The sequence below is a fragment of the Oncorhynchus nerka genome, linkage group LG21, assembly GCF_034236695.1.
Source record: "Oncorhynchus nerka isolate Pitt River linkage group LG21, Oner_Uvic_2.0, whole genome shotgun sequence".
Taxonomy (NCBI): domain Eukaryota; kingdom Metazoa; phylum Chordata; class Actinopteri; order Salmoniformes; family Salmonidae; genus Oncorhynchus; species Oncorhynchus nerka.
The window spans coordinates 14,765,810-14,837,898 of record NC_088416.1 but is presented as its reverse complement, the minus strand read 5'-3'; the positions used below and the strand labels follow the sequence as shown (position 1 = coordinate 14,837,898).

At 42.1% G+C, this 72,089-nt stretch overlaps 2 protein-coding genes and 2 long non-coding RNA genes across 5 annotated transcripts; all 4 read right to left on the bottom strand.

Moving 5' to 3' along the window:
- Positions 1-3,617: 3,617 nt before the first annotated feature.
- LOC135563553 (zinc finger protein 345-like) lies at positions 3,618-14,557 on the bottom strand. Its single transcript, XM_065006344.1, has 2 exons — positions 14,005-14,557; positions 3,618-5,718 (listed from the first exon to the last, which is right to left on the bottom strand). Exons 1-2 carry the CDS (start codon positions 14,279-14,281, stop codon positions 4,253-4,255), a joined length of 1,743 nt encoding a protein of 580 aa, XP_064862416.1. The 5' UTR covers positions 14,282-14,557; the 3' UTR covers positions 3,618-4,252.
- Positions 14,558-36,291: 21,734 nt separating this feature from the next.
- Positions 36,292-41,718, bottom strand: LOC135563564 (zinc finger protein 436-like). The gene is made up of 2 exons (XM_065006366.1): positions 41,126-41,718; positions 36,292-38,277 (listed from the first exon to the last, which is right to left on the bottom strand). The coding sequence occupies exons 1-2, from the start codon at positions 41,487-41,489 to the stop codon at positions 37,802-37,804; spliced, it is 840 nt and encodes a 279-aa protein (XP_064862438.1). The 5' UTR covers positions 41,490-41,718; the 3' UTR covers positions 36,292-37,801.
- A 1,020-nt stretch (positions 41,719-42,738) lies between these two features.
- On the bottom strand, positions 42,739-45,620 carry LOC135563567 (uncharacterized). 2 transcript variants are annotated; one of them, XR_010460378.1, is made up of 7 exons: positions 45,406-45,617; positions 45,277-45,318; positions 45,035-45,208; positions 44,920-44,955; positions 44,269-44,822; positions 43,877-43,988; positions 42,740-43,782 (listed from the first exon to the last, which is right to left on the bottom strand). It is a non-coding gene; the product is annotated as an uncharacterized LOC135563567 (long non-coding RNA). The 2 variants fall into 2 exon arrangements; XR_010460377.1 differs by having other exon boundaries at positions 42,739-43,782; positions 44,269-44,955; positions 45,406-45,620.
- Positions 45,621-45,721: 101 nt separating this feature from the next.
- Positions 45,722-52,615, bottom strand: LOC135563568 (uncharacterized). The gene is made up of 3 exons (XR_010460379.1): positions 52,048-52,615; positions 45,980-48,539; positions 45,722-45,892 (listed from the first exon to the last, which is right to left on the bottom strand). It is a non-coding gene; the product is annotated as an uncharacterized LOC135563568 (long non-coding RNA).
- Positions 52,616-72,089: the final 19,474 nt, after the last annotated feature.

Below are 72,089 nucleotides of genomic sequence, written 5' to 3'. Positions count from 1 at the left end.
TAAGGGGATAGATTAGGGAAGGGGAGATAGGGAAAGGGTTAGGTATTGGTTAGGTATGACGGGGAGGGACGATGCTCCCCTGAGGTTTGTTTTTGTTTGATGTTTTTGTAAATAGAATTAATTAAGAATGAATGAGAATTATGATTTTGTAATAGTATGAATGGTATTGATTGTAATAAATTATTTTAACCACCTTTTTGGTGTACTTCCTGTCTTTAAGTTTGTTGTGGGTTTTTCTTTTGTTTTCCGCCTCTTGGGCAGATTTAGTGGGTCTCATGGTGGGTGTCTTTTAGGCAGTGGCGTGCAGTGGGTGGGCCTGGGGCTTCAGTGAGGTCCTACACAGTCCCACCTGAATTATTCCACCTCTTATTACCATCATTATGATGCCATGGCTCTAGACACTATACATTTAGACAGAAACGCAGTATAAAACCAGGCGTTAAGTCACCTTGAAATTGACATTTTTATTCATAGAATTGCAGGGGAAGAGTACAATACCTTTTTCATTGTGCAGCTCCCGTTGCCCTGTGCGCTTGTTCGTTGAGCTGTAGATCCACTCGGGTGTCCCCAAAAGTTTTCAAAAGCACCATTGCTTGTAAGTGCCCAGCCGTGTCTCATTGCTGCCTTGGTTAGACAACTTAAGCTTGCAAAGCCAGTGTGGCTCCAAACACCAAATCTATCACTTGCAAATAATAGGCATTCCCAGCAGTACAGTTTGCAGTGCTTCTCGGAGCCTGCGAGCCATTGTTGTACAGTCTATCTGTGCGTTTTAGTTCCACCAATAAGTCATTTTCTATCGACATGGAGGCTAATGCTGAAAGCCGAGTCTGTTCAGTAGCATTTATGGAATACGTTTTGATTCGCTTTAAGGCGGAGAATGACCGCTCGACAGAAGCCGTGGACACAGGGATAGTCATTGTCACACATGCCAATGTGTAAATTTGCCCCATGTCCCCATTCAGATTTTTCTGCTTAAGGAAATCAAGGAGATCAGAGGGACTTTTCCCTTCAAAATCAGTCATAGCATACATTACAGTCAGTTCTGTTTTTAGCTTGGATAGGTCGAACAGTGTTCCGTGACTCTCTGTTAAACTGGAGAAGGCTGTTTGCGGGATTTTTTTCCGGTAGGTCTGAAAGTGCTGGGGGTCCAGGAGGGAGAGAAACATACGACACAGGTTTCAAGACCACGAAAAATGTATCTGGCAAAGAATGTTGTCCAGAATATTGCTGTGGAGTTGTTGGTAGTATGTGTGAGTGTCTCCTTGTGCTGGGCCTCTGCGTGCGCTGGGTGAACTTGAGATGCGAGCTATGTCATCGTAGATTTGACTGAACCTGCGCCTCTCTCGCTCAATTGTAATAATAGGCATTCCCAGCAGTACAGTTTGCAGTGCTTCTCGGAGCCATTGATAGTGCTCGTAGGTGGAACTTTGAAAGTGGCGAACGAACCCCTTTCCCGCCTGTGACAGGCTTTGTAGCGTCGGCGTCGGGCGACCTCTCCTGACAATGTCTAACTTTTCTTGAAAAGTTTGTCTTGAGAATGGCGTAATAATTATATCCTCGACCAAATCGATATCTTCTCCTCCTTCCGCCATTGTGGGTTAAAAAAAACGCTTAGTAGTACGCAAATTATTAGTTTATCAAATTCAGTTTCCTAGTTCTGAGGTTTGCATAGACCTGCCCATATAGGACCTGCCTCTCGATATTGGTAACCAATCAAAAGACGTGCACGCACTACGCCTGCTAGCTGGCTCCTGTGTAACACTGGAGCCAGCCAGCAGGCGTACAATAGCCAACTCTAAAGCTGATTGGTTGACACTAAATTTTCATTTCCATTCACTTTAAGCTACAAGCGCCCGCACTGTTGATTCTGAAGGCCTGAGGGCAGATTTTAGACCCCTGGCAACACATGATGGCTGAATATGATTGGATAAAAGATCTAACATAAAGACCAGCCCTCCAAATCTCAACCTGGGGCTGGAAGCAGTGCAACCAAGAGGAAAGCTTTGAAATGAAGACTATAACTCTTACTCTGGGGAATAATTTAATACATATTTGTGGGAAAATACATTTAAATTTCAAAAAAATATTCTGATGATGTTTAGGCCAGCAGAGAAGGCCTTGCTGGCCCTGACGGCCCACCACTGCTTTTAGGTCCCAGTTGTTGTTACTAGTCAACTTTCAGTGGACACTGTGAGAGCAAAATTGCAAGATTATGTTATTATACTTTTATTGTATCAAATGGTTGTTTTATGCAACAGAATAGAGGGTTATTATAAATATTGTGTCTGTGTTCTACTGAGGATGGGCTTCTTCGAGAAAACACTGACAGGAGATTTACATTGTCTTTTTGGTGATAAAACCTAAAGAGACCACATTCCAGAGCATGAGTTAATGTTTCTGTTCTGTATGTTACCAGGGAGAGATGACCTCAGGTCCAGAACCTGGTCTCTACACAAAGAGTACTGTTTTTAAAGCAGATACTTATAATTCTCAGCAGACAGTATATTTCATACAAATCTGAACCTTGTGACCCATTCTATACATCTATTGTTGATCATGTAGGTTGAAAGGAGTGTATCTTGGCTGTAAAAGACCTTTGTACTTTTGTATCGTGGCTCTCATCTGGGGATGATTCGCCGACCAGCCATCATTATCGTAGAGACTCAATTGATTAACTTTATGTGTGTGTGTTGTATTGACCTGCTCCCTTATAGGTGAATAAAGATTTAGTTGAATAATAAATCTGACTTGTGTGATAAGTTTGTTTCCTCATTTGATATTAAAGAAATGAACCACATTTGGCGATGGGGATATTAATCTTCACTTGGTGACCGCTCCTGACGACCCAGGTAAATCATGCACGAGGGATCCCTCAAACATGGGATCTCAGGGAGACCACACTTTGGGAACGGAGCAGATGGTCCCACCTTTGATCTGAGAGGCAGTGAGCCGAGTGGATACCACATATCGAACGTAGTTTTTAAAAAAGAAAGAGGTGAGTGAAACACGTAAAGTGGAGTTTTTAGAAAAACCTTGTAGGCTCTGAGTGTGTATTGCTGTGTGGAAGTGTAAACAGGACCCAGTCAGCTATCTGTGTGAACTGGATGAAAACTAGAATCTGTGTTTACTAGTTAAGACCATTTATGATATAGTAGAAGATAGTAAGGTGCACCTGTAATTGTTTTAAACCTGCACCCCATTTTAGAAGTATTGAAAGATGTGAATGTATGAGTTACATTATCCTAGGAACTAACCATGACATAAATGTGAAAATATTCCTGCAGATTAAAATATTGTTGAAAAACAACTCATTGACTAGGTATGTTTGGAAATAGCATTGTGTGACTGTGATATGAGAGTTGTGTGAATGTGGAAAGGAGTCTTAATCTGACTTTTGGATAGTAACATTTAGAAATATGCTCAATCAGATGATTGAAATTCGGATGATAATAAGCGGGATGATATTTTAGAAAGCAGCGGAAGATCTATAGTTACTGGGAGGCTCCTGGGAAACCATTAATGGTTCCTCAAATAACCTTTTGGGGTAAAAAATGTTAAACTCCCTGTCCACCCTCCCTCCATTATAACAATATTGACTTAAATAATAGTTTATTTAGTGGCACAACAAATGTGAATTGATATTTACAAAACATGACAAAAATGCAACTTTTCTGCAGACATGTCAGACCATAATACATTTACTTTGTATATGCTTTTAATGACATTTAAACATTTTAGAAATAATGATGTACAATACAAACAAATTAAAAGAATCATAGGTAAACTAACAATATTGTAGACTTGATGCTAAATGCAGATTTTTCAGCTTGTGTGTATATCATATCCACTTAGTTATGTTAGGAAGTTTGCCATCTTTATGACCGGCCCTGGTAACTTCACCCCAAAACACAGTAACTTAGGAACATAAGTGTTTTTCTAACATTTTTGAGGAATTTAAGGGAAAATGCAGAGCCCCAAGTCCATGTGGATGTTCTCTCCATCAAAGGCCAGCAGGATTTCACTCTCCTGGTGAAATGGCGTTTTGGGTTCTACATTGTGACATTAAAATACTCCTACTGCAATGTCAATACATTCTACATTGTGACATTAATTCATTGATATCATGAAACAACTCCATGTATGTATTTTCTGAGATTTTTTATCAGATTATCTCTGGTTACAGCTAAGAGGTTTCTCTACTGTATGTGTTCTCTTGTGTACTGCCAGATTGATCACAGCTATAATATTTCTCTCATGTGTGTGTTCTCTGGTGTTGAGTCAGCTTGCTAGATGAAACAAAACTCTTCCCACATTGACCACAGCTATAAGGTTTCTCTCCTGTGTGTGTTCTCTTGTGTAGAGTCAGAGTGCCAGATTGTCCAAAACTCTTCCCACATTGTTCACAGCTATAAGGTTTCTCTCCTGTGTGTGTTCTCTGGTGTTGAGTCAGCTTGCTAGATGAAACAAAACTCTTCCCACATTGACCACAGCTATAAGGTTTCTCTCCTGTGTGTATTCTCTGGTGCACTGTCAGATCACCAGAATTACTACAACTTTTCCCACATTGACCACAGCTATAAGGTTTCTCTCCTGTGTGTGTTCTCTGGTGCACTGTCAGATCACCAGAATTACTAAAACTCTTCCCACATTGACCACAACTATAAGGTTTCTCTCCTGTGTGTGTTCTCTGGTGTAATGTCAGACAGCTAGATGTAACAAAACTCTTCCCACATTGATCACAGATATAGGGTTTCTCTCCTGTGTGTATTCTCTGATGTAGAGTCAGATAGCCAGATGTGGTAAAACTCTTCCCACATTGATCACAGCTATAATATTTCTCTCCTGTGTGTGTTCTCTGGTGTAATGTCAGAGAGCTAGATGTAACAAAACTCTTCCCACATTGATCACAGCTATAAGATTTCTCTCCTGTGTGTGTTCTCTGGTGTAATGTCAGAGAGCTAGATGTAACAAAACTCTTCCCACATTGACCACAACTATAAGGTTTCTCTCCTGTGTGTGTTCTCTGGTGTAATGTCAGCTGGTCAGATCGAACAAAACTCTTCCCACATTGATCACATATATACGGTTTCTCTCCTGTGTGTATTCTCTGATGTAGAGTCAGATAGCCAGATGTAGTAAAACTCTTCTCACATTGATCACAGCTATAAGGTTTCTCTCCTGTGTGTGTTCTCTGGTGTTGAGTCAGCTTGCTAGATTTAACAAAACTCTTCCCACATTGACCACAGCTATAAGGTTTCTCTCCTGTGTGTGTTCTCTGATGGAGAGTCAGAGAGCCAGATGTCGTAAAACTCTTCCCACATTGAACACAACTATAAGGTTTCTCTCCTGTGTGTATTCTCTGGTGCACTGTCAGACTTCCAGATTGTCTAAAACTCTTCCCACATTGACCACAGCTATAAGATTTCTCTCCTGTGTGTGTTCTCTGGTGCACTGTCAGACTTCCAGATTGTCTAAAACTCTTCCCACATTGACCACAGCTATAAGATTTCTCTCCTGTGTGTGTTCTCTGATGAATTTTAATGCCTGATGGGGAGGTGAATCTCTTCCCACAGTCAGAGCAGCAGTGAATTCTCCTCCCTGTGGGTCTCTGCTGGTGTTTCTTGAGGTGTTCTGATCTGGAGAGACTCTTCTCTACCTTGTCAGCATCATGAGGTTGTTGAGGCTCCCCAGAGGATCCACGATAGTCCTGTCTCTCTCCTGTGTGAACAACAATGTCAGACAGATGGTTAAAGGCCCACAAACAGCGGTAATCCATGGTAAAAGGTGATACCAACAGCGTAGTCATGATGTTGTACAACAATTGACGTCTGTAATGAATGTTAAAATTATTTGACAAGAGGGCGATGAGCACACAAGTTGATTGCAGAAACACCTCCCTGCTAATGAGGAAACCGATAGTTATGGATGTAGTAAAGCTGCCAGGAGCAAAAATGATAGTTTTTCACAATGTATTCTGAATGTGAATGGGGGAAAATGCAGGGGAATAACCTCCATTTCCAGGTTGCTTAGGAGTACATTTCACACTACTTAGGATTATAATTGTGAGGCTCGTTTGAATGTCCTGCTTAATATGTTTGCTACAGTATTAAGAATTATGTGTAATTATTGAAGAACCGCATTAATGACAGTATACATTTGGATGTTGCTAATAAAGTTAAGATTTATTTGTATTTAACCAGGTAGGCCAGTCGAGAACAAGTTCTCATTTACAACTGCGACCTGGCCAAGAAAAAGCAAAGCAGTGCGACAAAAAAACAACAGAGTTACACTTGGGACAAACAAACGTACAGCCAATAACACAATAGAAAGGCTATATACAGTGTGTGCAAATGGAGTAAGAAGGTAAGGCAATAAATAGGCCATAGTAGTGAAGTAATTACAAATTAACACTGGAGTGATGGATGTACAGAAGATGATGTGCAAGTAGAAATACTGGTATGCAAAAGAGTAAAAAAAAAAGTCAAAAACGTGGATGAGGTAGGCAGTTGGATGGGCTATTTACAGATGGGCTGTGCACAGCTGTATTGATCGGTAAGCTGCTCAGATAGCTGATGCTTAAAGTTAGTGAGGGAGAGTCTCCAGATTCAGTGATTTTTGCAATTCGTTCCGGTCATTGGCAGCAGAAAACTGTAAGGAAAGGCGGCCGAAGTAGGTGTTGGCTTTGGGGATGACCAGTGAGAGATACTTCCTGGAGCACGTACTATGGGTGGGTGTTGCTATGGTGACCAGTGAGCTGAGTTAAGGTGGCCTAGCAAAGACTTATAGATGACCTGGAGCCAGTGGGTTTGGAGACTAATATGTAGCGAGGGCCAGCCGATAAGAGAAGTGGTACATGAAGCTTTGGTGACAAAACGGATGGCACTGTGATAGACTGCATCCAGTTTGCTGTGTATAGTGTTGGAGGCTATTTTGAAAATGACATCACTGAAGTCAAGGATCGGTAGGATAGTCAGTTTTGCGAGGGTATGTTCGGCAGCGTGAGTGAAGGAGGCTTTGTTGCAAATTAGGAAGCCAATTCTAGATTTAATTTTGGAATGGAAATGCCTAGTATTAGTCTGGAAGGAGAGTTTACAGTCTAGCAAGACACCTAGGTATTTATAGTTGTCCACATATTCTAAGTCAGAACCGTCCAGAGTAGTGATGCTGTACGGGCAAAGATCGGTTGAAAAGGATACATTTCGTTTTACTAGCATTTAAGAGCAGTTGGAGGCCACGGAAGGAGTGTTGTAATGGCATTGAAGCTCGTTTGGAGGTTTGTTAACCTTTTTGGGATAGGGGGCAGCATTTTCACTTTTGGATGAATAGCGTGCTCAGAGTAAACTGCCTCCTACTCTGTCCCAGATGCTAATATATGCATATTACTATTAGTATTGGATAGAAAAAAACATTGACGTTTCTAAAACTGTTTGAATGATGTCTGTGAGTATAGCAAAAACCTGAGAAAAACCCAACCAGGAAGTGGGACATCCAAGGTTTGTAGTTTTACAAACCTCAATACACATTGAGATATGGATAAAGTTGCACTTCCTACGGCTTCCACTAGATGTCAACCATCTTTAGAAACTTGAATGAGGCTTCAACATGCAGGCAGTTTACTCTGGGCACCTTATTCATCCAAGCTACTCAATGCTGCCCCCCTGTCACCAAGAAGTTAAGTGTCCAAAGAAGGGCCAGATGTATACAGAATGGTGTTGTCTGCGTAAAGGTGGATCAAGGAATCACCCACAGCAACATTGTTGGTATATACAGAGAAAAGAGTCGGCCTGAGAATTGAACCCTGTGGTACCCCCATAGCGACTGCCAGACAAGACCTCCGATTTGACACACTCTTTCTGAGAAGTAGTTGATGAACCAGACGAGTCAGTCATTTGAGAAACCAAGGCTGTTGAGTCTGCCAACAAGAATACGGTGATTGACAGAGTCGAAGGCCTTGGCCAGGTCGATGAAGACAGCGACACAGTATTGTCTCTGATCGATGGTGGTTATGATATCGTTTAGGACCTTGAGCGTGGCTGAGGTGCACCCGTGACCAGCTCGGAAACAGGATTGCACAGCGGAGAAGGTACGGTGGGATTCAAAATGGTCAGTGATCTGTTTGTTAACTTGGCTTTTGAAGGCTTTAGAAAGGCAGGGCAGGATGGATATAGGTCTGTAACAGTTTGGGTCTAGAGTGTCACCCCCTTTGAAGAGGATGGCCGCAGAAGTGTTCCAATCTTTAGGAATCTCGGACGATAAGAAAGAGAGGTTGAACAGACTAGTAATAGGGGTTGCCACAATGGCGGCGGATAATTTTAGAAAGAGAGGGTCCAGATTGTCTAGCCCAGCTGATTTGTACGGGTACAGGTTTTGCAACTCTTTCAGAACTTCAGCTATCTGGATTTGGGTGAAGGAGAAGCTGGGGCAAGTAGCTGCGGGGGGTGGGGAGCTGTGGCAGCCAGGAGGAAAGCATGGCCAGCCGTATAGAAATGCTTATTGAAATTCTCAATTATCATGGAGTTATCGGATGGTATCAGTGTTTCATAGCCTCAGTGCATTGGGCAGCTGGGATGATGTGCTCTTATTCTCCATGGACTTTAGTGTCCCAAAACATTTTGGAGTTAGAGCTAAATTTCTGTTTGAAAAAGCTAGCTTTTGCTTACCTAACTGACTGTGTATTGGGGGGGGGGGGTTCATATGGTGTCCAGGGCACAGCTGGGAGCTGAGGTGGTTCTGTAAACAGGCGGCAACAGTGCAAAACTTATTTCTGGAGAGATTCATTTTTTTAATTAGAAGCTCGAACTGTTTAGGCTTAGACCTGGAAACTATTATAGAACTTTGCAGGCCATCTCTGCAGTAGATAGCAACTCCTCCCCCTTTGGCAGTTCTACCTTGATGGAAAATGTTGTAGTTGGGGATGGAAATTTCAGAATTTTTGGTGACCTTCCAAAGCCAGGATTCAGACACGTCAAGGACATCAAGGTTGGTGGAGTGTGCTAAAGCAGTGAGTAAAACAAACTTAGGGAGGAGGCTTCTGATGTTAACATGCATGAAACCAGGGCTTTTACGGTTACAGAAGTCAACAAAGGAGAGAGCCTGGGGACACGCAGGGCCTGGGTTAACCTCTACATCACCAGAGGAACAGAGGAGTAGGATGAGGGTACGGCTAAAGGCTATCAGAACTGGTCGTCTAGTGCGTTGGGAACAGAGAATAAAAGGAGCAGATTTCTGGGCGTGGTGGGATAGATTCAAGGCATAATGTACAGACAGGGTATGGTAGGTTGCGGGTACAGTGGAGGTAAACCTAGGCATTGAGTGACGATAAGAGAGGTTGCATCTCTGGAGGCACTAGTTATGCTAGGTGAGGTCACCGCATGTGGGGGAAGTGGGACAAAAGAGTTCTCTGAGGCATGATGAGTGGAACTAGGGGCTCCACAGTAAAATAAAACAATGATAACTACCCTAAACAACAGTATACAAGGCATACTGACATTAGAGAGGCATAAAGCAATCACAGGTGTTGATTGGGAGAGCTAGCTAAGACAACAGTAAATCAGCTAAGACAACAACAGGTAAAATGGCAATGAATGGGCAGAGAGGGTCAGTTAACTACACACAGGGCCGACAGATAAACTAAATGGAGTACCGTGATTAATGAACAGTCCAGCAGACATCAGCTATGTAGCCAAGTGATCATAGGGTCATATCGCGCTGTGTAGACTGGCATGTATTATCCAGGCTAAAAGAGGCTGTCTGAGCTAAAAATGTAAAGGCCGCTAGCAGTGGCTAATAATGACTAAATAGCTAGTAGCTAATTAGCTGGTTAGCTTCTGATGGCTAGCTTCTGTTGGAGGTTCTAGCTATGAGGTCGGAAAATTGCAGATCCGTATCACATTGGGTGAGGCGGGTTGCCGGAAGGTATAATTAATTTAAACATGGAAAAAGAGATTTAAATATTTTGCAAAAAAAACAACATTTACAACAACAAACACATCTTACTGCTACGCCAACTCGGATTTAGCAAACACTAAAATTATTTAGTATTTATGTGCCCACAAACTGTTTTCCCAGCGTAACATAAGGAGCCACTAAATGATACATAGTTTAAGTGCATTTCAGAATACAAAAAAACTGTCCAACAGCAAGATCCGTATTTAAGTTGAAGTTAATCTTATGACAAGCGTAACGTTATGACTATAACTACTGTTCACTGAAGGAGGGAAACTAGGATTCACGCCCCGCTCGGGTTTATTCCTTAAATGTAATACGGCTCTTCACCGACCCAGGAAGGGGCGGGGCCAAACAGGTGTTGCACCTCGTTTCCCTTTTCAGGGAACAGTAATTATAGTGTTGGGTTCTAAATCTTTCAGAGTAAATAACTCACGGACACGAGAGAAGATTAACCAAGTTCAATTCTTCCCAAAGGGTCGTTACAGCTGTAATTCAGACAAAAACATGTTCTCACCAACACAAGTATATATACCCCACTTTGGACACTCCTCCTTCTCTCCAATCTTACATCTTCTGGGTCGACAGGAAAATAAAATAAAAAAAATAAAAATGTTTTTATTTATATAGCCCTTCGTACATCAGCTGATATCTCAAAGTGCTGTACAGAAACCCAGGAAGAGGGTAACAGGACACTAAACCCTTATTACTCCCTTCAGGGGATCTGACCTGACCTCAAACCCTCCTTTGCCTATTCCACAGATGTCCATCCACTTCTCCTAAACCAATCCTGTGATCTCCTCCCGTCCACCCAGCACATTCCACAGCCACTCTGTCTTTCTACAGATCTCATTCCTTTATATACTCTGCGTCTGATCTATCATGTCTTCAATATCTCAATGTTCAAAGTTTAGAATCCAACAATAGTCATAAAGTTACACTCCCTTTCAGTCAGTCAACTTCGGTGAAACATACTATGGGAAAATACAATCATTCCCCATGCCGACCTAAACGGATACTAAATTAAACGGCCCCTGGCAGACCACCCAGACCTGACCCCGCAAGATGCGTCAGTTTTGTCAATTTATTAATTGTGTTTTGTTTGAAACACTCCTGTCAATGTTAGGACGCACACCTAATTACGCATATAGTAGTTGGGGATGTCTGATAGTATTTCTGATTGTCTTAACGCACCACCACTAATGAGTTCTGGAGCTTCTCAAAGTAAAGCTTTTCACCTCAAACAGCAAAAAAACAAAGTCTAATCAGAATCAATTGCAAATGAGAATAGTAACTCAAAGTATTTGAAAAATATTTCCAGCTCTCGAACTTTCGATATCCACTCGGCACAAAAGGGAAAAACGTAATACGCGGATCCAGTGGAAATGTCAAAATACCTGACTTACTTCTTATCCCTTTCACAAATAGTCTACAGCTGTAGGTGTCAGCTGTCAGGTTGCTGACTGCTGGTGTAGTCTATTACCAGAAACTATAGGAGCATAACGACTGCTGGTGTAGCCTATTACCAGAAACTTTAGAGGCATAACATCAGAATTTACAAAGGCCAGCAGCAGCAGGAGGAGTAGGCTAAGGAAGAGGTTTTTTTCTGATGGCTATCTTGTTTCAGAGGGGTGTCATCAATAGACCATAATGACAAAGTGAAAACAGGTTAAAAAAAACAGACACCTTATTTACATAAGTATTCAGACCCTTTCCTATGAGACTCAAAATTGCTTTCAGGTACATCTTGTTTTCATTAATCATCCTTGAGATGTATCTACAACTTGTTTGGAGTCCACCTGTGGTAAATTCAATTGATTGGACATGATTTGGAAAGGCACACACGTGTCTATATAAGGTCCCACTGGTGTCAGAGCAAAAACCAAGCAATGAGGTCGAAGGAATTGTCCTTAAAGCTCTGAGACAAGATTGTGTCGAGGCACAGATCTGGGGAAGGGTTACGAAAAAACAAATCTGCAGCATTGAAGGTCCCTAAGAACACAGTGGCCTCCATCATTCTTAAATGTAAGATGTTTGGAGCCATCAAAACTCTTCCAAGAGCTGGCCGTCCAGCAGAACTGAGCAATCAGTGGAGAAGGGCCTTCATCGGGGAAGGGAACAAGAACCTGATGGTCTCTCTGACAGAGCTACAGATTTCCTCTGTGGAGATGAGAGAACCTTCCGGAAGGACAACCATCTCTGCAGCACTCCACCGATCAGGTCTTTATGGGAGAGTGGGCAGACGGAATCCACTCCACAGTAAAAGGCACATGATAGCCAGCTTGGAGGTTGCCAAAAGGCATTCAGGCCAAAGAGTTCAATCTTGGTTTCATCAGACCAGAGAATCTTGTTTCTCGTGGTCAGAGTCCTTTAGGTGCCTTTTTGGCAAACTCCAAGCGGGCTGCCAGGTGCCTTTTACTGAGTTATAGAAGTATTGACAAATATTTTTTGTTGATAATTCCATGGGTCTTACAGTTCAAAATCAAATAGCAAAATGATCCTTAGTATAACCTTCTTAAAACAATACAGGGGAAGCCCTTCATGTTGTTTAAACCTTCTTAAAACAATTCCATATAGCTTAGAAGAACCTCCCCCTCAGACAGGGCTTAGACTGTAATGGGTTAAAACTATCTGAGACTTACATTACTCTGAGACTAGTTATCCTGGGATCGTACATCTTACATTACTAAGGGCTCTCTCTCGGAGGACCTGAGCCCTAGGACCATGCCTCCTTGCTGTCCCCAGTCCACCTGGCTGTGCTGCTGCTCCAGTTTCAACTGTTCTGCCTTATTATTTGACCATGCTGGTCATTTATGAACATTTGAACATCTTGGCCATGTTCTGTTATAATCGTCACCCGGCACAGCCAGAAGAGGACTGGCCACCCCACATAGCCTGGTTCCTCTCTAGGTTTCTTCCTAGGTTTTGGCCTTTCTAGGGAGTTTTTCCTAGCCACCGTGCTTCTACACCTGCATTGCTTGCTGTTTGGGGGTTTAGGCTGGGTTTCTGTACAGCACTTTGAGATATCAGCTGATGTAAAAGGGCTATATAAATAGATTTGATTTGAAGACTAGTTATCATGGGGAATAGTTTTAATACATTTGCAAAAAATCTAAAACCTGTTTTTGCTTTGGCATTATGGGGTATTGTGTGTAGATTGATGAGGGAAAAAAGTATAATATAATCAATTTTATAATAATGGGATGCACCGATATTACATATCCCACATGTGGAAAGGGAGAAACAAATTACCATTATTATGGAAAATACTCATTTAAAATCCAGGAATTTAACAACTTTAGCTTTCTAGGACATGCCAGTAGGTTGTATCCATGCCAGTAGGTTGTATCCAAGTGCAAACAATTATCAACCCAACTTGGAAAATGTTGAATTTGGTCAACAACAAAAGTAATGGCTTATTTGCTACGTGAGGTTTACTTGATCTAACAGAAGTTTCGTAATGATTAAGTTGTTACGTCGACACGTGACATACCGACAACTTTGATAAAAACACTACAGGAGTTGTCTCCAGATCGCTATGCATATTCATGATAGTAGCTTAGCATCTCTCCATTGAATACAGGCGGTGGACGTCAACAACCCTTATAGAATATAAACAATAGTTTACAATAATAAGATGTATCCACCAATCCAAAAAAAAGGATAAGCGCGAGCTAGACAACCCGCAGTGCCGCTTTGTGGACAACGACTCCCCTTGTTAGGGAGGAGAGACATCTTGTCAGTATATCCATAATCTTTGGTGTAGTCAACCCAACTCTCACATGGCACTATTGGAGGGGCACAGTGTGTAGTAAATCATCACTACATGAAAATCACTACATGCCGTGCCCCCCAGTCTGCGGTCAGCAGATAGACCCTTCTCAAATATATATGTTAAGCCACTTTTTTGGAAACGGAACGGAGAAAACAAGGGGTAGCTTGCTCTCTACGTCTGATTTTAGACATATCAGTCATCATCCCAGGGCCATCCGTTGAAGAGGTATTGACAAGCCAACTCCGAAAATCCAAAGTTAAAAACCAATTTAAGGCGATACTTACTGGAGTGAATCAGATCTCCTATCTCCACCTCTTCATCTTTCAATGTGACAGTAATCTCCTCATCCTTCTTCACTCCAAAAACAGCATCTTCCTCTTCTTTCACTGAAACGTCTTTCTCTTCTTCTTCCACTGTAACAGCCTCACCCTCCACTTGTGTTACTGTGACATCCTCCTCTTCCTCCTCCTCTTTCACGACAATGTTCAGCCAAAGACCCTCTTTCTCCATCCAGCATTTCCCCTCTTCTTTAACAGGAGCGGAGTAGTTTAGGGAGCTCATGGTCAGTGATGTTAGCTAGCTAGCTATCATTAGCGACTAGAGCTAACTTAACCTGCCAGCTACTATAGCTGACTAATAAAAAATAACGTAATATTAAATTAAATAGGTTAACAAGTATATACGACAGAAGTGTGTCTAAAACACAGTAGCTAATATACATCGAAAGCGTATAAATAGCTTGAATCTTTCGGCTATGTTGGCTAGCAAGCTACGGAGGTGGTTGACGAGCTGTTTCTGAAGAACCGTCCACTAGATTATACGTCACACTGGCAGCGTCGCATGAAAGACGCACATCGCAGTCTGCTGACTGGAGGGGAAACGCAGCTGAGGATCATATTTTATTTTCAGACAAAGATTATTTTTAAATGGATTTAATTAAATAATACTATTATATTGAGACATACAAAAGACTTGAATGTGTGGATTGATTAGTGCGAATAAAAAAATGTTTACTACAGCACATTTAAGGCAGTTCCATTAAGTCAAACTAAATCTAAATAAGTAGCGAGCTACTGTAGGTCTATAGTGCTCCTACATGGTGTAACAATACATCAGGTAGATGTATATAATGAACAGACTAGGTCTATACTGCTCCTACATGGTGTAACAATACATCATGTAGATGTATATAATGAACAGACTAGGTCTATACTGCTCCTACATGGTGTAACAATACATCATGTAGATGTATATAATGAACAGACTAGGTCTATACTGCTCCTACATGGTGTAACAATACATCATGTAGATGTATATAATGAACAGACTAGGTCTATACTGCTCCTACATTTTTATGTATTATTATGTGTTATTTATTTCACCTTTATTTAACCAGGTATGCAGTTTAGAACAAGTTCTCATTCACAGCTGTGACCTGGCCAAGATAAAGCAAAGCAGTTCGACAAAAACAACAACACAGAGTTCCACATGAACAAACATTCAGTCAACAACACAATAGAAGATAGAGAATATATTTTTATGTTTAGGAATATTGTGAAACATGATCATTCCACTATTAATGCAGATATTATGGACATTTTATTTAAAACATGTAATTAAATTATGATTGTAGCTCCTTTCATTCAGACCCAAAATGTATTTGCTATAATGTGTGCCATTGCCCAGCTATTAAAATGGACAGGAGACTATTTGAGACTCACCTTGGAATTTAAATTTGATGGAATGTTAACTTTGATTGTCTTCATTGAAAATGATAGACCTTTCAAACATCGAATGCAACGTTGTATGAAACATTATTGTCAAGTGACTTGATGTCTACGGTGCCAAAGACATTGATAGTTGGGAGTGTCAAGTGTGTTGATATAGCGGTAGTAATGTCAAAATCCCACTTTTAGCAACCATCGAAATTGGTAAAAAAAAAAAAAGATACCCGAGTAGGGCAGCGGTCGAAGGTACTGCATTGAAGGGCTTGAGGCATCACTACAGACCCGGGTTTGATCCCGGGCTGTACCACAACCTGCTGTGATCGGGAGTCCCATAGGGCAGCACACTATAGGCCAAGCGCTGCCCAGGTTAGGGGAGGGTTTGGCCGGGGGGGGCTTTACTACTCTAGCGACTCCTTGTGGCGCCTGCAGGCTGACCTCGGTCGTCAGGTGAACAGTGTTTCCTCCGACATATTGGTGCATCTGGCTTCCAGGTTAAGCGGGCAGCTGTTAAGAAGCGCGGTTTGGCTGGTCATGTTTCAGAGGACACATGACTCGACCTTCGACTCCTGAGCCCTTTGGGGAGTTGCAGCGATGAGACAATATTTTAATTTTTTATTTTACCTTTATTTATACAGGTTTTTCTCATTGAGATAACATCTCTTTTCCAAGAGAGACCTGGTCCAATAGCAGCAGGGGAAACAACGTTTCAGACAAAACAACGTACGTACACTAACACAACATTAAACAAAGCTATAAACACTCACACAGTACAACAATAACATTTTACGTTAAAAACACGAAAGTTTGACTAAAAACTGCTGTCCTAAAAACAATTACACTCTTCTATGATATATACATTGATCAAGTGTTTAAGCTCCACCAACGAAACTAGATCATCAAATTTTAAAATGTTCAGGAGAGGATTCCAGGACCACGGAGCTGAGTAACTAAAACAATTTCTACTATGACCTGTTCTAATTTTTGGTACTGTTTAGAAGCAAATGAGAAGGGGACCGTAATTGATTTTTTTTTTTTTTAACCAGGCAAGTCAGTTAAGAACAAATTCTTATTTTCAATGACAGCCTAGGACCAGTGGGTTAACTGCCTGTTCAGGGGCAGAACGACAGATTTGTACCTTGTCAGCTCGGGGGTTTGAACTTGCAACCTTCCGGTTACTAGTCCAACGCTCTAACCACTAGGCTCTAACCACTAGGCTACTCTTCCGACCCACAAAACCGACATTTCTTGTTACTGCACGAGGCCAGGGTATGGCCATAGGCCATACAACGCCTGCAGAACGGGGGCTGACGTGCATAGTATAGGGTTCCCCTGTCAGCCCCCAGGGAGAACATTGCCGGAGGATGGAGGTAGAAATCCACACTCTTCGGGGACTCCCTGAGTAACGCCTGGAAGCCTCTCTTCCCATTCCAGAAACCCAGGGAGTCCCTGAGGTACCTCGCTGAGGAGACATTGTCCATGTACCTCCCCAGAAAGGCCCTCACTTCTTCGTCCTTCACGTGCGGATTGTACATGGTTACGGTGACCACCCTGAAGTTGTTTCTTGCCAGGCTGGTCACCGTGTAATGACACAGGGGACCTTCTTCTTTCCCTTCCGTCACCGTCTTCATAATCTCATTGTGTTTTTCTTCCAAATATAGGGTTACATCAAACCCCTTCTCCATTGGGTTCCCCTGAAGGCATAGAACATCTTTAACCTTCAATTTTAGGTGCCCCATTAGGATGTTCCTCCCAAGGTTTCTCTCCCCAAGGCTCCATCTCTTTTCGCCAAGAAAAGCGCACCGTGTTGGCCAGTCCAATCCCCGGAACCGATCTTGTCCAGATGTATTGATTGCGCCATCTTCACGGAAAATAAGCACTCTTCAACCCACCACCTCAAACTTATAAACAGGAATAAACAGCAAGCCAAAAAAGGTGGAGCAACTAAAGGTGTTGACTCTCCACATCTATCAAGACAACTGGAGCACTGGGCCAGACACTCTTAAATAGAACCTGGACCAGCTCAGGTGAAACACCTTCCCACTAATGAGATGGACAAGCCAGCACAGGTGTAACACATACTGACTAAGGAGGTGACACCAATCAGTGCGTCCTACCTACTAACAAGCTATACGTGATAAAGTCCAACCTCAAAACATAAATGGAAAAACCAAAGCCTGTAACACCTTCCCCCTTAAGAAAAATATATCCCATATTTCTGTTGGACAAGTTCACCACCAACAGAAAACTTCAATTTTTTAATATTTTTCCCCACAAGCTTTTAGAACTCTCGTCCACTTGGAACAAAATAAATTGTGATCCCTGGCAAAGCACTGGCTAAAACGCAGAACTTGATGACTGCCCACCCTTGAGACAATCAGCAACCAACAACTGCAATATCCGTTGTAACTTTCCACCTCACTGCAGAGCTTCTCTCTCTTTTCAGGGTTCACTCGATAGGCATGTTGTTGGATCGGGGCCATGTCCCCAATGTCATGCATTTGGGTTGTCACATCTGAGAATGAATCCTGATATTCTAAAAGAAGGGTAACAACACCAATATAATTATATCTAAAAGCAGGGCAACAACGTCAATATAATTGTACCCAAAAATGGTCAGCTGGTTGCATAAATAATTATGATCACTAAATGTTACAAATTGTAAATATGGAAATCAAAACCAAATGTACACCCCTTTGTAATATGTATTGGCAATACTTCACTTAATGGTGAGGCATGGAATAATAAAACATGTCTTTTGTCAGGCTGAATGTCTGAAATATGAGGTGATTTGAGACACGTTTCTTCAGTAGTGGAATAAAGACAACTTTGTAGAAAACAGCTAGCTACATTTTGAAGTCCTGCATTTTGATTAAAGTGGGTCACCAACGCAGTAAGTGTAACACAGCTCTTTTTTTGTTAATCACTTTTTGCTAAATAATACTCTTTCAATTCAGAGCCTAGATTTTCCCCTGAGGCTAATATCCAGATCATGCTGCAATCAATTGAACAGGGCAAACAATAAGGTAGAACATCATTAAAATACTCCTACTACAATGTTAAAACATTCTACATTGTGACACCATTAAATACTCCTACTAAAATGTTAATAAATTCTACATTGTGACATTATTTCATTGATATCATGAAACGCCTTCATGTATTTTCTGATGTTTGATCAGAGATCTTTTATCAGAGTATCTCATCCCACATTGATCACAGCTATACGATTTCTCTCCTGTGTGTGTTCTCTGGTGTATAGTCAGAGAGCTAGATGTCGTAAAACTCTTCCCACATTGATCACTGCTATAAGATTTCTCTCCTCTGTGTGTTCTCTGGTGTCGAATCAGATGGCTTGATGTAGTAAAACTCCTCCCACATTGATCACAGATATAAGGTTTTTCTCCTGTGTGTATTCTCTTATGTAGTTTAAGTGAATCTGATCTTGAGTAACTCTTCCCTGTGGGTCTTTGCTGGTGTTTCTTGAGGTGTTTTGATGTGGAGAGACTCTTCTCTGCCTCTTCAGCATCATGAGGTTGTTGAGGCCCCCCAGACAATGGACAATAGTCACATCTCTCTCCTGTGTGAACAAAAAGTCGGACAGATGGTTTAAGGCCCACAACAGCAGAAATCTACTGTAAAAAGGTGATGCCAACAGCGTAGCCATTATGTTGTACAAACAATGACGTCTGTAATGAATGTTCAATATTTGACAGTCATATTTTGTCTTGTTTTTCTTCCTAGTTGGAATGGTGTTCATTAACTTTAATTACTCCTTGTCCGTGTCACACACACAATCCCTTCTTATTAACTCATATTGTTAATCAGATATAATAAAACAGAGTATAAGTTTACTTAGTTACAGTTCTATTTGAAATGGGGATATTGTTAATTAAGACAGTCAAGTGAACAACAATAGTCATATTTTGTCTTGTTTTTCCATTCGTAGTAACATCGACGATTGTAGGCTAGAAATACGTTTTTAAAGTTGTTGAAATCCTAAGCAGTGTGCCAGACAAATTTTGGTCTCCAATATAGACACCTTTCTGTCAGTCTATGTTGTTGTTGGGTGAAGTAATGGGTCCTACAGTAGGTCTATGTTGTTGTTAGGTGAAGTTATGGGTCCTACAGTAGGTCTATGTTGTTGTTAGGTGAAGTTATGGGTCCTACAGTAGGTCTATGTTGTTGTTAGGTGAAGTTATGGGTCCTACAGTAAGTCTATGTTGTTGTTAGGTGAAGTTATGGGTCCTACAGTAAGTCTATGTTATTGGTATAACTAGGGATTTCCACATTAGCATTGAGGAGTTTCTGCAACTAAATTGCGTTTTAGCAAACAGAGGGCACAGAGCGATGCACACAGCGATGCACCTATTTGGGGATGTCTGATAGTATAAACAAAGTCTTACAAAAATCAATTGGCGAATGACAATAGTTCCTCAAAGTATTTGTACATTATTTCCAGCTCTCACTCTTGATAACCACTCGACATGAAAGGGAAAAATGTAATGCTCTGATCCAGTGGAAATGTCATAAAATACCTGATTACTTCTTATCCCTTACACAAATAGCCGACAGCTGTGTCTGTCCCAAACTCACTGGCGCGGGAAACTCTGAGGGCCCAGAATATTTTATATCTTGTTTCTGACCGACCTAGGTGATAGAACTTTAAACAATGTATCAACTATATAGACAGGCCATGCGCATCCAATGTGATTTGTTTTTATCTGGATATTTTCCAGCTGTTTTTATTTGTTGGCTTTATGTAGGCTATTTTTACATAGTTGGCAATGGCAATAAAATGTACTTTTAGATTTGTATAATTTTCATTTAGATTTAGATAGAATGTAGATTAATGACAGACAATGATTTTGAGATACTATTATAAATTAAATGAAACTGTTCCACGAAAATGTGCATATGAAAATCATTACTGACACACAGATTAGCAGAAATCGTCAGATAAATTGGCACTCCAACTGGAAAAGGTTGCAGACTGCTGGTGTAGTCTATTACCTATCTATCTATCTGTAGTCTATTAGTCTATTACTGCAAACTTCAGGAGCAGAACGGCAGAATTTACGAAGTCCAGCAGCAACCGACAACCGGCTCCCTCTAGTTATGACTTCGAGTCATTTGTGTGTCTTAATTATTTAATTAAACAGAATGCTTAACTTCACTAGGGTAGGGGCCAGCATTCGGAATAATGGATGAAAAGTGTGCCTAAATTTAACTGCTTGCTACTCAGGCCGAGAAGCTAGGATATGAGAGGGCGCCTCTGCAACGTTTTATTATCAAAATTGATGATTTCTCTGGCTGAGACTCTTCATAGATAAACAATAACTTTTGTGTTACTTGTTTATTTGCAATTCTAATGTATATCTGATATAAGTAGGGTGAGTTTTACCAGTATACTAGATATAGATATAGGTTAGATTTTGATGTGACGTTAAAAAATATATATATACATTTTTTGCTATTTACATTTTTATTAGTGTGTTGATTTCCCATTGTTAACTTCTTGGATATAGGGGGCGCTCTTTTAATTTATGGATAAAAAAAACTTTCCCATTTTAAACAAGATATTTTGTCACGAAAAGATGCTCGACTATGCATATAATTGACAGCTTTGGAAAGAAAACACTCTGACGTTTCCAAAACTGCAAAGATATTGTCTGTGAGTGCCACAGAACTAATGCTACAGGCGAAACCAAGATGAAACTTCAAACAGGAAGTGAGCCAGATTTTTGAGGCGCTGTGTTCCAATGTCTCCTTATATGGCTGTGAATGCGCCAGGAACGAGCCTACACTTTCTGTCGTTTCCCCAAGGTGTCTGCAGCATTGTGACGTATTTGTAGGCATATCATTGGAAGATTGACCATAAGAGACTACAGTTTACCAGGTGTCTGCTTGGTGTCCTCCGTCGAAATTGGTGCGTAATCTCCAGCTGCATGTATTTTCCCATGTGATTCAGAGGAGAAACAAAACTGCCAAGAATTACTTATCATCGAATAGATATGTGAAAAACACCTTGAGGATTGATTCTAAACAATGTTTGCCATGTTTCTGTCGATATTATGGAGTTAATTTGGACAAAAGTTCGACGTTTTGATGACTGAATTTTCGGGGTTTTTTCTCAGCCAAGCGTGATGAACAAAACGGAGCGATTTCTCCTACACAAATAATATTTTGGAAAAACGGAACATTTGCTATCTAACAGAGTCTCCTCATTGAAAACATCTGAAGTTCTTCAAAGGTAAATGATTTTATTTGAATGCTTTTCTTGTTTTTGTGAAAATGTTGCCTGCTGAATGCTAGGCTTAATGCTATGCTAGCTATCAATACTCTTACACAAATGCTTGTTTTGCTATGGTTGAAAAGCATATTTTGAAAATCTGAGATGACAGTGCTGTTAACAAAAGGCTAAGCTTGAGAGCCAATATATTTATTTAATTTCATTTGCGATTTTCATGAATAGTTAACGTTGCGTTATGGTAATGAGCTTGAGGCTATAATTACGATCCCGGATACGGGATTGCTCGTCGCAACAGGTTAAAATGGAAGGTGTTGGGGAGAGGTAGGGGTTTCCTGTCATTTAATCTGTCACCATCTGTTGTTAGGGGTTCAGCCAAAATTCCAGTTACTTCTACACCTATAACTGGAGGGTTTTGATTATATTTTACCCATGGACACGCCCAAGGATGTGTATGAAAGAGTTTTGCCAAATACTGGGAGTGGGGAGGTCTCCGTGGATTTCATAGCAGATTTAGTACAGCAGATTGGTCATTCCATTGGGGAGAACATTGCCTCCCGTTTGGAGTCAAAGGCAATTGTTGGACATGTTGGGGACAATGTTATGGGGAAAGTATGCAGCTCGAGGGGTATGGATGTGTCAGGCCTGAACCTGGTATTGAAGTCTGATATCAGGGAACTGGTGTACTTTCGGGGGGGATGGCTCTGAAAAGTGCACAGTGCATGAGTGGGAGGATATGGTCATGGTTTACATGCGTAAGAAGGGTGTATCTGTGATGGACCAAGCAGTTGAGGTTATGGGCAGGCTTATGGGAAGGGCCCGCGATGTTGTTAAAGTTGGCATACGCAGCAATCCCTCCATTGATTTATCTAAAGGCCCGAGTCCAATCTTTGACATACTGAAACAAGATTTTAGTGACACTGTTTTTTCAAGCATGCCCCTTGCTGACTTTTATGCCACATTACCTCTGACTGATGAACAACCATTTTGAATATTGTCTCAGACTGAACAGGGCTATGGAGGTTGCTGAAGATTGTCTAAAGAGACAGAAAAAAAGTGTTGAAGACCCATCTCGTGAGCTCACAGTCATGTTCATCAGACATTGCCCTAACGCTGAACTGTCCCTTATCTTTAAGTGCAAGCCATTACAGTAGTGGACCGCTGCAGATGTTCATGAGAGGTTGGATGAATGCAGGAGGGAGCAGAGGTACTCTCACTTATCTAAGGTGACCCCAGCCATCGCAACAATGAAGCAGGAAGTTGGTGCTGTCATGCCGATCACCATGCCTGCTGTGAGGCCCCACATGGAAGTACCCAATACATTGCCTTACCCAGCCCAGACTATTCAGGGCTCAGCTGAGCCGATGGAACGTATCCTTGCAATGCAGAGCGTGTGCTGGAGCAGAGGCCACAACAGTCTGACCATAAGTTCCAAAAAGGGAATAGGAGCAAAGTGAAGTCTAATGGGCCATGTAACATGTGTGGGGATGCTGGACATGATACTTACTTTCACTGCATGGCCAATCACCTCTGCTTTCTTTGTCATGTAGCTGGCCACGCACGCTCTCAGTGCCCCAAGGCCGCAGCTCTGAACACAGCTGGTGGAGTACCTACAGTAATCACTGCTCAGCTCCCGGAAAACTAGTAGGCCTGCATGTAGAAGGGGAGAGTGTTGGACCTTTTGTAGAGTCCCCATCAGTGAGAGCTGTTGATTTGGAGTCTGTATATAAAAGTGTTTGTGACGAAATGGAGACTGAGAAGAGTATCATAATGCAGAACACACAGAGACTTTCCCCGTATGATGATTTATTCTATGCCAAGGTGTTAATAGGAGGAGAAGTAGAAGTGAGAGCTATGCTTGACAGTGGATCCATGGCTTGTACCTTGAGCTCTAGGGTCTTACCTGAACTATTGCATGCAGGAGTGTTGAAAAGTCCATCATTGAGTCCTACAGAGGTAGTCTTGGTTGGTTGTGGTGGGTTGAAGACGAGGCCTTTGGGAGTATGTGAGCTGGAGATGGAGGTGTACGGATGTAGAGTTGCTGTGCCTACACTGGGGGATGAAGGCCAGAGTGATGACCTCATCTTGGGAAGCAATCTCCTAAAGCACTTGATTCGCCACCTGAAGACGGATGGAGATCTCTGGAAGAGGGTTTATACTCCTGTGTGTGATGGGGGTGAGGAGAGCAAGCTAATCGATATGATGGCTAATGTGGAGAGATGGAGAGACAGTGAAGTACCTGACAAAGTTGGAACTGTGAGACTAAAAGGGGCTGTGACTCTAGAGCCTATGCAGGAGCACTTAGTCTGGGGCAGACTACGAAACACTCAGAATCTATCAGCTGGCAGTGCTATTGTCATTGAGCCCAGCAGTTCAAGGTCAATACCAAGGTCAATACTGGTAGGGAGGACAGTAGCTCTATTGCGGCGGGATGGGTGGCTCCCTGTTAGAGTGATAAACCCTTCTCAGAAGACAGTGACATTGAGACGAAACGCCACTCTAGCCGATGTCTTTCCTTGCATGGCTCTAGAGGACTTTGACTGTTCGTGTGTGAATGATGATTTATCAGCAGCTTTACAGCAGCAAGTGCAGAGAACGGCTGATATACTCACTGACTGCCAAGATGACTTGACACTGACTGATGACGGTTCCAGCCAACTTCACGATACTGACGGACCTGACAGTTCAAGCAATCCTAAGGTCTTTACGTGACTTAGGTTTGACTGATATTGATGTCTCCTCCTGTCAAGCGTCTCCTGCTGGTAAGAAGAAACTCATCCAGCTCATAGCTGAGTACCAGTCTATTTTTTCCAGGCACAAGTTGGGTTGTGGAAAAGCTTCCGGATGTCTTCACCGCATTCAACTGAGTGATGAGAAACCCTTTCTTGTGGGTGTCAGAATTGTCTTCTGGAGGAACAGGTGACACAAGGTTGGAGGGTGATGTGCGATCCTTGGATGCTCAGGATATTCCACCTTTGGAATCTGTGGATGATATACTGCAGCTGGAAGGTCTGCCTCGATCAGAGAGTCTTCAAGAATCTGATCGAGACTGTAACAGTGTAGTGAGTGAGCTAATTAACCAGTCTGTTTACGATATCCGTACTGACCTACCAAATGCGGACCATTCCTTACCTGACCAGTTACGCACGGACTGTGTTGACGGACACACTATTGCAACAGTACACAACACTGTTACCTCTTATCCAGTTGAAGGTAGTCGGGGTCGTATTAGGTCAAGGGCAGGAAGGCTATTTAAACCAGTGTCAAGACTGATTGAGATTATGAATCAGCAGAAAGGTAGCTCTTGAAGGTTAATATATGAATGTCTTATTTGTTTTGTTTTTACATCATTGTGACCATGATTAGAGGTTGCAGGATGGTAATGTGACAGATATGATCAACTCTCTTATGGTAGTTTATTTTATTACTTGGATGTTTTACATTTACATTTACATTTACATTTAAGTCATTTAGCAGACGCTCTTATCCAGAGCGACTTACAAATTGGTGCGTTCACCTTAAGACATCCAGTGGAACAGCCACTTTACAATAGTGCATCTAAATCTTTTAAGGGGGGGTGGTGAGAAGGATTACTTTATCCTATCCTAGGTATTCCTGAAAGAGGTGGGGTTTCAGGTGTCTCCGGAAGGTGGTGATTCACTCCGCTGTCCTGGCGTCGTGAGGGAGTTTGTTCCACCATTGGGGGGCCAGAGCAGCGAACAGTTTTGACTGGGCTGCGCGGGAACTGTACTTCCTCAGTGGTAGGGAGGCGAGCAGGCCAGAAGTGGATGAACGCAGTGCCCTTGTTTGGGTGTAGGGCCTGATCAGAGCCTGGAGGTACTGAGGTGCCGTTCCCCTCACAGCTCCGTAGGCAAGCACCATGGTCTTGTAGTGGATGCGAGCTTCAACTGGAAGCCAGTGGAGAGAGCGGAGGAGCGGGGTGACGTGAGAGAACTTGGGAAGGTTGAACACCAGACGGGCTGCGGCGTTCTGGATGAGTTGTAGGGGTTTAATGGCACAGGCAGGGAGCCCAGCCAACAGCGAGTTGCAGTAATCCAGACGGGAGATGACAAGTGCCTGGATTAGGACCTGCGCTGCTTCCTGTGTGAGGCAGGGTCGTACTCTGCGGATGTTGTAGAGCATGAACCTACAAGAACGGGCCACCGCCTTGATGTTAGTTGAGAACGACAGGGTGTTGTCCAGGATCACGCCAAGGTTCTTAGCGCTCTGGGAGGAGGACACAATGGAGTTGTCAACCGTGATGGCGAGATCATGGAATGGGCAGTCCTTCCCGGGAGGAAGAGCAGCTCCGTCTTGCCGAGGTTCAGCTTGAGGTGGTGATCCGTCATCCACACTGATATGTCTGCCAGACATGCAGAGATGCGATTCGCCACCTGGTCATCAGAAGGGGGAAAGGAGAAGATTAATTGTGTGTCGTCTGCATAGCAATGATAGGAGAGACCATGTGAGGTTATGACAGAGCCAAGTGACTTGGTGTATAGCGAGAATAGGAGAGGGCCTAGAACAGAGCCCTGGGGACGCCAGTGGTGAGAGCGCGTGGTGAGGAGACAGATTCTCGCCACGCCACCTGGTAGGAGCGACCTGTCAGGTAGGACGCAATCCAAGCGTGGGCCGCGCCGGAAATGCCCAACTCGGAGAGGGTGGAGAGGAGGATCTGATGGTTCACAGTATCGAAGGCAGCCGATAGGTCTAGAAGGATGAGAGCAGAGGAGAGAGAGTTAGCTTTAGCAGTGCGGAGGGCCTCCGTGATACAGAGAAGAGCAGTCTCAGTTGAATGACTAGTCTTGAAACCTGACTGATTTGGATCAAGAAGGTCATTCTGAGAGAGATAGCGGGAGAGCTGGCCAAGGACGGCACGTTCAAGAGTTTTGGAGAGAAAAGAAAGAAGGGATACTGGTCTGTAGTTGTTGACATCGGAGGGATCGAGTGTAGGTTTTTTCAGAAGGGGTGCAACTCTCGCTCTCTTGAAGACAGAAGGGACGTAGCCAGCGGTCAGGGATGAGTTGATGAGCGAGGTGAGGTAAGGGAGAAGGTCTCCGGAAATGGTCTGGAGAAGAGAGGAGGGAATAGGGTCAAGCGGGCAGGTTGTTGGGCGGCCGGCCGTCACAAGACGCGAGATTTCATCTGGAGAGAGAGGGGAGAAAGAGGTCAGAGCACAGGGTAGGGCAGTGTGAGCAGAACCAGCGGTGTCGTTTGACTTAGCAAACGAGGATCGGATGTCGTCGACCTTCTTTTCAAAATGGTTGTGAAGTCATCTGCAGAGAGGGAGGAGGGGGGGAGGGGGAGGAGGATTCAGGAGGGAGGAGAAGGTGGCAAAGAGCTTCCTAGGGTTAGAGGCAGATGCTTGGAATTTAGAGTGGTAGAAAGTGGCTTTAGCAGCAGAGACAGAAGAGGAAAATGTAGAGAGGAGGGAGTGAAAGGATGCCAGGTCCGCAGGGAGGCGAGTTTTCCTCCATTTCCGCTCGGCTGCCCGGAGCCCTGTTCTGTGAGCTCGCAATGAGTCGTCGAGCCACGGAGCAGGAGGGAGGACCGAGCCGGCCTGGAGGATAGGGGACATAGAGAATCAAGGGATGCAGAAAGGGAGGAGAGGAGGGTTGAGGAGGCAGAATCAGGAGATAGGTTGGAGAAGGTTTGAGCAGAGGGAAGAGATGATAGGATGGAAGAGGAGAGAGTAGCGGGGAGAGAGAGCGAAGATTGGGACGGCGCGATACCATCCAAGTAGGGGCAGTGTGGGAAGTGTTGGATGAGAGCAAGAGGGAAAAGGATACAAGGTAGTGGTCGGAGACTTGGAGGGGAGTTGCAGTGAGGTTAGTGGAAGAACAGCATCTAGTAAAGATGAGGTCGAGCGTATTGCCTGCCTTGTGAGTAGAGGGGGAAGGTGGGAGGGTGAGGTCAAAGAGGAGAGGAGTGGAAAGAAGGAGGCAGAGAGGAATGAGTCAAAGGTAGACGTGGGGAGGTTAAAGTCGCCCAGAACTGTGAGAGGTGAGCCGTCCTCAGGAAAGGAGCTTATCAAGGCATCAAGCTCATTGATGAACTCTCCGAGGGAACCTGGAGGGCGATAAATGATAAGGATGTTAAGCTTGAAAGGGCTGGTAACTGTGACAGCATGGAATTCAAAGGAGGCGATAGACAGATGGGTAAGGGGAGAAAAGAGAATGACCACTTGGGAGAGATGAGGATCCCGGTGCCACCACCCCGCTGACCAGAAGCTCTCGGGGTGTGCGAGAACACGTGGGCGGACGAAGAGAGAGCAGTAGGAGTAGCAGTGTTATCTGTGGTGATCCATGTTTCCGTCAGTGCCAAGAAGTCGAGGGACTGGAGGGAGGCATAGGCTGAGATGAACTCTGCCTTGTTGGCCGCAGATCGGCAGTTCCAGAGGCTACCGGAGACCTGGAACTCCACGTGGGTCGTGCGCGCTGGGACCACCAGATTAGAGTGGCCGCGGCCACGCGGTGTGGAGCGTTTGTATGGTTTGTGCAGAGAGGAGAGAACAGGGATAGACAGACACATAGTTGACAGGCTACAGAAGAGGCTACGCTAATGCAAAGGAGATTGGAATGACAAGTGGACTACACGTCTCGAATGTTCAGAAAGTTAAGCTTACGTAGCAGAAAAAAAGTTTTAATTTTTAGTTTTAAAGTTTTAAAGTCACTGAGCGTACTTAACATGTAACAGGCATGTTTACCTATGAGGGCTAAGGGGATTGATCAACCGCTTTTCACTCTAATTCTCAAGCAGAATAGTCTAATGCCTGGAATATTTAGTGACTGATTTAAAGCAGGGTCTGCATCCTTGATATACACAGCTTTACCTTTTAGTTTTCTCTATTAGGTAGTATAAAAATATAGATATATTTTTTTCTCTGGATTATTCTGTACATATGTTGAGTGTCTCTGTATCTGGTATGTTTGCACAGTGCCGTTTTTGTATTTTTATTTATTATTTTTCTTGGCAAGTGGAATTCAGTAGGGGGGAGTGTAACAGGGTTATATTGGTGATTCCCCTTGCCACTTTATTGTTAAGCCAATGGGTTTTTGGTTGTCTTGCCTTCACCTACTCAACATGGCATCTTATTGACTGGTTTGCGTAGCTGTTACTGTAATTTAATTATGCCAATGTGCTTTCATTAATTGAAAACCCTTAATCTATTTTATGAGAATTTGTAAGATTCTTGTTTGCATAAAATAGACGCAGACCAGTCTTTCAATAATAGGTAACAGAATTTATTCTCGGAGCGCGCTACCACTTAAACACGTGCAGCAGTTTATATACAGATCATGACGTCATTTCACTGCTTTAACAGAATCCCCTCCTCTCGATCGGGACAAAGTGAGGTGAAAAGTTCATTCTAACTTACTAACACACTCCCAGGTAACTTTTGACCCCTCAACATTATCGATCACCACTGAGCTGACAGTTCTAATTAACAGAAAACCTAGGAATGCACTCACTGTCTTATCTAAAAAACCCAGAGCTAAGTTTCTGTAGGTTCAACGCTAGGTTAACGACCTTATGTGTTTACACAGTCCCCAACCCATTAGTTTCTTCCTAGTTGGAATGGTGTTCATTAACTTTAATTACTCCTTGTCCGTGTCACACAATCCCACCTTATGAACTCATATAGTTAATCAGATATAATAAAACAGAGTATAAGTTTACTTAGGTACAATTCTATTTAAAATGGGGATATTGTTTATTCATTTATTCATAATAATTCCAACAGTAGCTTGCTTATGAGGGGGAATGTTCCAGTTAGAATCGTCCCAGTGAACAAGCACCAAATCAGCGGTAAGTTGTTGGTTGCAAAGCACTGTACATCAAAAGTGGATGGTGAGCTGTGCATTGCATGACGTGCAATTTTGTGCTGTTCCTATCAGAATAAATATCCATGACTGGTGCTACACGTTGGAGTTCCGTGTCGATGACTGATTGTACACAACGCAAGCAGAGTACTGTTACAAAGGCACCAACTTTGAGTACGTTTTAAAACAAAGGTTTCAAACCAATTCATGAATGTAATTGAATCTAGGTATGTCTTGCCTTTAATGTAAGGGCATGAAACAAATTGGCTGAATATTATACAATGACTTATCAACAGCTCTAATAATTTGACCCCCACAGGAAATCTACACTGGCAATTATAGAATATACTATATATCCTAGAAACCTAGTTAAACTATCATTATGACATCATGGACGAATTCTAGAATATACTATATATCCTAGAAACCTGGTTAAAACTATCATTCTAACATCATGGATGGCCAGTCCTTGTATTCATAGTGTAGTGAATTCTGGGGGTAGCCCTGAGCTGAACTCAAACCTGGGTCCAGTGACTGTCAAGCCAACACCTTATAACTGTTACGCCAAGATGTCTGAACTTCTTGATGAAGTCGCTAGGTGTTGGGTTACGGTTGCTACAATAGCTTTCTCTATGAATTTGAGGGTGGTTACACTTCTCCTATCCCCATCCTCAGCTGTTTACCAAACCAAGTCTCTGGGCAGTCATTTTGTTGCTGTTTAAAAAACAACAACCCTGCAATCTGCAGTTCAAACAATAACAAATCTGTCATTCCACCACTGTTTTGGTAATAAGATGATTATGGGGTTGGAGAAATGTAACTACAGACAGACCTATGGATGCAAGGACTGACCTTCCATGATATCAACATGATAGTTTTAACCATGTTGAGGCTATACAGTGTTGATTTACATTGTTTCTAAACATTGGAGTAAAAAAAGCTTATTTGGGGTTCTGATGGGGTACAACAGTTGAATTACGCTCATGAGGCATGTGTTATATGCTTCAGGAATCAATGGCTATAAATAAATAATTTAAAAGTCACAATATGGATGTAGCAATTGCAGATTTCCGCTTCAACACCAAACATTAGTTCAACAACTGCAGAGTTTGTGTCTCTGTTTTTAAGACAGTACGGTATCTCAAAACCGTCTTATGGCTAAATTCATCCTTAGAACCATTGGATGCCTTAAGATGCGTTTGGGAAACCGGGCCCAGATATCCAGTTTCCTCCTCTTCTTCCTCCTCCTTTTTCGATGGAAGTCATCTCCCCCTCCTCTTTCACTCCATCCTCCTCTTCTTTCACTCTGAACGCGTCTTCCTCTTCTTTCACAGTAACTGCCTCACCCTCTACTTCTTGTTGTACTGTGATATTCTCATCTTCTTTAGAAGGAGAGTAGCTTAGTGACCACATGGTCGGGGATGTTAGCTAGCTAGGCTAATGCTAACTTAACCAGCCCGCTAGCTGAATAATAACAACAACAACGTAAATATGAAATTAAATCTGATAACTAAGTGGACGACATAAATGGGTTTAAAACACAGTGGCTAATATACACTAAAGCGTCTAAAGAGATTTATTGGTTCGGCTATTTTGTCTAGCAAGCTACCAAGGTGTCTGACAAACTGTTGCTGCTGGTGTGACGTATAATCTAGTGGACAGAACGCTTCTTTCACCAGCAGCATAACCTTAAAGTCGCAGATCGCCATCTGCTGACTGGAGTGGGTAACGCAGTTGAGTAAAATGTATATTTCATCTTCAGATAACAAGTTAAAGTGTAGGACGCCTGAGATTGTACTCACCAGTGTAACAATACAGTGTGGTTAAAGACTTACTAGTAACTGAGTTGTATTGAAGATCTGGTTCCCTATAAGCACAAACAGATGTGTTTTTGAATTATCACATATGTATTAATTTATTTCGGAATTCTGGGTAATCCACAGCAGATTTATGGAGAATTTGTAAATTGAGTGGTCCTGGGATAGAAATGTATAAAGTTGACATTACATCATAAAATCCACCTTTTAAATCCTACATTAGCAATTTATGTTTTAGTAACTTGTTATTGGTTTGGTGTCAAATTAAGCCTCTCTTTATATGTTATTTGCCAAATCTCAGTTTTCCATGTGGGTTTTATGCTAAAGTTTCCTCTTGGTATCTAACTGGAAAATGCATCTTCTTTAGGAGTTATATTTTTACACTGTTGACTACTGATCATTCATCCACACTGTGTGTCTCATCAATGCAGGTAATTTATGACAAATGTATAAAGTATATGTTTTATAAACTCATGAACACCAGCCAGTTTATCAGCCCGGTTTTGTTAGTTTAGGTGTATTATACTTCTTCAGTTTTTCAGGTTAATTTGATATATTTTGATACTAAAATGGATGAGAGTTTATTCTGATGTTGTGAATATGAGACACATGGAAACAATGTATTAATTTATTATAGTCAATTAAAAATTAGTAGGAATAGTTAAATCCACTAAACGATCACAATAACTTTGAATGACATATCAATTGTTTTTTTGTTAGTATATTATAGGGCAGATTTATGGAGAATTGCTGTGGGTGTGCTATTTATATCCCATCACTACTGATCATTCATCCATACTGTGTGTGTCCCATCATTGCAGCTTTGGAAATAAATGAACTATCCATTCATTGCTCCTTCCTGACAGACTCACTAAACAGAGAACATCCCTGGTCATCCGTACTGCCTCTGATCTGATGGACTCACTAAACAGAGAACATCCCTGGTCGTCCCTACTGCCTCTGCTCGGACGGACTCACTAAACACAAATGCTTCTTTTGTGAATGATGTCTGAGTGTTGGAGTGTGCCCCTGGCTATCCGTAAATAAAAAAAACAAGACAATGGTTCAGTCTGGTTTGCTTAATATAAGGAATTTTAAATTATTCATACTTTTACTTTTGATACTTAAGTATATTTAAAACCAAATCCTTTGACTTTTACTCAAGTAGTATTTTACTGGGTAACTTTCTATTAAGGTATCTATACTTTTACTCAAGTATGACAATTGGGTACTTTCTCCACCACTGATGAGTCTAATCTGGGCTCCTTCAACATGGTCAGCATCATTATGATTCTAATCTGGCCTGCTTCAACATGGTGAGGCTCATTATGAGTCTAATCTGGTCTCCTTCAACATGGTGAGCCTCAACATGAGTTTAATCTGCTCTCCTTCAACATTGTCAGCATCATTATGAGTCTAATCTGGTCTCCTTCAACATGGTGAGCCTCATTATGAGTCTAATCTGCTCTCCTTCAACATGGTCAGCCCCATTATGAGCCTCATTAATTGTCTGATAAAAAGAAAACCCACACACTGATCAGTATCAATCAGCCTTTTGTTTTCTTTCAAGTTATTAATTAATGATTAACACACACAAGTTCTCAGCTGTGTGAGTGCTTTACCTATTTCTAACAGTATCATTTCAAATGGAGAAAACATCTCAGCAACATGGAAACAATGGAAACAATGTGGGAGGATTAGCAAATCCTGTTTCAGTATCGAAATTACAAACCACATGAGCCTAGTTAAATAAAGACTAAATTAAACAAATAATTTTTAAATGTAGCAGAATTAAGTAATGATTGTGCACTATCAGACTAAATTAGAGTAACAACCCAAAAAACCAGACAAACAGGGAATGTTCAATGACCCAAAAAGACACTATACTTTTTTCTGTGAATCACCACTTTATTTCCTATCATGAAGAACACCTGTGGAAATGGGCAGTGGGTATAGACATTCATCTGACTCCAAATCAAGACATGATTGAATAGTTGAATAGTGTCTAATCCAAATAATCAGCACAATGTCAGCTGTTAGTGCAGGGCTGGAACAGAAACCTGCACACCCAGTAGCTAGATCTCTAGCAGCAAGGTTGGTCATGTATTTTCTAGGTCTGTGAATCGTGGAACAGTATTGGTGGTCATACAACGTATTATAACAGTAAACCAACAGCATATTCAGAGCATTTAGAAAGTATTCAGACCCCTTGACTTTTCCCACATTTTTTTATGTTACACCCTTATTCTAAAATGTATTAAATAATATTGTGATCCTCATTAATCTACACACCATACCCCATAATGACAAAACAGGAATACCTTATTTACATACAGTGGGGAGAACAAGTATTTGATACACTGACAATTTTGCAGGTTTTTCTACTTACAAAACATGTAGAGGTCTGCCATTTTTATCATAGGTACACTTCAACTGTGAGAGACAGAATCTAAAACAGAAATCCAGAAAATCACATTGTATAATTTTTAAGTAATTAATTAGCATTTCACAAGAAACAGGCTTCATTATAGTCAAATTACACCACACTGAATATTATGTTACTATTATCTCCGTCCTCACTTCTAGGGACAGGAACAACACAAAAGTACCTTCCCTATCCAGAATAGCCTCCTCTCTCACTGACAGTTGGGGCTGCTATCCTTTCACCCTCCTCCATGGCTGTTAGCTAGCTAGCTACAAATGCATTTGGAGTTTGTTTTTTACAGTGATAAATAGATAGCTAGCTAATATGAAGTCAGGTAGCTGGTGATATTTAATTAACTTAGCTATCTATCTATACAGAATGTGAAGTTGTCTAGTTAGCTCATTTAGCAGCTCATTTGAGTTAGCAGGGACTGTAGCTAGTTAGATAATACTACATTGTTGTTTTTCATTTCCAAAATCTATTTACTTACTTACTTGAATAGGTTCTCCCAGCCATGTGGACAACTGGAAACAGGGCAGCAAAGTTCATCACCAGAGGGTTTTAGAGGATATTACTATTGAACTATGAACCCATTTAATAACCAGACCTTCATACAAACTTGCTCTGCTGACATCTTGACAGTCTCAACGGGCGGCCTAAGCGGCATCTTGTCCATCTGCTGACTGGACGCAGATGAGTAAAATGTATATTTTATTTTCAGACAAAAAAGTTCAAGTGTAGGGAGCATGAGTTTTTACTCACCAGTGTAACAATACAGTCTGGTTAAAGACTTAGTAACTTAGTTGCAGACACGATTTGGTTACATATGAGTACAAACAGTTATGTTTTTGTTTTAAATTTACAAAAATTATAATTACATTTTAAATGTTTTCTTTACTCAAGTATGACAGTTGGGTACTTTTTCCACCACTGCATTTTTACCCATTCCTCTGGGTAACCCTGCTGTCTGAAACACTCATCCAGCCATTCCTCTGGGTAACCCTGCTGTCTGAAACACTCATCCAGACATTAACCCTGCTGGGTCCAGCCATTCCCTGCTGTCTGAAACACTCATCCAGCCATTCCTCTGGGTAACCCTGCTGTCTGAAACACTCATCCAGCCATTCCTCTGGGTAACCCTGCTGTCTGAAACACTCATCCAGCCACCCTGCTGTAACCCTGCTGTCTGAAACACTCATCCAGCCATTCCTCTGGGTAACCCTGCTGTCTGAAACACTCATCCAGCCATTCCTCTGGGTGAAAACTCATCCAGCCATTCCTCTGGGTAACCCTGCTGTCTGAAACACTCATCCAGCCATTCCTCTGGGTAACCCTGCTGTCTGAAACACTCATCCAGACATTCCTCTGGGTAACCCTGCTGTCTGAAACACTCATCCAGCCATTCCTCTGGGTAACACCGCTGTCTGAAACACTCATCCAGCCATTCCTCTGGGTAACCCTGCTGTCTGAAACACTCATCCAGCCATTCCTCTGGGTAACCCTGCTGTCTGAAACACTCATCCAGCCATTCCTCTGGGTAACCCTGCTGTCTGAAACACTCATCCAGCCATTCCTCTGAGTAACCCAGCTGTCTGAAACACTCATCCAGCCATTCCTCTGAGTAACCCAGCTGTCTGAAACACTCATCCAGTCATTCCTCTGAGTAACCCCGCTGTCTGAAACACTCATCCAGCCATTCCTCTGAGTAACCCAGCTGTCTGAAACACTCATCCAGCCATTCCTCTTGAGTAACCCCTCTGCCTGAAACACTCACCCAGCCATTCCTCTGGGTAACCCAGCTGTCTGAAACACTCATCCAGCCATTCCTCTGAGTAACCTCGCTGTCTGAAACACTCATCCAGCCATTCCTCTGGGTAACCCAGCTGTCTGAAACACTCATCCAGCCATTCCTCTGGAATGGGAAGCTGACTGACAGGAATTCCCTGTTCCCTGAGACAGCCGTTCCTCTGGGTAACCCTGCTGTCATTCAGTTGGCTTGTTTGTCATAGTCACTCTGTCACCCCGCTGTCTGAAATACTCATCCAGCCGTTCCTCTGGGTAACCCTGCTGTCATTCAGTTGGCTTGTTTGTCATAGTCACTCTGTGTCCTACAAATCCTGTGTATGCGACTGTATTGGGTGATGGGGAGGCTCTTTTTTAGGGGTGTAGGGTGGAAGCTGTCTCAGGGAACAGGGAATTCCTGTCAGTCGGCTTCCTGTATAGGTCTGTGCTAAAGCCACACCCCTCCCTCTTAATCAAAATGTCCAGATAACGTGTTTCATGCGCATCAAAGGTGAGAGTGAATTTCAGATGTTCACTGCTTGTATTGATGATGGAGTGGAATCGATGAAGTTCCTCTGCTGTCCCCTGGAATAGAAGGAACACGTCATCAATGAAGCCTTTTACAGAACCTGATGAGGTGCTAGAATGGATTGTTAGGGCTGACAATCACATTCTTCTCTAACAACCCCATAGAGATTGGCATAATTAGATGCTATTCTTAAAACTACAATGACCACAATGCACTGCGTGTCTACTGGTCTTGTCTGTTTATTTTACACCGGCTATGTAAAAGAGACCGAAGAATGCACAATGGTCAATGCTATCCGGGGTCGTTAGGACATCCCTACCCTAAACCCCAACCGTAACCCCTACCTAACGATTTTAAATGTCAACTTCAAAGGGCTAAGGACGTCCCAAGGATGTATCTCTACCTGAAAATACATGATCTAAGTGATTGATCGTTGGTATTCATCAGTCATAAAGCCTAATTCACTTTAATGAACTACTAAAATAGTGATTTTGTCAGACAGCAGCTCTACCCTTTATTGACTGACTGATCCATTCATCCTTTCCATCCCTCTTCAGCCTTCCTCTCCTGGTTAGGAAGAACACTTCTACAGCCAGAGAGGTGAGAGGTCACACATGCTTTAGATGGTAAATATTTATGTCCCCTTAGTGGTTCATCACGTCAGCAAAAGGGAATATGTTCCATCATCGATGTTAATTTACATTAGTGCAAATTGTCCACTGATATTGGTGTAATTTCTCACCCCTTTTGGATGTATAAAAGTTCATTTCCCCTCAGGCACACACATTTGTTCTTTGTTATTACCTGAGCTACTGCCTGTTCACCCCACTATCATCCAGAATGCGAGGTCAGTACAGGTGCATTTTCAATCTCAAGGCCATCAGACTGTTAAATAGCCGTCACTAACACAGAGGCTGCTGCCTACATACACAGACTTGAAATCATTGGCCACTTTAAGGAATGGAACACTAGTCACTTTAATAAAGGTTTACACATCTGGCATTACTCATCTCATATGAATATACTGTATTCTATCCTATTCTACCGTATCTTAGTCTATGTATTACTCATCCCATATGAATATACTGTATCCTATCCTATTCCACTGTATCTTAGTCTATGTATTACTCATCTCATATGTATATACGGTATTCTATCCTATTCTACTGTATCTTAGTCTATGTATTACTCATCTCATATGTATATACTGTATTCTATCCTATTCTACTGTATCTTAGTCTATGTATTACTCATCTCATATGTATATACTGTATTCTACCCTATACTATTGTATCTTAGTCTATGCCGCTCTGACATCACTCGTCCAAATATTTATATATTCTTAATTCCATTCCTTTAGATTGTGTGTATTGTTAGATATTACTTGTTAGGTATTACTGGACTGTTGGAGCTAGAAACACAAGCATTTTGCTACACCCGCAATAACATTGCTAACTAAACAAGTGTGTGACAAATAAAGTGTGATTTGACGTATATAGGTCTGGTGTTGGTCATTCTACACACTGTGTTCTACTACCCAGGTCTGGTGTTGGAGATCATTCCACACTCTGGGTTCTACTACCCAGGTCTGGTGTTGGAGATCATTCCACACTGTGTTCTACTACCCAGGTCTGGTGTTGGAGATCATTCTACACTCTGTGGATCTCCTGCACATATTTTCTGATATTTAATCAGATCACTTGAATGAGAGTATCTCTTGTCACATTGCTCTCAGCTATATGACTGCTCTCCTGTGTGTGTTCTCTGGTGTGATACCAGGTTGCTTGACTGAGTAAAACTCTTCCCACACTGATCACAGCTATAAGGCTTCTCTCCTGTGTGTGTTCTTTGGTGTCTATCCAGGCTGTTTGACTGAGAAAAACTCCTCCCACATTGCTTACAGCTATATGGCTGCTCTCCTGTGTGTGTTCTCTGGTGTGATACCAGGTTGTTTGACTTCGTAAAACTCTTGCCACACTGATCACAACTATAAGGTTTCTCTCCTGTGTGTACTCGCTGGTGTATTTTAAGTTTTGATGAAGATTTGCAATGTTTCCCACAGTCAGAGCAGTAGATAGATTTCTTCCCTGTGGGTCTCTGCTGGTGTTTCTTGAGGAGTTCAGATCTGGAGAGAGTCTTCTCTGCCTCGTCAGCATCATGATGTTGTTGAGGCTCCCCAGATGATCCACGATAGTCACGTCTCTCTCCTGTGTGAACGACAAAGTCAGACAGATGGTTAAAGGCCCACAACAGCAGAAATCCACTGTTTATTTAAGGTAAAAGGTGATGCCCAGAGCGTACCCATGAGGTTGTACAACAATTGACATCTGTTAAATTATTTGACAGTTGACAGAGGACCAGGGCACAAATAATAATACAAATAAATAATTTTGCTCTTTATTTAACCATCTTAAAATTAAAACTTCTTTGTTCATTGAAAATTGTGAATAACTCACTACAGGTTAATGAGAAGGGTGTGCTTGAAAGGATGCACATAACTCTGCAATGTTGGGTTGTATTGGAGAGTCTCAGTCTTAAATCATTTTCCACACACAATCTGTGCCTGTATTTAGTTTCATGCTAGTGAGGGCCGAGAATCCACTCTCACATAGGTTGCCAAGGCAGGATACTCTGAGCGCAGCCCAATCCTTCAGATTAAATAACATTTTCACAGAACCGCTTGTTGCAATTTCGATGAGGTTCTCTTGTTAAGATATCGGTAAGTGGACTGGAGGCAGGGCATGAAAGGGATAACGAATCCAGTTGTGTGTCATCCGTTTCGGGAAAGTACCTGCGTAATTGCGCACCCAACTTGCTTTGCTATATCACATTTGACATAGTCCGTAAGCTTGAATTCATTTGCACACAAAAAAATCATACAATGATGGAAAGACCTGTGTGTTGTCCTTGGTAATGCAGACAGAGAACAGCACCTACTTCCTAAATCATAGCCTCAATTTTGTCCCGCACATTGAACATAGTTGCGGAGAGTCCCTGTAATCCTAGATTCAGATCATTCAGGCGAGAAAAAAGATCACCCAGATAGGCCAGTCGTGTGAGAAACTCGTCATCATGCAAGCGGTCAGTGAAAATTATGATCAGTAAAGAAAACGTTAAGCTCTCAATCTAAAAAAATGTGTCAATACTTTGCCCCTTGATAACCAGCACACGTCTGTATGTTGTAAAAGCGTTACATGGTTGCTGCCCATATCATTGCATAGTGCAGAAAATACGCGAGAGTTCAGGGGCCTTGCTTTAACAAAGTTAACCATTATCACTATAGTGTCCAAAACGTTTTCCAAGATGTCAGTCATTCCCTTGGCAGCAAGAGCCTGTCGCTAGATGCTGCAGTGTACGCAAGAGCCTGTCGGTAGATGCTGCAGTGTACCCAAGAGCCTGTCGGTAGATGCTGCAGTGTACCCAAGAGCCTGTCGGTAGATGCTGCAGTGTACCCAAGAACCTGTCGGTAGATGTTGCAGTGAATCTAAGTGGCGTCGGGAGCAACTGCTTGATGCGCGTTACCACACTACTATGTCTCCCTGCACCATCAGTACAGATACCAACATGAGCAGCAGCCACATTTGGCTACATACATTTTTGGAATTCCCGCGAGAGAGTAACGGTTAATGTGATTGGAAGTTAATTATTTGACTAAGCTACCTGTATTTGACACGGTGTTGCTATTTCGCTGAACACTAGATGGTTTCATTGTATTTTTGGCAATGAAACGAGGCTACTCGGGTGAGAAACAAACCTCACCCAAATGTAAAGCCCCGTTGGAAAATATAAATTGACCGTTTGAAAATGTTAAGAAAATGTATTATTTGTACATTTAAAAAAATGTGAATCACATTATTACTTGGCGTACCCCTGACGGCATACTCCAGTTTGGGATTACCTGCCATAGACCTACTGTAGGACCCATAACTTCACCTAACAACAACATAGACCTACTATAGGACCCACCTAACATAGACCTATTGTAGGACCCATAACTTCACCTAACAATAAGAGACCTACTGTTGGACCCATAACTTCACCTAACAACATAGACCTACTGTAGGACCCATAACTTCACCTAACAATAAGAGACCTACTGTAGGACCCATAACTTCACCTAACAACATAGACCTACTGTAGGACCCATAACTTCACCTAGCAATACCACAGACCTACTGTAGGACCCATAACGTCACCTAACATGGACAAACTATTATAGAACTACGTTAATGACAGTATCCATTTGGGTGTTGTCAATAAAGTTAAGGTGACTCTCGGTTAGAACCATTGAGTAGTGCGAAATCTGAAATTTATTCAGGATTTCTGTGCCCATGAAAGCTGTTTTCCCAGCGTAATTTAAGGAGACACTAAATGTTACGTAGTTAGAGAGCATTTCAGAGATCTGAATACAAAAAACTGTAGGAAAAGGAAAACAACCTAAACCACAAGGCCAAATCTACACTGGAGGAGCTTACCAAGATGACATTGAATGTTCCTGAGTAGCCTAGTTACAGATTGGACTTAATTTGTCTTGAAAGTCTATAGCAAGACTTGAAAATGGCTTTCTAGCCATGATCAACAACCAACTTGACAGAAAGGGAAGGATAAAAAAAAAAAGAATATTCACATGAAGATCAGTAACCTTTTGGATGACATCACGACTTCCCATCAAGACAACTACTTGAAGGCCTTACTATGACATCACTCACTCCTTCTTAGTTTCCAGTTGTCTAAAAAAAGAAACTATTTTGCACAAAACATTTATTTGCTTCCCTTTAATGTGCTTATACTTTACTGTATTTATATATCACTTTTCAACAGGAAAAGTTAAAATCACTGGAGGACGTCATGAACAATTCAGACAGTACAAAAACATATTCAAGTGTAGAATGTAAAATCACACAGCTCAACAACTGCAGTTTGTGCCCCTGTTTTATAAGATACTACTCACTGTATTTACTGGTGTTAATCATACCAATGCCCGTTATGATAGTACTCACTGTATTTACTGGTGTTAATCAGATCAAGGTCCCTGCTTTATAAGATAGTACTCACTGTATTTACTGGTGTTAATCAGATCTCCAGTCTTCTCTTCTTCGTCCTCCTCCAATGTGACAGTAATCTCCCCCTCTTCATCCTCCACTCCCAAAACGGCATCTTCCTCCTCCTCTTTCACTCTGAACGCGTCTTTCTCTTCCTCCTCGTCTTTTACTGTAACATCCTCCTCTTTCACTCTGAACGCGTCTTCCTCTTCTTTCACTGTAACGCCTTTCTTTTCTTCTTTCACGGTAACAGCCTCACCATCTACTTGTTTTTGTATTGTAACAGCCTCCTCTTCCTCCTCCTCTTTAACGATAGCTTCTTTCTCCGTCCAGCAGACCCCCTCTTCTTTATCAGGAGAGTAGCTTAGTGACCTCATGGTCGGAGATGTTAGCTAGCTAGCATTAGTTACCAGACTAGTGCTAATTTAACCAGCCAGCTAGTTGACTTACAACGTAAATATTAAATTAAATGAGGTAGCTAGTTGTTTCCACATAAGTATGTTTAAATCATATTGGCAAATAAACCACGAAATTGTCTAAAGAACTTGAATGTTCCGACTTCGTTATTTGGCGAGCTATCGAGGTGGCTGCAGTTGTTGAAGAAGCGTTCCGTCCACTAGATTATACGTCACAGTAGAAACATCGCCTGAAAGACACAAATCGCCACCTGCTGTCTGGAGGGACAGACATTCTTCAATGAATTATAATATTATTAAGCAGTTTTGGGAAACGTTTTTTTCCCTCTCCATTTAATAAGAATATTATATCAACACGTGTTGTTTGATTAGTTCAGATTTTGTATGAGAATTTAAAACAAACATCTCCTCCACATCTTTATTTCTTATTCAGTCAAATAACTAGATATCAAAATAAGCCCCTAGTTATTGATACCCTTGATAAAGATGAGCAAAAATGTATAAAATAAATAAATAAACTTTACCCACTACCAGGATATTTTAGCCCAACACCTGGTTACTTCTCTGCTAGGAGGCTGAAACTTGGCCATAAGTGGATCTTCCAGCAAGACACATCAACATCCACAAAGAAACGGTTAATTGGGCACAAAATCAACATTTTCAACGGCCATCTCAGTCTTCGGACTTCAACTCCATTGAAAACCTGTGGTTTGAATTGAACAGGGCAGTCCATAAGCACAAACAAAATACATCAAGGACCTGGGGCCTGTTGCACAAAACTAGGATAAGGGATTAAGCCAGGATATCTTGGTGATCCTGGCTCAATTGATCCGTAATCCGGTTGCACTAAAGATGGATAGGGGGCAGGAGGATATGTTATGGTATAAATTACCATGGAGATTTATTCTGTGGAGCTAGCCTGCTCCAGACCAGGCTAAATTCCAGGATCTATTTAATCTCATCCCTAATGTCAGTCAGCAGTCACCACAAATGGAAACCAATAGTTATTTCACTGCTCACTATACATTGTTATCACATATAACTAGACCCACTGTTATTATTTAAACGTTTGTGATCATTAATTTCAATGATTTTGGATAAAAAATGATTTTTAGATGTTGCTATCATTAGATAATTTACAGTTTCCCATAGACTAGAAGGCTATATATAAAATGATAGAATATTAGGGCCACAGAGGGGAAAAAAACACAAGTCATAATATTGTAACCAGTTGTTTTAAAGGAGGACAGTTGTTAAAATGACAGATGTGGGGCATTTCGTGAAATTGTACTTCAGTATGGTTTCATAAACAAAGACATGCTGATGTGCCAGAATATTAAGTATCACATTGTCATAAGTATCAAAACTGTAAAAACAATATGTAGCTTTTCTGCAGAAAGAACCAGCCTCATAAATTTATGACTTTATCCTTTTTCTTCAGTGTGGCCCTAGTACTCTGTCATATAAACAAATACACATTCCATATGAATATAAAAACAATGTGTAACATTATGTTCCTTTATTGAATAAGGACAAAACAAAGCAGGTAAACCATCAGCTCCTTTCGAAACTGAAGTCACAGTGACTCTACAAGATGGAAAGCACAGAATCCAAGCATATTATACAAAATGATACATACACATTCAAAGGTCTGTATATAACACACCCTGCATGTCTGCACACTAAAATAAATGCAGGACAAATCCATACACATCAACTGAACAGACAAATGAATGGATGCAGTAGCCTCCCTGCAGCCTTGTATTACACACAGTATACCGCACAAACATCATAAGAGGCCAAATTCGTCAAAAAACGAACCCAAAAAAACCAAATTCCTCTGCCACCGCAGGACATATTTAACCAAAATTGAAAGCACACATACTAACTAAAATAATTCAACACATATTGGTCCCTCAGCAGCCGACCACTGTCGTCATCAGGGAAGATTGCCGGATTGTCCCAGTCCATGGCTGGTGACACTCTGGGGGCCCTCTCCTTCCTCAGGCAGGCCACATTGTGGAGGACAGCACAAGCCACAGTAATATCACATGCCCTAACAGGGCTGACCCTTAATTTGTGAAGGCAGTGAAAGCGTGCCTTCAGGAGGCCAAAGGTCATTTCAACTCTGGCCCTGGTCCTGGCATGGGCATGGTTGTAGGCCTGCTGTGCTTCCTGGGGGTCTGTGAAAGGTGTCAGGAGAAAAGGCTGGCAGCCATACCCCTGTCTCCCAGCAACACACCAGAGAATTCACCTGTCAACACAAAATCTCATCATTACTACCTCATAAACACAGTGATATTCTTGACACAGCCATGATGGTTATAAATAGGGGTTGTGTGGCTTACCTTGTGATAGGCACTGAGAGATTTCAGAGGCCCGAAAGATTCTGGAGTCATGGACTGAGCCAGGCCATTTTGCCACAACATTGCTGATCACACAGTCAGCATTGCAGACCATCTGAAATCATAAGATGAGGAATATTACACCAATCAATGCACATCACTGGCAATGCAGAGTGTTCGTCAATGGACAATATCAAAAGTTATGTTCACCTGAACATTAATGCTGTGAAAGGATTTCCTATTCACAAAATCGGCCTCATGGGCACCTGAGGGGGCTTTTATCCTTATGTGTGTGCAGTCCACTGCACCAATGACATTGGGGAAACCTGTCACACAAAGTAATGAGTATCCTACTATGTGTTAACAGTGGTCCTGTAATTTGTAGATCCTCTTACCTGCAATCCTATAGAACTCCTCTTTGATGTCACAGAGTCTTCTGTGGCCAGGGAAGGAGATGAAGACATCTGCTAATGCTTTGATAGCCAGACACACACTCCTTATTGTGCGGCAAATTGTGGCCTTGTTCAGCTGTTCTGCATCCCCCACTGAGTACAGGAAGGCTCCACTAGCAAAAAGCGCAAGGCCACACAAACCATTTGCTCCACACTCAGTGCATGGCTCCGTGCAGTGCGGTGCTTAATCCTGGGACCCAGTAGTCTGCATAGATACCTGATGCCATCTGCAGAAAACCTGTATCTTTCATATAGATGGTCATCAGGGAAGGCCAGTGGGTCCAACCGGTCCCTGAAGACCCTTTCTCGCCTGAAGGCTCTCCTCAGCACAAGTGCTTCTTCATCCACCACATCTCGCACAAATGGGCATGCCATTGTCAGAGCAGAAAGGAACACACAATTTTGGGCCTTCATATAGGCTAGTGGCCACACCTGGTGCTGGGGGGGTGGGCAAAAGAGGGCGATGCCTTATAACGATGACTTGGTTGTACTGATTGCTGGGAAAATAAAAAAACCTTAGAAAGATGCCACCGTCCTGTGTGCTCACAATAAGAGCTCATATGTCATGGCTCACTTGACTTTACGAGAATATACCTAATTTTTATTTTGAGCTGTGTCATCTTCTTGGAGCTGGGGGAGGAAAGAAAAATAATGATTAATACATTTGTGTTACAGTTAGCATACAGTGTACATTGAAGGCATATCTCACCTCCCTCTCAAGTTTTTTTATTTCAAGGTTCAGTTTCCTAATTGTCCTCTTTTTTATTTCAGACTCCAGTGCAAGATTTTCCATCTTTTTCTTCTTGTACTGAATGTCTATGTCTGCCAGTTCTATTTGGCGCCGGAGGTGGTTGCCATACAACTTTCTGATAGCTTGTGAGCTCTGTGAACACAATACAATTAGCGCAGCTGGAATTTGGCAGGATGTGGTGTCCTTTTATTAATACGCACTATGTTGCCAGGCTGGTTTTCCCACTGTATAGCATCTGGGTCCTGTAAAAGAAATTAGATTTTTTGATTTTGATGAGGACTCCTCACCATTGTAGAGTAAATAGTACTTTCACAGTCTTAACATGATACCTCATGCCTTCTGGAATCCAGAGAGATGGTCTCCTCCTCATCATCGTCTCCATCATGTGCTGTTGCTGCTGCACTGGGGCCTTCACCCTATCACATTTAATCGGATTCATATTGAAGCTAGTAGACAAGACATGCCAGGCCTACAGTATGCCTTTGATGGAGTACTCACTGGATCAGCATCGTCTGGTGCTTGTGCTGGTGGCTCTAACAGGAACACAGTGCTGCCAGGCAATAGGTAAACCAAAGTCAGACAGTCCAAATTGATTCAATATGAATGTGGTTGTATCCATGTAGAGATGGAAGGACATACCTTGAATGAAGCGGGTGGCATCTTGGGAGGAACCTATGCTCGTCTCTTTCCCCCCAGGGATCCCCTCTAAGACGGGCCTGCCTTTATTTAGCTCCAAGGCCATGTCCTCTGCTGGGGTAAGGTCAGCCTTTGGTGACCCACCACCCGTGCCTTGTCTGTAGGTATTCTTTTTCACTGCTAAAACAGTACAGACAATGTGTGAGCAGGCACCTTCTGGGTACAATATATGCTTGTGCTTTGTTAAATATTAGTCAGGGACCATACCATTCTGCAGAATGTTCTTGTATTTGATTTTGACCTGCTGCCATGTCCGTTTTGGCCCGTTCATGTTTAATCTACACACACACACACACACACATTTAATGGAGTCACACTGCAAAAAATTACTATTTTTGTCTTGTTTTCAGTAAAAATATCAAAAAATGTATCATAGCTTTATACAGTGTGATGGAGTTACTTTACACAATTTCACTCATATCTGCAGTGCATTTCAATTAAAAATTTAACCGTTTCATAATTACAGTACAACTGCATTTTTGGAGATGTGAATTAAATATTTGAATTGTAATTGTGATGTTTCAGCGGAGCAGTGAGTGTGTAATTGTGCACTACTTACGCATTCAGGCGGTCTGCAATACTTTGCCACGCTTTTTCTCTTTGCTTTATCACTGTGGCGGTGTTGCCTTTCTTCTTAATTATATCTTTTACCTCCTCGTATGCCTCCATGAGGATTTGTGCTTCCGACGGGGAAAAGTACGCGGCTCTAGTTGCCATGGTAAATCAGTTAATCTGTGATCTGTGGCGGGGTCTATTTGAGTGAGCCGTGAGCGCGCACCTATCCAGGATTGGTTTCACCTGGCTTAATGAATCCGTGTCTGCTCATCCTGGCTTGGTCTTTGTGCAACCAATTAAGCCTGGACGCACATGTTTTGGCTTCATTGAGCTCAGCTGAGTCATTTATCCCGGATGTCTTAATTCTACTTTTGTGCAACAGGCCCCTGGAGAGATTATGTATGGAGGAATGGTCTAAAATCCCACCCAATGTGTTCTCTAATCTCATAAAACATTTCAGTGTCGTTATCCTCCCAAGGGGATGGTGCTGGAGTATTGAAAACATGGGTGGCAATAATTCAGACCCCTACCTTTTGAGAATTACATGTTAAACTAAATCTCTTTCTCTGAGCAATTGTATTAGTATCAAATAATATAATTTCCCTTTATTTGTTACATACAATATAGCTCAGTATTTGAATTCCTTATCTTATAGTCGTTTATCAAGGGTGTCAACAATTTTGTCCCCCACTGTACCTCCATACTGCTGCTACATGGTGTAACGATACATCATGTAGATGTATATAATGAACAGACTAGGTCTATACTGCTCCTACATGGTGTAACAATACATCATGTAGATGTCTATAATGAACAGACTAGGTCTATACTGCTCCTACATGATGTAACAACACAGTGCATTCGGAAAGTATTCAAAACCCTTCACTTTTTCCACATTTTGTTACGTTACCATGGCAGCCTTGTTCTAAAATGGATAAAAAAATAACAATAATATTCACCAATCTACACACATAGTGACACTATAATGACAAACCAAAAACATGTTTTTAGATTTTTTTGCTAATTTATTCAAATAAACTGAAAAATCTACATAAGTATTCAGACCGTTTACTATGTACTATGTACAAAGGGTATATAACAAAGTATTGAGATAAACTTTTGTTATTGACCAAATACTTATTTTCCACCATAATTTGCAAATAAATTCATAAAAATCCTAAAATGTGATTTTCTGGATTTTATTTTTCTCATTTTGTCTGTCATAGTTGAAGTGTACCTATGATGAAAATTACAGGCCTCATCTTTTTAAGTGGGAGAACTTGCACAATTGGTGGCTGACTAAATACTTTTTTGCCCCACTGTATATATACACATCTATATTTGTTATTATATCTCTCAGATACAGGACCGACACCTCAGAACAAACTTCCTTTAATTTTGGGGGGGGAAACAATGTTACTATGGTTACTGTTGTTCCATGTTGTGAATTTTATCCAATGTGTTACTATGGTTACTGTTCTTCCATGTTGTGAATGTTATCCAATGTGTTACTATTGTTACGGTTGTTCCATGTTGTGAACGTTCTCCAATGTGTTTACAGCAGTATGGACAAATCATTTTTTGACAAATAATTTTGAAATATTTTTTGTTGATACTTCAAGGCGTCTTACAATTCAAATTAAATAGCAAAATGATCCTTGGTATAACCTTAAAACATTTCTCATTCCGTTGTCGTTGGAGTGAGGCCTAGCCTACTGGTGAAGGGGGTCTCATTCATATTGGGAAATAATTTGGCAATCCTTTCTTTGGGGTAATTATATCATTTGGGCAAATTTATTTCAATTTATTTACTTGTTGGACCCACCAAATCAAATCAAATGTATTTATAGAGCCCTTCGTACATCAGCTGATATCTCAAAGTGCTGTACAGAAACCCAGCCTAAAACCCCAAACAGCAAGCAATGCAGGTGTAGAAACACGGTGGCTAGGAAAAACTCCCTAGAAAGGCCAAAACCTAGGAAGAAACCTAGAGAGGAACCATGTGGGGTGTCCAGTCCTCTTCTGGCTGTGCCGGGTGGAGATTATAACAGAACATGGCCAAGATGTTCAAATGTTCATAAAGGACCAGCATGGTCGAATGATAATAAGGCAGAACAGTTGAAACTGGAGCAGCAGCACGGCCATGTGGACTGGGGACAGCAAGGAGTCATCATGTCAGGTAGTCCTGAGGCATGGTCCTAGGGCTCAGGTCCTCCGAGAGAGAGAAAGAAAGAGAGAATTAGAGAGAGCACACTTAAATTCACACAGGACACCGAATAGGACAGGAGAAGTACTCCAGATATAACAAACTGACCCTAGCCCCCCGACGCAAACTACTGCAGCATAAATACTGGAGGCTGAGACAGGAGGGGTCAGGAGACACTGTGGCCCCATCCGAGGACACCCCCGGACAGGGCCAAACAGGAAGGATATAACCCCACCCACTTTGTCAAAGCACTGCCCCCACACCACTAGAGGGATATCTTCAACCACCAACTTACCATCCTGAGACAAGGCTGAGTATAGCCCACAAAGATCTCCGCCACGGCACAACCCAGGGGGAGAGGGGGGGGGGGGGCGACAACCCATGTCATTTCTCTCCTGTTATATTAGACCCACCACTATGTCATTTCTCTCCTGTTCTATTGGACCCACCACTATGTAATTTCTCTCCTGTTATATTAGACCCACTACTATGTCATTTCTCTCCTGTTCTATTGGACCCCCCACTATGTCATTTCTCTCCTGTTATATTAGACCCACTACTATGTCATTTCTCTCCTGTTCTATTGGACCCACCACTATGCCATTTCTCTCCTGTTCTATTAGTTTTCATATCAACATTATTTCATTGTCCAGAAGCCAAAAGGCACAATCCTCCTCTCCACCCTCTCCGAGTTGGGCATCTCCGGCGCGGCCCACGCTTGGATTGCGTCCTACCTGACAGGTCGCTCCTACCAGGTGGCGTGGCGAGAATCTGTCTCCTCACCACGCGCTCTCACCACTGGCATCCCCCAGGGCTCTGTTCTAGGCCCTCTCCTATTCTCGCTATACACCAAGTCACTTGGCTCTGTCATAACCTCACATGGTCTCTCCTATCATTGCTATGCAGACGACACACAATTAATCTTCTCCTTTCCCCCTTCTGATGACCAGGTGGCGAATCGCATCTCTGCATGTCTGGCAGACATATCAGTGTGGATGACGGATCACCACCTCAAGCTGAACCTCGGCAAGACGGAGCTGCTCTTCCTCCCGGGGAAGGACTGCCCGTTCCATGATCTCGCCATCACGGTTGACAACTCCATTGTGTCCTCCTCCCAGAGCGCTAAGAACCTTGGCGTGATCCTGGACAACACCCTGTCGTTCTCAACTAACATCAAGGCGGTGGCCCGTTCTTGTAGGTTCATGCTCTACAACATCCGCAGAGTACGACCCTGCCTCACACAGGAAGCAGCGCAGGTCCTAATCCAGGCACTTGTCATCTCCCGTCTGGATTACTGCAACTCGCTGTTGGCTGGGCTCCCTGCCTGTGCCATTAAACCCCTACAACTCATCCAGAACGCCGCAGCCCGTCTGGTGTTCAACCTTCCCAAGTTCTCTCACGTCACCCCGCTCCTCCGCTCTCTCCACTGGCTTCCAGTTGAAGCTCGCATCCGCTACAAGACCATGGTGCTTGCCTACGGAGCTGTGAGGGGAACGGCACCTCAGTACCTCCAGGCTCTGATCAGGCCCTACACCCAAACAAGGGCACTGCGTTCATCCACCTCTGGCCTGCTCGCCTCCCTACCACTGAGGAAGTACAGTTCCCGCGCAGCCCAGTCAAAACTGTTCGCTGCTCTGGCCCCCCAATGGTGGAACAAACTCCCTCACGACGCCAGGACAGCGGAGTCAATCACCACCTTCCGGAGACACCTGAAACCCCACCTCTTTCAGGAATACCTAGGATAGGATAAAGTAATCCTTCTCACCCCCCCATTAAAAGATTTAGATGCACTATTGTAAAGTGGCTGTTCCACTGGATGTCTTAAGGTGAACGCACCAATTTGTAAGTCGCTCTGGATAAGAGCGTCTGCTAAATGACTTAAATGTAAATGTAAATCCTAGTTGCTGCAGCTTTAGACTCCCCCTCTTTCTAAGCTTATAAGATAGATTTTCATCTGTCAGACATGAACCTCTACCAGGTGGACTGTATAGAACGGTGTGTTCATCTCTGTCAGATATGAACCTCTACCAGGTGGACTGTATAGAACGGTGTGTTCATCTCTGTCAGATATGAACCTCTACCAGGTGGACTGTATAGAATGGTGTGTTCTAATAAAACACTATAGGAGTTGTCTCCAGATGCATATTCATGCCATGAGGCTAGTAGCTTAGCATTTCTCTCCATTGAATACAGGCAGTTGACGTCAACAAACCTCATAGAATATAAACAATAGATTACAATAATAAGATGTATCCACCAATCCAAAGAAAGGATATGTGGGAGCTAGACAACCCACAGTGCCGCTTTGTGGACAACGACTCCCCTTGTTAGGGTGGAGAGACATCTTGTCAGTATAACCATAATCTTTGCTGTAGCCAACCCAACTCTCGCATGGCACTATTGGGGGCCACTACACAATCCTCGACTTTGGCGATGTCATTTACAAAATAGCCTCCAATACCCTACTCAACAAATTGGATGCAGTCTATCACAGTGCAATCCGTTTTGTCACCAAAGCCCCATATACTACCCACTATTGCGACCTGTACGCTCTCGTTGGCTGGCCCTCGCTTCATACTCGTCGCCAAACCCACTGGCTCCATGTCATCTACAAGACCCTGCTAGGTAAAGTCCCCCCTTATCTCAGCTCGCTGGTCACCATAGCATCTCCCACCTGTAGCACACGCTCCAGCAGGTATATCTCTCTAGTCACCCCCAAAACCAATTCTTTCTTTGGCCGCCTCTCCTTCCAGTTCTCTGCTGCCAATGACTGGAACGAACTACAAAATCTCTTAAATTGGAAACACTTATCTCCCTCACTAGCTTTAAGCACCAACTGTCAGAGCATCTTACAGATTACTGCACCTGTACATAGCCCACCTATAATTTAGCCCAAACAACTACTTCTTTCCCAACTGTATTTAATTTATTTATTTATTTTGCTCCTTTGCACCCCATTATTTTAATTTCTACTTTGCACATTCTTCCATTGCAAAACTACCATTCCAGTGTTTTACTTGCTATATTGTATTTACTTTGCCACCATGGCTTTTGCCTTTACCTCCCTTCTCACCTAATTTGCTCACATTGTATATAGACTTGTTTTTTTTACTGTATTATTGACTGTATGTTTGTTTTACTCCATGTGTAACTCTGTGTCGTTGTATGTGTCGAACTGCTTTGCTTTATCTTGGCCAGGTCGCAATTGTAAATGAGAACTTGTTCTCAACTTGCTTACCTGGTTAAATAAAGGTGAAATAAATAAATAAAAAAATACACAAAAATCACTACATGCCGTGCCCCCCAGTCTGCGGTCAGCAGATAGACCCTTCTCAAATATATATGTTAAGTCACTTTTTGGAAACAGAAGGGAGAAAACAAGGGGTAGCTTGCTCTCTACGTCGTCTGATTCTAGACATATCAGTCATCATCCTAGGGCCCTCCGTTGAAGAGGTATTGACAAGCCAACTCCGAATATCCAAAGTGAACAAAAACTATTTAAGGCAGAACTTACTGGTGTTAATCAGATCTCCTATCTCCTCCTCTTCATCTTCCAATGTGACAGTAATCTGCCCTTCCTTCTGCACTCCAAAAACTGCATCATCATCTTTCTCTTCCAACCCCTTCTTTCACTGTAACATCCTCATCCTCTTTCACTCTGAACGTGTCTTCCTCTTGTTTCACTGAAACGTTTTTCTCTTCTTCTTTCACTGTAACAGCCTCACCCTCTACTTCTCGTTTTACTTTAACATCCTCCTCTTTCACGACAACATTCAGCCCCAGAGTTTCTTTCTCTGTCCAGCAGATCTCTTCTTTGACAGGAGGATAGTAGTTTAGGGAGCTCATGGTCGGGGATGTTAGCTATCTATCATTAGCGACTAGGCTAGTGCTAACTTAACCAGACAGCTACTATAGCTGACTAATACAAAATAACGTAAAATTACAATAAATAGGTTAACAAGTAGATACGACAGAAGTGTGTCTAAAACACAGCAGCTAATATAGGCCGAAAGCATATAAATAGCTTGAATCTTTCGGCTATGTTGTCTAGCAAACTACCGAGGTGGTTGACGAGCCGTTTCCCAAAGAACCGTCCACCAGATTATACGTCACGCTGGCAGCGTCGCCTGAAAGACGCACTTCGCCGGCTGCTGACTGGAGGGGAAACGCAGTTGAGGATCATATTTTCAGACAAAGACTATTTTTAAAATGGATTTAATTAAATAATACTATTATACTGAGACATACAGAAACCTGAATGTGTTGATTGACTGGTGTGAATATATATATTTTTTATACTACAGCACATTTAAGCAGTGGCGTGCCGTGGGCCTGAGGGCTGGGCCTTCAGTGAGGTCCTACACAGTCCCACCTGAATTAATCCACCTCATCATTATGATGCCATGGCTCTAGACACTATACATTTAGACAGAAACGCAGTATAAAACCAGGCGCTAAGTCACCTTGAAATTGACATTTTTATTCATAAAATTGCAGGGGAAGAGTACAATACCTTTTCATTGTGCAGCTCCCGTTGCCCTGCACGCTTGTTCGTTGAGCTGTAGATCCACTCGGGTGTCCCCAAAAGTTTTCAAAAGCACCATTGCTTGTAAGTGCCCAGCCGTGTCTCATTGCTGCCTTGGTTAGACAACTCAAGCTTGCAAAGCAAGTGTGGCTCCAAACACCAAATCTATCACTTGCAAATAATAGGCATTCCCAGCAGTACAGTTTGCAGTGCTTCTCGGAGCCTGAGAGCCATTGTTGTACAGTCTATCTGTGCGTTTTAGTTCCACCAATAAGTCATTTTCTATCGACATGGAGGCTAATGCTGAAAGCCGAGTCTGTCCAGTAGCATTTCTGGAATACGTTTTGATTCGCTTTAAGGCGGAGAATGACCGCTCGACAGAAGCCGTGGACACAGGGATAGTCACTGTCACACATGCCAATGTGTAAAGTTGCCCCATGTCCTCATTCAGATTTTTCTGTTTAAGGAAATCAAGGAGATCAGATGGACTTTTCCCTTCAAAATCAGTCATAGCATACATTACAGTCAGTTCTGTTTTGTTTTTAGCTTGGATAGGTCGAACAGTGTTCCGTGTCTCTCTGTTAAACTGGAGAAGGCTGTTTGCGGGATTTTTTCCGGTAGGTCTGAAAGTGCTGGGGGTCCAGGAGGGAAAGAAACATACATTTTTCGTGGTCTTGAAACCTGTGTCGTATCTGGCAAAGAATGTTGTCCAGAATATTGCTGTGGAGTTGTTGGTAGTATGTGTGAGGGTCTCCTTGTGCTGGGCCTCTGCGTGCGCTGGGTGAACTTGAGATGCGAACTGTGTCATCGTAGATTTGACTGAACCTGCGCCTCTCTCGCTCAATTGTAATAATAGGCATTCCAAGCATTACAGTTTGCAGTGCTTCTCGGAGCCTGTGAACCATTGATAGCGCTCGTAGTTGGAACTTTGAAAGTGGCGAACGAACCCCTTTCCCGCCTGTGACAGGCTTTGTAGCGTCGGCGTCGGGCGACCTCTCCTGACAATGTCTAACTTTTCTTGAAAAGTTTGTCTTGAGAATGGCGTAATAATTATATCCTCGACCAAATCGATATCTTCTCCTCCTTCCGCCATTGTGGGTTAAAAAACAGCTAAGTAGTACGCAAATTGATTAGTTTATCAAATTCAGTTTCCTAGTTCTGAGGTTTGCATAGACCTGCCCATATAGGACCTGCCTCTCGATATTGGTAATCCAATCAAAAGACGTGCACGCACTACGCCTGCTAGCTGGCTCCTGTGTAACACTGGAGCCAGCCAGCAGGCGTACAATAGCCAACTCTAAAGCTGATTGGTTGACACTAAATTTTCATTTCCATTCACTTTAAGCTACAAGCGCCCGCACTGTTGATTCTGAAGGCCTGAGGGCAGATTTTAGACCCCTGGCAACACATGATGGCTGAATATGATTGGATAAAAGATCTAACATAAAGACCAGCCCTCCAAATCTCAACCTGGGGCTGGAAGCAGTGCAACCAAGAGGAAAGCTATGAAATAATCTAACACATATTTGTGGGAAAATATATTTAAAAATATATATATATTCTGATGATGTTTAGGCCAGCAGAGAAGGCCTTGCTGGCCCTGACGGCCCACCACTGCATTTAAGGCAGTTTCATTCAGTCAAACTAAATCTAAATAAGTAGCTAGATACTGTAGGTCCATACTGCTCCTACGTGGTGTAACAATACATCATGTAGAGAGAAGTACACTACCGTTCAAAAGTTTGGGGTCACTTAGAAATGTCCTTATTTTTGAAAGAAAATCAATTTTTTTCATTAATAATTTATAAAAACCTGTTTTTGCTTTGTCATTATGGGGTATTGTGATGTCATTATGGGGTATTGTGTGTAGATTGATGAGGGGAAAAAATTATTTAATCCATTTTAGAATAAGGCTGTAACGTAACAAAATGTAGAAAAAGTGAAGGGGTCTGAATACTTTCCGAATGCACTGTATATATGGGGCAGCACTTAGTGACATCACTTCTTTAAACAGGAGGTACAAATATATAACATAGGTTCAAAATATCAACATTCAATGTATCAAAATATATGACCAAGATGGAAGTGGAAAAGCAAGTCCAGCCACAATCCTAGAGGTTCACTGATGATCAACCTCCTCCTTCACATCTGACTCCTGATGATCAACCTCCTCCTTCACATCTGACTCCTGATGATCAACCTCCTCCTTCACATCTGACTCCTTATGATCAACCTTCTCCTTCACATCTGACTCCTGATGATCAACCTCCTAATTCACATCTGACTCCAGTGATCAATCCAGAGCATCTTCTTTTTTTGGGGAATCCCGATGAACGACGTCATCGAATAGGCCGCCATCACGTCCACCGCCCACAAGATAATAATCATTCAGGTTATCAATAGGAAGAACATTAGCAATATGTCCTGTCTGGTAACTTGTCTCATTTAATGGATTTAAATTGGCAGGTGCACAGGGAGAAACCCCATTAAAACACGTTTGGAAGTCTTTAACTGTATCAAAGTCTGTGGCCTGTGATGTTGGGACAAATGATTGTCCCTTATTATACAAGAGACAAAATTCACAAATTCTACAGCACAACGGCAGAGTCATGTCTTAAGTGTAAAACTAACAATGACTCAATAATCCTTCTGGGAATGTTATGACATCATAAAGTTATGGGAGACGTTAGAAAGTTGGCTGTCAGAAGTACAGTTATACAATGTAAAATTACTTTTAATCCGTCTGTCTGTATATTTCAAGACATGGCATATGAGGATGCAATGAGATACCCGATGGTTGGATGATACTTTTCTAATCAGTCATCTTAAATATTATACTTAAAACCTGGAAATCAGCCAATCCTCTGTTGTTAATTCAATAGAATGGTAAAATGCTTTATTATCTAAAAGTTGAAAGTCAGTGGGCGACGGAGAGAAATAAAATGGTGCTGATGCGGGCGCTTGAGATGGGGGTGTGGTCTAGTGGGTCTGGGCAGGTGTGATGTAGTTAATGGAGATGGGGGGTGTGGTCTAGTGGGTCTGGGCAGGTGTGATGTAGTTAATGGTAATGGAGGTGTGTTCTCGTAGGTCTGGGCAGGTGTGATGTAGTTAATGTTTGTATGATGTTGTAATTTGTATGTTTATAAAATAAATATATAATGAATCTGCCCTATAATATACTAATAAAAAAAAACAGTTGAAAAGTTATTGTGAATTCCTAATTTAATATAATAAAAATAAATACATGGAAATAATGTGTCTCATATTCACAACATCAGAATAAACTGTCATCCATTTCAGTATCAAAAATTATCAAATTAACCTGAAAGATTACTCTGGTGGCGAAGAAGTATAATACCTTAACTAACAAAACTGGGCTAATAAACTCGCTGATGTTCATGAGTTTATTAAACATATACTTTATACATTTCTCATAAATTACCTGCATTGATGAGAAACACAGTGTGGATGAATGATCAGTAGTCAACAGGGTAAAAATAGCACTCCTAAAGAAGATGCATTTTCCAGTTAGATACAAACTTGATAGAGGGATCTTTAGCATAAAACCCACATTGAAAACTGAGATTTGGCAAGAAACATAAAGAGAGGCTTACTTGACACCAAACCAACAACAGTAGATACTAAAACATAAATTGCTAATGTACGATGTAAAAGGTGGATTTTATGATGTAATGTCAACTTTATACATTTCTATCCCAGAACCATTCAATTTTCAACTCACCCAAAGCAATTCTCCATAAATCTGCTGTGGATTCCCCAGAATCCCAAAATAAATGAATACATATGTGATAATTCAAAAACATATCTGTTTGTGCTTATAGGGAACCAGATCTTCAATACAACTAAGTTACTATTAAGTCTTTAACCACACTGGTGAGTAAAAACTCAGGCGTCCAACACTTGAACTTGTCTGAAAATAAAATAAACATTTTACTCAACTGCGTTACCACTCCAGTCAGCAGATGGCGGTCTGGGAATTTAGTGAGACTTTAAGGCGATGCTGTTGGTGTGACGTATAATCTAGTGGACCGAACGCTTATTTCAGCAGCAGCAACAGTGAGTCAGACATCTCCGTAGCTTGCTAGACAAAATATCCGAACCAATAAAGCTTTTTAGACGCTTTAGTGTATATTAGCCACTGTGTTTTAAACCCACTTCTGTCGTCTAATTAGTTATCCAATTTAATTTCATATTTACGGTGTTATTATTCAGCTAGCGGGCTGGTTAAGTTAGCATTAGCCTAGCTAACATCCCCGACCATGCGGTCACTAAGCTACTCTCCTTCTAAAGAGGAGGAAGATGTCACAGTAAAACAAGAAGTAGAGGGTGAGGCCGTTACTGTGAAAGAAGAAAAATAATTGTTCAGAGTGAAAGAGGAGGAGGATGTTACAGTAAAAGGAGAGGAGGGTGCCGTTTATGGAGTGAAGGAGGAGGAGGGAGAGATGACTGTTACATCGAAAAAGGAGGAGGAGGAACCTGGATATCTGAGCCCGGTTTCCCAAACGCATCTTAAGGCATCCAATGGTTCTGATGATGAATTTAGCCATAAGATGGTTTTGAGAAACCGTTCCCTGATCAACACTAGTAAGTACGGTCTTAAAAACAGAGGCACAAACTCTGCAGTTGTTGAACTGATGTATGGTGTTAAAGCGGAAATCTGCAATTGCTACATCCATATTGTGACTTTTAAATGATTTATTTATAGCCATTGATTCGTGAAGAATATAGCACATGCCTCATGAGCATATATATTTTTATTTTTATTTATTTCACCTTTATTTAACCAGGTAGGCTAGTTGAGAACAAGTTCTCATTTGCAACTGCGACCTGGCCAAGATAAAGCATAGCAGTGTGAACAGACAACACAGAGTTACACATGGAGTAAACAATTAACAAGTCAATAACACAGTAGAAAAAAAAATGGGCAGTCTATATACAATGTGTGCAAAAGGCATGAGGAGGTAGGCGAATAATACAATTTTGCAGATTAACACTGGGGTGATAAATGATCAGATGGTCATGTACAGCATAGTTCAACTGTTGTACCCCAAATAAGCATTTTTTTACTCCTATGTTTTGAAACCATGTAAATAAACACTGTATAGCATCAACATGGTTAAATCTATAATGTTGATATTATGGATGGCCAGTCCATCCATATCAAACCAAGTCTCTGGGAAGCCATTTTGTTGCTATTTAAAAACAAAAACACAACCCAGCAATCTGCAGTTCAAACAATAACATCTGTCATTCCACCACTTTTTAAAGTTTTTAAAGTAGTTATATTTCTCCAACCCCATCATCTTCCTACCAAAACAGTGGTGGAATGGCCTGAGGAACCCCCCCAAATCCAAAGGTAACTTTTATTGCCAACTATGTAAAAAAAAAAAATGCCTACATAAAGCCAACAAATAAAAACATTGCATTCGGCAGGTAGAAAATGTCCTGATAAAAATAAATATCCTAGAAACACATTGGCTGCACATGGCCTGTCTACAACAAACTTGAAACATTGTATCAACTATCAACTGGGTACTCCGAAACTTGCAACATTGTATAAAATATTCTAGGCCGTCAGTTTCCCGTGCCAGTGAGTTCTGGACAGACACAGCTATCGGCTATTTGTGCAAAGAATAAGAAGTAATCAGGTATTTTATCACATTTCCACTGGATCAGTGCATTATGTTTCTCCCTTTTATGCTGAGTCGTTATCGAAAGGGCAAGAGCTGGAAATATTTTACGAAAATACTTTCACGGAGCTATTGTCATACGCAATTGATTTTGATTAGACTTTGTTTACTTGCTGTTTGAGGTGAAGAAAAAATTACTTTGAGAAGCTCCACAACTTATTAGTAGTGCAGCGTTAAGACAATGAGAAATACTATCCCCAAATGGGCACATTTATAGAGCTACATTTGCGCAAAGGCCAGGTAGACTAATCCTACTTCTCAAATCAAATTTTACTTGTCACATGCGCCGAATAGAACAGGTTCAAACTTACAGTGAAATGCTTATATATGTGTAATCAGGTGTGCATCCTTACTCAACATGCCCTGGGGCGGCAGGGTGTTGTTTTGGACTAGAAACCGGAAGGTTGCAAGTTCAAATCCCCGAGCTGACAAGGTATAAATCTGTCGTTCAGTTAACCCACTGTAACCCAGGTAGGCCATCATTGAAAATAAGAATTTGTTCTTAACTGACATTCCTAGTTAATTGAAGGTTTAAAAAAAATACATTTAAAAAACATTGACCGATTGACAGAGAGTAGTTATCACTTTTGTGATAATGAATTGGCTAACTAACTTACTAAGGACGGTGACCTGTCCAGACGAGATGTTACAACAAACTGAATAGTCAATGGAGGTCTTCCTCTTTATATAGCCTGCTACAGCATGCAATACTATTAACTCACAGGGGGGCATAACGTTACTTGTACAATACTATCCCATTTTGGAAACGTTGCATGTACAATACTATCCCATTTTGGAAACGTTACATGTACAATACTATCCCATTTTGGAAACGTTACATGTACAATTCTATCCCATTTTGGAAACGTTACATGTACAATACTATCCCATTTTGGAAACATTGCATGTACAATACTATCCCATTTTGGAAACGTTACATGTACAATACTATCCCATTTTGGAAACGTTACATGTACAATACTATCCCATTTTGGAAACGTTACATGTACAATACTATCCCATTTTGGAAACGTTACATGTACAATACTATCCCATTTTAGAAACGTTGCATGTACAATACTATCCCATTTTGGAAACGTTGCATGTACAATACTATCCCATTTTGGAAACGTTGCATGTACAATATTATCCCATTTTGGAAACGTTGCATGTACAATACTATCCCATTTTGGAAACGTTACATGTACAATTCTATCCCATTTTGGAAATGTTACATGGACAATACTATCCCATTTTGGAAACGTTACATGGACAATACTATCCCATTTTGGAAACGTTACATGTACAATACTATCCCATTTTGGAAACGTTACATGTCCGCCCACTTGTGGAGGGAAATTAATATCTTAGACGGTAGCTGGAGATGGGATTCAAATGGTATTAATACAGTGTCTAGATGCATAATGGTATTAATACAGTGTCTAGACTACCTCTTTTGTATAAATGCCCGTCAGAATCCAAACACAGTATTGCCACGTAGCAAAATGTTGCATATAATCTTTCAAGTCAGCCTGATAAAATATTGAACAATTTGTGTTCAAAGATATCTTGAAATGTTACTGTATGGCAGTACTGTATTGGCTAGTGCTTTCTCCAATATGTTCTATTTTACATTACATGTCGATGCCATTTATCTTTCAATATTTAATATACACTGCTCAAAAAAATAAAGGGAACACTAAAATAACATCCTAGATCTGAATAAATGAAATATTGTTATTAAATACTTGTTTCTTTACATAGTTGAATGTGCTGACAACAAAATCACACAAAAATGATCAATGGAAATCAAATGTATCAACCCATGGAGGTCTGGATTTGGAGTCACACTCAAAATTAAAGTGGAAAACCACACTACAGGCTGATCCAACTTTGATGTAATGTCCTTAAAACAAGTCAAAATGAGGCTCAGTAGTGTGTGTGGCCTCCACGTGCCTGTATGACCTCCCTACAACGCCTGAGCATGCTCCTGATGAGGTGGCGGATGGTCTCCTGAGGGATCTCCTCCCAGACCTGGACTAAAGCATCCGCCAACTCCTGGACAGTCTGTGGTGCAACGTGGCGTTGGTGGATGGAGCGAGACATGATGTCTCAGATGTGCTCAATTGGATTCAGGTCTGGGGAACGGGCGGGCCAGTCCATAGCATCAATGCCTTCCTCTTGCAGGAACTGCTGACACACTCCAGCCACATGAGGTCTAGCATTGTCTTGCATTAGGAGGAACCCAGGGTCAACCGCACCAGCATATGGTCTCACAAGGGGCCTGAGGATCTCATCTCGGTACCGAATGGCAGTCAGGCTACCTCTAGCGAGCACATGGAGGGCTGTGCGGCCCCCCAAAGAAATGCCACCCCACACCATGACTGACCCGCCAAACCGGTCATGCTGGAGGATGTTGCAGGCAGCAGAACTTTCTCCACGGCGTCTCCAGACTGTCACGTCTGTCACATGTGCTCAGTGTGAACCTGCTTTCATCTGTGAAGAGCACAGGGCGCCAGTGGCGAATTTGCCAATCTTGGTGTTCTCTGGCAAATGCCAAACGTCCTGCACGGTGTTGGGCTGTAAGCACAACCCCCACTTGTGGACGTCAGGCCTTCATACCACCCTCATGGAGTCTGTTTCTGACTGTTTGAGCAGACACATGCACATTTGTGGCCTGCTGGAGGTCCTTTTGCAGCGCTCTGGCAGTGCTCCTCCTGCTCCTCCTTGCACAAAGGTGGAGGTAGCGGTCCTGCTGCTGGGTTGTTGCCCTCCTACGGCCTCCTCCACGTCTCCTGATGTACTAACCTGTCTCCTGGTAGCGCCTCCATGCTCTGGACACTACGCTGACAGACACAGCAAACCTTCTTGCCACAGCTCGCATTGATGTGCCATCCTGGATGAGCTGCATTACCTGAGCCACTTGTGTGGGTTGTAGACTCCGTCTCATGCTACCACTAGAGTGAAAGCACCGCCAACATTCAAAAGTGATCAAAACATCAGCCAGGAAGCATAGGAACTGAGAAGTGGTCTGTGGTCACCACCTGCAGAACCACTCCTTTATTGGGGGTGTCTTGCTAATTGCCTATCATTTCCACCTGTTGTCTATTCCATTTGCACAACAGCATGTGACATTTATTGTCAATCAGTGTTGCTTCCTAAGTGGACAGTTTGATTTCACAGAAGTGTGATTGACTTGGCGTTAATTTGTGTTGCTTAAGTGTTCCCTTTATTTTTTTGAGCAGCGTATATATATTTTACACTTGTAAGACTATTCTTTGACACATTTTCTCTTCATTTGCTAAATTCTTGTAGGACAGAACATGGACACAATGCAATTGGGATCAAGAAGAAGGTACAGATATGTTGTAGGACAGCTGCATTTGAAGTGTACATTTAACCTTCATAGCAGTCAATACAAACTGAAATGTATTAGCATACAAATGTGTGCAAATTATTTTCTCAGAAATTAATCAAGTCCATGGAATGGATATAAACAAAAAAATAATAAGGACTAGCAGAGGTAGAGAGGCGAGGCAGGGGTGAGAACATTATCCTGCTATTTTGACAGTCCAGACCTCTGCCAGGAACTGCAGACCTCTGCCAGGAACTGCAGACCTCTGCCAGGAACTGCAGACCTCTGCCAGGAACTGCAGACCTCTGCCAGGAACTGCAGACCTCTGCCAGGAACTGCAGACCTCTGCCAGGAACTGCAGACCTCTGTCAGGAACTGCAGACCTCTGCCAGGAACTGCAGACCTCTGCCAGGAACTGCAGACCTCTGCCAGGAACTACAGACCTATGTTACTATCCAAACTTCAGATTAAGACTCAGTCACACAACTCTCATATCACAGTCACACAATGCTATTCCCAAACATAACTAATCAATTAGTTGTTGTTACGAATCCCTTTTGCCCTGCAGTCTAGGGGGGATGGAAACATCTCATGCAAATTATAACAGTGAAAAGGAACAGTGAGAACAAAAATCACAGACAACTTAAATTTACCGTCAAACACTCCAGGCTTATTTTTAAACACACAGTAAAGGGGGGTGGGAAAAGGGGCGGAACTGGACCCAAGGAAAGATATCAGTATTCAAAAACACCCCTAAGCCTACCTGCTTCAACAACAGCTCACTAACCAATAAAATACAGTGGTGGTCCACCCAGTTCTATCTAGTCTTTAGACAATATTTACCTATGGGTAGTGTAGGCTCATGGGCGACTTGTCTTGGTACCCCCTTTTCCCACCAACAAACAAACAGTCAAACACCATAACAAAACAACACTCACAGGGTAACGGACAAAGTGACATGTAGTTGCAAAAACAAAAGAGATCTCCAGAGAGAACTGATTGGGATCATTTTAAACCAAGGGAAAGGGGATGTGATTGGGTAAGGGGAAATGAGCAGGTGTCTTCTGATTGGCGGCACCTGATGAATAGGGCAGAAGGAAAGAAAATACACGCACAGGATACCTGTATCTGTAACAGTTGTTTTGAGACAATATTTTAACCTGCAGAAGTATTTTCTATCTCATGGTTAGTTCCTAGGATAATGCAACTCATACATTTACACCTTTCAATACTTCTAAAATAGGGTACAGGTTTAAAACAATTACAGATGCACCTTTACTATCTTCTACTATATCATAAATGGTCATAACTAGTAAACAGTTTGCACAGATTGCAGACATTTAACGTTAAATGGCAAAAACTAGTTCACACAGATTCTAGTTGTCATCTAGTTCACAAAGATTCTAGATATCTAACGCTAAATGACCAAACCCAGGGCATACCTGGCCAGCACATTTAAAATAATTGGAATTCACTACTTCTGAGGGTCACACAGACACTTCTCAGAATGAGGTCCTTCTTCCAATAGAGTTTAACCAGGTATTCACACAGAACCCAGTCACCCTGGCCCCTCCCCAATCCCCACTGTGATCAATTCAGTGTCAGGACGGCTCTAGGTCGCCTACAACCGACCAATGATAGGTGTCTTTGAGTCGACTAACTCTCAGATCATCCTCCACTGATTCGGCCCGGTTTACACCTCCAAGGTGACCCCTCACACAGGAATACACACTCAGAGCCTACGAGACTTTTATAAAAAACTCCACTTTACGTGTTTCGCTAACCTCTTTTTTAAACTACGTTTGAGATGTGGTATCCACTCGGCTCGCTGCCTCTTAGATCAAAGGTCGGTGCATCTGCTCCGTTCCCCAAGTGTGGTCTCCCTGAGATCCCAAGGTTGAGGGATACCTCGTGCACCATTTATCCAGGTCGTCAGGAGCGGTCACCAAGTGAAGATTAACATCCCCGTCGTTTTTTTTTTTTTGTAACAGTATTTTTATTGGAATTTCACAATTTTCACCCATATTAAGAGATACAACAACAGAGACAAAGCAAACAGAAAAAAAAACAAGAAAATCAGCACCCGCTTACACATATATACACACATACATATACACACACACATTTATACATATACCCATGCATATACACACATATACGCACACACACACACACATACACACCCATACATACGTACACCATTTTCCTCTTCCCTCTCGGTGCTTCTCTCACCCCATCACCATCATTGCGTCTCTCAATACATACATTTTAAACAAACTTACAAACAGAAATTAAACAAAAAAGCTCAGTTTAAACCAAGATGTTAGGTTCCACACATGGAACGTACAGTGTAGTTCTGAAATACATAGATCCCCGCCATTCTAAGAGAATCCTTGCAGCATAATAGCTGATACCTCAGGTTCTAGGTCATTTAAATAAGGTTCCCATACTTTGTAGAACTGGTCTGTTTTAGAATGCAATGTACATGTCAGATATTCCAGAGGCACCCATTCAAATAGTATCTTATGCCAATCTTTAATAGAAGGAACCTTATCACTAATCCACTGTAAAAGGATGTTTTTCCTCACTGCGAAGGTAAGGATGTTGTAAAGCCTCCTTTTACCCACAGAAGTAACATGCCTACTAGGGAGACCTAACAGTAAAGAAACTGGGTCCAATTCTAGATCAACCCCTAGGATCCTTTCAATTTCTTGCAGAACACCAGACCAGTATCTTTGTATTTTGGTACATGACCATAAACAATGTGTTAGTGTCTTAAATGCAAAACTGATACAGGCACCCTGAGGGGAAGAGGAAGTGGGGCTAAAAGCATGTCTGCGATTTGGGGATATATGCAATCTGTGTATTATTCTTAATTGGATTGCTCTAGTACGATTACATATAGATATTGTTTTTGCATATCTCCAAATGTCCTCCCACATCTCTTCGTCAATAGTAACAGACAATTCTTTCTCCCACACTTGTTTCACCCTCTGTGTGTTGACAGCCGAAAAGGACCTTAAAGTATCATAAAACAGACTTAGACATTTTCCTTTGTGGGAAAAAAAAAGCATTCTTTCAATGACAGACACATCAGGGTTACCAATTAAGGTGGTGCTCTTCAGAATATAATGTCTTACTTGTAGGAAGCGGAAAAAGTCCTGCTTTGGGAGTCGATATTTCTCGACCATCTGCTCAAATGACAACAAAATCTTATCAGCAAATAAGTAATTTAGCCTGCGTATGCCCTTATTAAGCCATAAGTTAAAGCCAGCATCCAGCAATCCTGGACTGAAATCTGGGTTGTTAAGAATTGGGGTAAGAGCAGAGGTTAGTTTGGACCTTCCCAGGAAGCGTTGAACTGACCTCCATATTTTGAGTGTGTTAAGTGTAACGGGATTATTGCAGTGATCTTCTACAGACTTGAAACTTCTGAAAAATAAAAGATCCTGTAAGGGGTATTTTGAAAGAGAAGTCTCAATGTCTAACCAAATAGGGGAGTCATCATTTGTGATCCAGTCAGAAATATAACAAAGGTGGGCACACCATTGATAGAACCTGATATTGGGCAGGTTCAAGCCGCCCATAGAACTTGGCAGCTGCAATATTGCCATCTTAAGTCTTGGCTTGCGTTTACTCCATATAAAGGAACTTAGCCATCCATTTACATCCTTTATTACCTTATTGGAGAGTAATACTGGGATAATTTGGATTGGGTAAAGTAGTCTAGGTAAAATGTTCATTTTCAAGAGGGATATTCTACCCAACCAAGAAATCGGGAGAGAGTTCCAGCACTCCAGATCCTGTCTTATTGTATCAAACAAGGGAACAAAATTGGCTTTGTACATTTGCTGGAATTTAGGGGTTACAAATATACCCAGATACATGAAACCTGAGGGAGACCATTTAAAAGGGAAGGGGGAGAAGTATTAGGTACAGAGTGTAGGCTACCAAGTGGCATAGCCTCTGACTTAGTAAGGTTAATCTTGTAGCCTGAGAATTCACTGAATAATTCAAAAATCAAATCAAATTTGATTTGTCACATACACATGGTTAGCAGATGTTAATGCGAGTGTAGCGAAATGCTTGTGCTTCTAGTTCCGACAATGCAGTAATAACCAACAAGTAATCTAACTAACAATTCCAAAACTACTGTCTTATACACACAAGTGTAAGGGGATAAAGAATATGTGAATGAGTGATGGTACAGAGCGGCATAGGCAAGATACAGTAGATGGTATCGAGTACAGTATATACATATGAGATGAGTATGTAAACAAAGTGGCATAGTTAAAGTGGCTAGTGATACATGTATTACATAAAGATGCAGTAGATGATAGAGTACAGTATATACGTATACATATGAGATGAATAATGTAGGGTATGTAAACATTATATTAGGTAGCATTGTGTAAAGTGGCTAGTGATATATTTTCCATCATTTTCCATCAATTCCCATTATTAAAGTGGCTGGAGTTGAGTCAGTGTGTTGGCAGCAGCCACTCAATGTTAGTGGTGGCTGTTTAACAGTCTCATGGCCTTGAGATAGAAGCTGTTTTTCAGTCTCTCGGTCCCAGCTTTGATGCACCTGTACTGACCTCGGATGGTTGTTGTCCTTGATGATCTTTATGGCCTTCCTGTAACATCGGGTGGTGTAGGTGTCCTGGAGGGCAGGTAGTTTGCCCACGGTGATGCGTTGTGCAGACCTCACTACCCTCTGGAGAGCCTTACGGTTGTGGGCGGAGCAGTTGCCGTACCAGGCGTTGATACAGCCCGCCAGGATGCTCTCGATTGAGTGCTTTTGGTGACAAGCCGAATTTCTTCAGCCTCCTGAGGTTGAAGAGGCGCTGCTGCGCCTTCTTCACGATGCGGTCTGTGTGGGTGGACCAATTCAGTTTGTCTGTGATGTGTATGCCGAGGAACTTAAACCTTGCTACCCTCTCCACTACTGTTCCATCGATGTGGATAGGGGGGTGTTCCCTCTGCTGTTTCCTGAAGTCCACAATCATCTCCTTAGTTTTGTTGAGGTTGAGTGTGAGGTTATTTTCCTGACACCACACTCCGAGGGCCCTCACCTCCTCCCTGTAGGCCGTCTCGTCGTTGTTGGTAATCAAGCCTACCACTGTTGTGTCGTCCGCAAACTTGATGATTGAATTGGAGGCGTGCGTGGCCACGCAGTCGTGGGTGAACAGGGAGTAACAGGAGAGGGCTCAGAACGCACCCTTGTGGGGCCCCAGTGTTGAGGATCAGCGGGTTGGAGATGTTGTTGCCTACCCTCACCACCTGGGGGCGGCCCGTCAGGAAGTCCAGTACCCAGTTGCACAGGGCGGGGTCGAGACCCAGGGTCTCGAGCTTGATGACGAGCTTGGAGGGTACTATGGTGTTAAATGCCGAGCTGTAGTCGATGAACAGCATTCTCACATAGGTATTCCTCTTGTCCAGATGGGTTAGGGCAGTGTGCAGTGTGGTTGAGATTGCATCGTCTGTGGACCTATTTGGACGGTAAGCAAATTGGAGTGGGTCTAGGTTATCAGGTATGGTGGAGGTGATATGGTCCTTGACTAGTCTCTCAAAGCACTTCATGATGACGGGAGTGAGTGCTACTACCGGGGCGGTAGTCGTTTAGCTCAGTTACCTTAGCTTTCTTGGGAACAGGAACAATGGTGTCCCTCTTGAAGCATGTGGGAACAGCAGACTGGGATAGGGATTGATTGAATATGTCCGTAAACACACCAGCCAGCTGGTCTGCGCATGCTCTGAGGGCGCGGCTGGGGATGCCGTCTGGGCCTGCAGCCTTGCGAGGGTTAACACTTTTAAATGTTTTACTCACCTCGGCTGCAGTGAAGGAGAGGCTGCATGTTTTGGTTGCAGGCCGTGTCAGTGGCACTGTATTGTCCTCAAAGCGGGCAAAAAAGTTATTTAGTCTGCCTGGGAGCAAGACATCCTGGTCCGTGACGGGGCTGGTTTTCTTTTTGTAATCCGTGATTGACTGTAGACCCTGCCACATACCTCTTGTGTCTGAGCCGTTCAATAATATTAATAAGAGATTGAAGTCTCGGGACTAGAGATGAATATCAGGACATCATCCGCATACAAGCTTATTTTATGGTGAACATCACCAATGAGCAGCCCCTGTATAGCAGGCGTTACCTTGATGGCCTCGGCCAGTGGTTCCGTAACGAGTGCAAAGAGGAGGGGGGATAAAGGACAGCCCTGTCTGGTACCTCTGTGTATAGAGAAGCTATTTGACCTTAGCCCATTAGTAAGGACAGCAGCCTGAGGATCATCATATAAAACTTTCACCCATTTTATAAAGTTGTCCCCCAGACCAAATTTATTTAGAGCAAATAATAGGTAAGACCACTCCACATGATCAAATGCTTTCTCAGCATCTAGGGAGAGCACAAGACCATCCACAGCACTTTGTTGGTAGGCTTGAATTACATTAAGAAGCCGCCTGACATTGTTGCATGACTTACGGCCCTCAATGAAGCCAGTTTGGTCTCCTTTCACAATTAGTGGCAGTGAGTCCTCTAATCTTGTGGCTAGAATTTTAGAAAGCAATTTTCTATCCACATTCAGAAGGGAAATTGGTCTGTACGAGGAACAAGACTGGACATTTTCCCTTTTTGAGAATAAGTGAAATGTTGGCTTCTCTCAGCGTTTGAGGAGTTGGTCATTTGAAAATGAGTGGTTAAACATATCACGCAATGGCTCAAGGATCAGGCCATGGAACTCTTTATAGAACTCACTACAAAACCCGTCTGGTCCTGGGGACTTACCATTTTGCAGATTCTTAATTGCTAACATTATCTCTTCCTTGGTAATAGGGGCATTAAGGAGGGACCTCTGCTCTTCGGAGATAGTAGGGAGCTCAATCTTACAAAAGAAGTTCTCCATTAATTTGGGTGCATCCTTTGGCAGTTCTGAGGCATAAAGGTTTGTATAAAATTTCTTAAATGAGTCACTTATCAATTTATTTTCATATAAATGATTACCATCAGAATCAGTAATAGTAGCAATTGACTGAGAGTCAGCTCTCTTTTTAGCTAGGTATGCCAAGTACCTTCCTGGCTTATCATATAGCTTTTGCCTGACAAATCTAATTTTCTTTTCAGCGTCCTGTGTTAGGAGAGAGTCTAACGTTGATCTAATGACTGATATTTCCTTTAATAGGGCAGGAGTGGGCATTTTAATGTAGTCCTTCTCTTTAGTTCCTAATTCACCCTCTAACATTTTTTGCTTTTCACTCTTTTTCCGTCTTTTAGTAGCTGTGTATGACATAATCAGACCCCTGGCATACGCTTTACAGGTCTCCCAAAGGAGCGAGGGGTTATCTGTTGATTGAGAGTTAATAGAGAAAAATGCTTTAAACTCTGTAATAAAATATGATGTGAATGTATGGTCTTTAAGAATGGTTGTGTTCAACCTCTAACGTCTTGACTGATTGAATGCCCCGTTGAGTTTTATGTCCAGGATCACCTCAGCATGATCAGATATGACTATGCTTCCTATCCTAGTGGATAAAACAGACTGCAAAGACGTCCTGGGCATAAAAAAATAATATATTCTAGTCTGACATCCATGCGGTGCAGAGAAAAAAGTAAACTCTCTGTTGGAGGGATGAAAAGCTCTCCAGACATCCGCATACCCCAGATCATCACAAATAGCTTTAAGTGACTTAGCTTGAGGAGAGAGTGAAGCTATACCGCTGGGAAACTTATCAATAAGGGGGTTCAACAAGCAGTTAAAATCTCCTCCAACCACTGCAGTGTCCGAGTTTAATTCTGAAAAGTCTAGAAATACCTTAGTGAGGAAATCAGGGGGGTGAGCAGGGTGGAAGTAAATATTCATTATGGAAATATTCTGCCCTTGTAAAGTACCATTAATTATAACAAAGCGACCAAATGTATCTTTCACACAATTCAAGACCTTAAGTGGTAAGTTATTTTTCACCAGAATTGCTACACCTCTACTTCTGGATGTAAATGATGAGAAAAACACTTGACCAACCCCCCCTTGTTGTAATTTCAGGTGCTCCTTATCATCCAAATGAGTTTCTTGGAACAGGGCAATATCAATATTTTCTTTTTTCAAAAAATACAGTACCTTCTTCCTTTTAATGGGGTTATGGCTCCCTCTAATGTTCCATGTACATACACGCAGTCCGTTACATGCCATTGTATCTTGACGACTCAATATCCAGACTGGATCCGAATATTACTGAGCCGGAGTACGTGAGGACTCACACCACTGTTTCATGATCAGATTCAACCAAAAATAAACAAAGTTATCCAATGCTGTGAAGGTGCAGCTTAAAGTTATTTACCCGAGAGAGTCAATAAACGCAGCAGCCTCTTCAGGTGTGTAGAGCTTTTTAGGTGATCGGGTACAACAGTGCGTAGTCCATCTTCATTCTCCTGAGTCGAGCCTTCGCCTCATCAAACGCTTTGCTTTTTCGTACAACCGCAGTGGAATAATCATTGAAGAATGAGACCTTTGGACTTTTACGTTGACTACCATCAGAGCCGATGTTTCTAGCCACGTCCATGACGCGCTGCTTGTCGGTGAAGTTGTGGAACTTTATAACCGCCGGCCGTGGGCGCTGATTGGGACCGGGTATCGGTGCTTGAGAGCGATGGGCTCTGTCCAGCTTCACACAACCAGCCTTAGTGTCCATTTGTAGGTAGCCAGGGGTCCATTCCTCAAAGAATTTTACTGAACGTGTCCCTTCAGAATTTTCCGGGAGTCCCACAACACGAATATTGCATCTGCTTCCTCAATTATCCAAGTCGTCAATGCCCCGCCATTTCGCGCACCTGTTTCTCAAGTGCTTTTATCTTAGCGTCCATAGATGTAGTTGAAGTTTCCACTGCAGCAATTTTTTCTTCCGCCTCAACAACACGTTTCACAACCCTCTGTATTTCAGCTGAATGGCCTGCTATTGCTTCCAAGACCGTTCTTATCTTAGCATCGATCACTTTAGTAATGTTATCAGTCATCTTTTGAATCACCAGGTCCGTTGTGCCTGGATCCGCAATGGTGTTAGCTTCGCTAACGTTAGCTAGCTCCTCATGCACATCCACAGGGGTGGTGGTTTTGGTCGACATCTTAGTAGTTCTATTGGGCATGTTGTCTGAGATTTTTGCGAAATAGCCGTCAAGACTCATTATATGTTAACTTATTTAGCCAATTATACCACTTTTTCAAGCTAGGAGATTAATGTAAAAATATAAATTTACAAATGCCACGAGAGCTCGCTGAAACACCGTGTTCTCTCTACGGCGCCATTTTGTCCCCCCAAATGTGGTTGTTAATTTTTTTATGTCAATTGAGGAGACAGACTTATCACACAAGTCAGAGTTATTCTTGAACTAAATCTTTATTAACTTATTAATATAAGGGAGGAGGTCAATACAACACAAAGTGAATCAATTCAGTGCTCTACGATAATGGCTGGTCGACGAATCACCCCCAGATGATTCGTTGAGAGCCACGAGACAAAGGTCTTTTACAGCCAAAAAAAAAACCTTTCAACCTACATGATGAACAACAGATGTATAGAACAGGTCACAAGGTTAAGATTTCTATTAAAGATACTTAATTCTCAGCAGACAGTATCTGCTGTAAAAACAGTACTCTTTGTGGAGAGACCAGGGTCTGGCCCTGGGGTCATACAGAACAGAAACATTAACTCACGCTCTGGAATGCGGTCTCTTTAGGTTTCATCACCCAAAAGACTTTGTAAATCTCCTGTCATTGATTTCTCCCGAGGCCCATCCTCAGTATAACACACAGACACAATAGTTCTAAGAACCCTCTATTCTGTTGCATAAAACAACCATTTGATGCAATAAAAGTATTATAACAATCTTGCAGTTTTGCTCTCAGTGTCCACTGAAAGTTGACATTTACCAACAACTGGAACATAAAATACACCTACCACGAGACAGACTAAATCTGCC

Excerpts from the sequence above, each read along its gene's own strand:
- LOC135563553 (XM_065006344.1), bottom strand. The coding sequence starts at position 14,281 with ATGAGCTCCCTAAACTACTCCGCTCCTGTTAAAGAAGAGGGGAAATGC. Across the intron at positions 5,719-14,004 it reads AGGAGATCTGATTCACTCCA|GAGAGAGACAGGACTATCGT; the intron begins GTAAGTATCGCC and ends TTGTTCACACAG.
- LOC135563564 (XM_065006366.1), bottom strand. The coding sequence starts at position 41,489 with ATGAGGTCACTAAGCTACTCTCCTGATAAAGAAGAGGGGGTCTGCTGG. Across the intron at positions 38,278-41,125 it reads GATTAACACCAGTAAATACA|GAGAGAGACGTGACTATCGT; the intron begins GTGAGTACTATC and ends TCGTTCACACAG.